The sequence below is a fragment of the Neoarius graeffei genome, chromosome 8 (genome assembly GCF_027579695.1).
Source record: "Neoarius graeffei isolate fNeoGra1 chromosome 8, fNeoGra1.pri, whole genome shotgun sequence".
Classification (NCBI taxonomy): domain Eukaryota; kingdom Metazoa; phylum Chordata; class Actinopteri; order Siluriformes; family Ariidae; genus Neoarius; species Neoarius graeffei.
The window spans coordinates 17,753,082-17,825,170 of NC_083576.1; the positions used below are offsets into that span (position 1 = coordinate 17,753,082).

Sequence of the window (72,089 nt, forward strand, 5' to 3'; positions counted from 1 at the left end):
AACTAAACTCAAATGATCAAAGGGTATCTGATTGAGACAAGAAATGTGCATCAGGACTGGAATGTCACACAAGCAGAAGATTTTACTTTCAATGAGGCATGAGCAAGCCATCAGATATGAAGCTTGGAGGCCGAAGCAAAAACACATTTATTAACATGCAGTTAATAGATTAATGAATTCATCCTTAGTAAATGCCTGATCAGGGCTGTGGTGGCTTGTATTTTGTTTACATTTTAGAAAATAGAACCAGCCAAATTTGTTCAAAAGTATTGTGGGCAGGTGCAAACAAAAAATTACTGCACAAGCAGGATTAAACAGTCCGCTAGCTGAGACCAGTTATGAATTGGAGTGATATAGCTGAGGTTGAGGAACTGTCAGAGACAGAATTCATACAACATGCTGACAGTGCTGATGTTTGTACCTCTGGGTATTTTCTTTCCAAGTGTTTTGCAGTGTTCCAGGGACATAGTGGTAATATATATCTCATTCTCATCTCATTACCTCTAGCCGCTTTATCCTGTTCTACAGGGTCGCAGGCAAGCTGGAGCCTATCCCAGCTGACTACAGGCAAAAGGCGGGGTACACCCTGGACAAGTCACCAGGTCATCACAGGGCTGACACATACAACCCCGATTCCAAAAAAGTTGGGACAAAGTACAAATTGTAAATAAAAACGGAATGAAATGATGTGGAAGTTTCAAAATTCCATATTTTATTCAGAATAGAACATAGATGACATCAAATGTTTAAACTGAGAAAATGTATCATTTAAAGAGAAAAATTAGGTGATTTTAAATTTCATGACAACAACACATCTCAAAAAAGTTGGGACAAGGCCATGTTTACCACTGTGAGACATCCCCTTTTCTCTTTACAACAGTCTGTAAATGTCTGGGGACTGAGGAGACAAGTTGCTCAAGTTTAGGGATAGGAAAGTTAACCCATTCTTGTCTAATGTAGGATTCTAGTTGCTCAACTGTCTTAGGTCTTTTTTGTCATATCTTCCGTTTTATGATGTACCAAATGTTTTCTATGGGTGAAAGATCTGGACTGCAGGCTGGCCAGTTCAGTACCCGGACCCTTCTTCTACGCAGCCATGATGCTGTAATTGATGCAGTATGTGGTTTGGCATTGTCATGTTGTCAAATGCAAGGTCTTCCCTGAAAGAGACGTCGTCTGGATGGGAGCATATGTTGCTCTAGAACCTGGATATACCTTTTAGCATTGATGGTGTCTTTCCAGATGTGTAAGCTGCCCATGCCACATGCACTAATGCAACCCCATACCATCAGAGATGCAGGCTTCTGAACTGAGCACTGATAACAACTTGGGTCATCCTTCTCCTCTTTAGTCCGAATGACACGGCGTCCCTGATTTCCATAAAGAACTTCAAATTTTGATTCGTCTGACCACAGAACAGTTTTCCACTTTGCCACAGTCCATTTTAAATGAGGCTTGGCCCAGAGAAGACGTCTGCGCTTCTGGATCATGTTTAGATACGGCTTCTTCTTTGAACTACAGAGTTTTAGCTGGCAACGGCGGATGGCACGGTGAATTGTGTCACAGATAATGTTCTCTGGAAATATTCCTGAGCCCATTTTCTGATTTCCAATACAGAAGCATGCCTGTATGTGATGCAGTGCCGTCTAAGGGCCCGAAGATCATGGGCACCCGGTATGGTTTTCCAGCCTTGACCCTTACGCACAGAGATTCTTCCAGATTCTCTGAATCTTTTGATGATATTATGCACTGTAGATGATGATATGTTCAAACTCTTTGCAATTTTACACTGTTGAACTCCTTTCTGATATTGCTCCACTATTTGTCGGCGCAGAATTAGGGGGATTGGTGATCCTCTTCCCATCTTTACTACTGAGAGCCGCTGCCACTCCAAGATGTTCTTTTTATACCCAGTCATGTTAATGACCTATTGCCAATTGACCTAATGATTTGCAATTTGGTCCTCCAGCTGTTCCTTTTTTGTACCTTTAACTTTTCCAGCCTCTTATTGCCCCTGTCCCAACTTTTTTGAGATGTGTTGCTGTCATGAAATTTCAAATGAGCCAATATTTGGCATGAAATTTCAAAATGTCTCACTTTCAACATTTGATATGTTGTCTATGTTCTATTGTGAATACAATATCAGTTTTTGAGATTTGTAAATTATTGCATTCCGTTTTTATTTACAATTTGTACTTTGTCCCAACTTTTTTGGAATCGGGGTTGTAGACACAGACAACCATTCACACTCACGGTCAATTTAGAGTCACCAGTTAACCTAACCTGCATGTCTTTGGACTGTGGGGGAAACCGGAGCACCTGGAGGAAACCCACGCGGACACCAGGAGAACATGCAAACTCCACACAGAAAGGCCCTCGCCGGCCACAGGGCTCGAACGCGGACCTTCTTGCTGTGAGGTGACAGTGCTAACCACTACACCACCGTGCTGCCCCAGTAATATATATATATATATATATATATATATATATATATATATATATATATATATATATATGTGTGTGTGTGTGTGTGTGTGTGTGTATGAAAAAATATGTCTATATAATAAACTGTTTTATTTGATCAACATTCACTGGATTTTGAGAAACAGAGTATTTTTATTTATTTATTTATTTCGCCAATTTGAGAAAGAAACTCTTTCAACAAAACATCCAACAAAATCATTTCCATGAAGAATGTAAACAAAGTGGCGAAATGACAGGAGCAATTTGTGAAAAATGCTATAATAAAAATTCTTGAAAATTAAAAAAGATACATTCTTCCCAGCAAATACTTTTCTTCCATATCTTGTTGCCTTTTTTTTTTTTTTTGGGGGGGGGGGGTTGTTTTTGAGTAGAGTTTTGATTTCATACTCGGTTGGTTTAGTCACATGGCCTGACATTTTCTTCTTCTTCATTAGGGTTTGTTGGCCTTCAAGGTGCATTACCACCACTGACTGGGCTGGAGTGTGGAATAGGAGATATTGCAGGGAGGAATTAAATAAAGACAAAATAAAAAATAAAACCCCTGTATTCTTTTAGCTATTTTTGTTTCTTTTAAACACTTGTTAAAGTGATATATCTGACTTAATGCACGCCACCATTTTGTTGCTCTCTACTCACGGTATATGAGCTGATAGCCTAATAGTAGAGTGGCCAATCAGAGCACACGATTGCTCATATTCAGTGACTGTGGATAGAATAATTCTTGATATTTCAGTCTGATGATGTCACACCCAGTGTCCTTCCTGATATTTCACTCCAATGATGTCACTCCAAATGTTTTCCTGTTGACTAGACGCACAGTGTCAAAATGGTGAACCGGGTCAAACTATTTTTTTTTTTATGTGTCAACATAATATTAAGAACATTACACACAGTGGCATGAAGATATGAAGTTTATCTTCTCATGCTGATTTTTTTTAGTTGTTTGCTTCACTCACTCATGAATATAGTCACCACTCGAAGATAAACTTCATATCTCCATGCAACCGTGGAATAACCTCTCTCTCTCTCTCTCTCTCTCTCATACACTGTACAACCCCAATTCCAAAAATGTTGGGACACTGTGTAAAACATTAATAAAAATGTGAGGTTTTGCAAATCATGGAAAAAGTAAACCCCTCCCCATCTTTACTTCTGAGAGACTTGGCCTCTCTGGGATATTCTTTTTATACCCAATCATTTTATTGACCTGTTGTCAATTAAACGAATTAGGTGCTGGGTTTTGTTTTGTTTTGTTTTTTTAGCATTACACAACTTTATCAGTCTTTAGTTGCCCCTGTGCCAACTTTTTTTGAAACGTATTGCTGATATCAAATTCAAAATGAGCATGCATTGAAATAAATAAATAAAATTTCTCAGTTTCAACATTTGATATGTTGTCTTTGTATGATTTTCAATTAAATATAGGGGTTCCATGATTTGCAAATCTTCACTATCTGTTTTTTTCCCCCCAGGTTACACAGTGTCCCAACATTTTTGGAATTGGGGTTATATGATTTCAAAAAGATTTCAAGAATAAAATCATAATATTTTCAGAAAGCAGTCACAATATTTCAAGAATAAAGCTGCAATTCTTCTTCGTCTTTTGGCTGCTCCCGATTAGGGGTTGCCACAGTGGATCCTTCGTCTCCATTGCTCCCTGTCTTCCGCATCCTTCTCTACCACACCTGCCACTTTCATGTCCTCTCTCACCACATCCATGTATCTCCTCTTTGGCCTTCCTCGTTTTCGTGTGCCTGGCAGCTCCATCCTCAACATTCTCCTTCCAACATGCTCTGCATCTCTTCTCAGGATGTGCCCATACCATCTCAGTCTCATCTCTCTTAGCTTAATTCCCAAGCTCTCTACATGTGCTGTCCCTCTGATGTGCTCGTTCCTTATCCTGTTCAACCTTGTCACTCCCATCGTAAACCTTAATATCCTCAACTCCGCCACCTCCAACTTTGCCTCCTGTCTCTTCGTTAAGGGGACGGTCTCCAATCCATACATCATAGCTGGTCTCACTACGGTCTTATACATCTTACCTTTCACTTTTGCTGGGACTTTCCTATCACAAATGACTCTCAAAATCCTTCTCCAACTGCTCCACCCTGCCTGCACTCTCTTTCTCACCTCACTATCGCAGCCCCCATTTTCCTGCACAGTTGACCCCAGGTACTTGAATTCACCAACTTTCTTTACGTCTACTCCTTGCATCTTCACTACACTCTCATCCCCATTCTCATTGATGCACATGTATTCTGTTTTGCTACTGCTCACCTTCATTCCTCTTCGTTCCAATGCATACCGCCATCTCTCCAAACCCAGCTCAACCTCCTTTCTACTTTCACCACATATCACAATATCATCCGCAAACATCATGTTCCATGGTGACTCTTGCCTCACTTCGTCTGTCAAGCTATCCGTCACTATGGCAAACAAGAAAAATACTTTGAGAAAATGTTAAGCTTTCCTGTGAAAGGAGGCAATGAGAATGATTATCAAAATTATTGATCTGGAAAGAGCAGGTCAGTGTTCATATAACCCCAATGCGTCACAGTGTATTGGTTCATACAGTAAACTGAAGCCTTATTTGCGAGTCCATATTCCACATGAAGGGCTCAATTGCAAGACCTGCAAGAGCGCACCAGAGTTATACCTCTTACATTCCAGATGTAACCATTTACTGTACAAGCACTGCTTGTGATTTGTCCTCCAACAAGAGATAATTTCCTCCAAGTGCATATGTTTCTTTCTTCTAAATACAGGGTGTTTAAAAAAATTATATTATTTGAGATGTAAATATCCCAGAAACTACATAGTCTAGGCAAATGAAACTGAACAGGCTTAATTCTGAGCAATATAAGATTTATTCCTCAAAATATGACTGAGAAATTCAAAGGTATGTGGATTCCATGAACGATTTTCAATATGCGTTGCACCTGAGACACGGCATACGTCAAGTCTTTAGTCCAGCTCCTGCCAAACACGCTGCAGCATGTCTTTGGTAACAGTCTTTTCTGGTAACAGTGCATTTTTAGAGAACTTTCTCATAAATGCATGCTGCACAGTCTTGTTCGAGTGTAGTCTAACACACAGCGCCTTTTCTTTTCCAGTGAATGGCATTTCTATACCTAAAAAGATAAAAAAAAAATAAACATAAAATTTTGACCTGTTTCCACACATGCTGTTAAAACTTGAGGTGAATTGAATGAGAATTGGCAAAAAGTTATTAGATTGTGAAATTATATCAAATTTTTTGAAACACCCTGTACATGCAATTTATGGTTTCAACGGCATTTCAAAGTTGTCTTTCAAAGAATAATATTTAATGTAAAGTATTTCTTTGTTTGTAAAACCAATACAAAACCAATTACCAAAAAAACAACAACATATTTTCATTTGATCTTCAACATCCAAGATTTAAAACACAAATCTTGCCCTGATACACCTATGTACCATTTTCTCATAGTACTAATTCACTTCTGTGAAGCTGGTACCCCAGATGATGAGAACAAAATAAACATGTGCTTCGTTAATGGGGTGCTGAGTGATGTCATGTTTCGAGAAAATAAAGTGTAATAACTTCAGAAATAATGAAGCACATATGTTTATTTTACATGCGCAAATGTGCACAAACAATGCTCGAATGAATCAGGCATGTTTGAGGTTATTTGTGTTAATGAGGTGCTGGGTCATTAATGCATCATTAAAATATTTAAAGGTTAATTTCTCTAAAACTTTTTGAGCAAAAATTTTCATTTTAGCATGCAAAAACAAGGCACAAATGAATGGAAATTCTTTTATTCATGATCTCGTTATATGGGATCCCAACTTCACAGAGGTTAATAATTATTCTCAAAATATTAATATGTTCCATTTTATGATAATATATATTCTTAAAACATTGCAACATTTTAGGAAAATATTAGGAATTTATTCTCAAAATATTGCATTTTTCCTCATAATATCACATTTTATGATGGGAGGGATACTGGTTTATTTACCTCTGTCTGTCTGTATTTCTGTATCTCTGTCCATCCGAAACACCCTTTTTCTCAGCAACTACAAATCACAACTGCTTGATATTTGGTACCGAGCTTCAGCTTGAGGTTCTATACCATGTATAGCATTTTCATGTCTGTTGCACAAAGACTTCCTGTTTACTGACTTCATGTATTTACAAAATATATAGCGTGGATTTACAAAATTTCCGTAACACTTTTCTCAGCAACTACAAATCATAACTGCTTGATATTTAGTACTGAGCTTCACCTTGGGGTTCTATACTGTGTAGACCATTTTCAGGTCTGTCACACATCAACTTCCTGTTTACCAACTTAATTTATTTACAAAACATATAGCATGGATTTACAAAATTTTCATAACACTTTTCTCAGCAACTACAAATCACAACTGCTTGATATTTGGTACTGAGCTTCAGCTTGGTGTTCTATACAGTGCATACCATTTTCAGGTCTGTCGCACATCAACTTCCTGTTTACTGACTGAATGTATTTATGAAACATATACACAGCAAAATCCCCAGTGTTGAATTAACACCCAGAGTGTTTATATAGGTCCAATTGGACCCAAATTAACTCTGAAAGTGTTAATTCAACACTGAGGAATTTGCTGTATAGGGTGGATTTTGATGGTATTTCAAGAAGCAAAATCCTATTTCAAAATGACAGTTTACCAGAATGCTATTTGAAATTCCTGGGGAAAACACTGCTCTTTACTTACTTGTTTCAGGATTAATTATTTGTTGTAGCCAACATTCATAATAAGTGTCCTATTCCTTCAATTGCTTGCTTTCTGATATAAGCGAGAGTGGGGGGATATGTAAATGAGCAGTGTTATTTTTTCTCAACAGATCAATAGGATGTTGACTGAATTCTCTTAAATCATACCTTTTCTACATTTAAACAGTGACCCTAAAACCCATAAGGACACATCTATTTTGAGGTTATAAAATCCAGATCCAAATTGGAGAACTAAACAGGTACAGATAGTGGCATTGCTTTACTCTCCTCCTTTCCAGTGCAAATATCAATAAAAATGGTTTTCCATCATGATCTAAATGAGCAATAATTATGAATAATGCCATGTTTAGCATCTTAAAAAAAAAAAAAAAGGTGCAAAAATGTTATGCTTGTGCAACCGTTGTAATTAGGCTACCCAGAAAATTCCACTAAGCTAACAATGTGCTTGTGTAGCTCTCAGGCAAACATCTTTAAAGCATCAATCTCCTTCGAGCCAAACCCGAGTCATTTCCTCCTGAGACATTTCCATATTGGCATTTTACTGCCTAATGATCTGTAAAGACATTTGCTTTGTTAGTGCAAAACAACAACCCCCCCATTCGAACACTTGAATAATGTTTACCCAACAAATCTAATGATTACAAATGTGAACAATGTGATAGGACTTTAACCGGTGAGGCTCAGTAATCAAGACTGCTGTAATACAGGCGATTTGCTTGTTTGGAATGGAAATAATTTTGCTAGATGAGGATGACAAACCTTGCCAAAACTCTTTTTTTTATCATTAGGCATACTCTGCTTTATATACAGTGACATCCACAAGTAAACATTTGTAAAAAGGGTGAGAAAAAATCCACCTTTTGGTGAAGTCACTTCATCTCATGCTGAAAAAAAGAGGAAAAATTAGACCTTTAAATGATATAAATTTATTCAGAGAAAAACAAATCCCTCATCAAGAAATAATTATTTTCAACAAAAACATGTGCCACTATTATTGACATCTCTGCATTTAGTACTTTGCACAACCTCCCTTTGCCAGTAAAACAGCACTGAGTCTCTCTTATAGCATTTTATAAGGTTAGAGATACAGAACAGGGCATCTGGGACCATTCCTCTTTACTCTCCAGATCATTCAAAGTCCTCGGCCCTCTCTTCTTGTGCTCTCTCCTTTTCAGCACACCCCACAGGTTTTCAATGGGGTTCAGGTCAGGGGACTGAGATGGCCATGGCATAAGCTTGATTCTGTGATCAGTGAACCATTTTTGTGCTGATTTGGACATATGGTTCAGATCATTGTCCTGCTGGAAGATCCAGTGATGGCCCAGTATTAATTTCCTGGCACAGACAGAGAGATTTTGATTTAAAATGCCCTGGTATTTCATGGAGTCCATGATGCCATGTACCCTAACAAGGTTTCAGGGCCTTTGGAGGGAAAACAGCCCCAAAGCATCACAGAATATCCACCATATTCTACAGTTGGGATCGGGTTCTTTTCATTATAGCCGTCCTTCTTTTTAGACCAAACCCACCTTGAGTGTTTATTGGCTTTTTTTCTGGAATACCTTCCAAATAATCTGTTGGCATGGAGGTGGCATCTGATGGTGGTTTCGGAGACTTGGAAACCCCAAGATTTCACTTTTTCTTGAAATTCACCAACAGTGATCCTATCCTTGGGGACTCCCCCCTACACTCCTCCTCATTGCATGTGGGGATTAAAATAAACTTGGGTCCTCTTCCGGGCAAGTTTGTAACAATTCCAGTTGATGTCCACTTAATAATAATAATAATAATAATAATAATAATAATAATATTCCCTGACTTATGAAGGTCAACACACTTCTCCTTCATTCACTTTGTGTGTTCTCTTATCTTTCCCATGTTAATGGATGACTAAGGGAATTTGGCCTCTGTGTCACCTCATATTTGTTCCCCAATTAATCAGGAAGTCATGGATTACAGCTTGAAAGTTCCTACACACTCCAATTAACTCCAAAATGTACAATTTAAATGGGAAACATGCTTCAGTTACATTGTGCTCATTATAATTTCCAGGGGTGCCAATAATTGTCACACATGTCTTTTTGTGGAAAATAATGATTTCTTGATGAGGGATTTCTTTTTCTTGAAATAAATTTATTGCACTTAAAGGTTGGATTTTTCTCATTTTTTTCACTGTGAGATGAAGCAACTTCACCAAAAGGTGGATTTGTTTGAATCCTTTTCATTAATCTTTGCAAGGTGTGCCAATAATCGTGAAGGGCACTGGGTATAAAACATATGTTGAATGAGAGGCTAGTGTTGCATAATAATGAACAAGTCAAGGAAAATCCATCCATTATCTGTAACTGCTTATCCTGTGCCGGGTCGCAGGCAAGCTGGAGCCTATCCCAGCTGACTATGGGTGAGAGGTGGGGTCCACCCTGGACAAGTCACCCGGTCATCACAGGGCTGACACATAGAGACAAACAACCATTCACACTCACATTCACACCTACGGTCAATTTAGAGAAACCAATTAGCCTAACCTGCATTTCTTTGGACTGTGGGGGAAACCAGCACACCCGGAGGAAACCCACGCAAACGCGGGGAGAACATGCGGCCACTGGGCTTGGACCTAGAACCTTCTTACTATAAGGCGACAGTGCTAACCACTACACCACCATGCCACCAGGCAAGGAAAAGTGAATATTAATTTCACAAGATCAAAAGAAAAAAAAAATCAGGGTAAAATTAGGCACACTTACATAGGAATGTGACTGGGTCCTAAAAAAACAAAAACAAAAAGTTAAACTTGTCGAGATGGCTCGAAGACAAGCCTGCAGCAGCAAGTGGCTGCTGTTGATTGCACTGATTTAAGATGGAAGCCGGATCGTTTCCAGCTGCATGGCATAGTCCAGTGGCCCTTGGCACAAACACTCCATGGGGCATTGATGCAACACTACAGGAATTCCAAAACTCTCTCTCTCTCTCTCTCTCTGATTAATCAGTGTGGCTTCCCTTCTCTGTGTGCACACTGCACTGTGAAATGCTGCAGCACAGCAATGCAGGCAAGCACTCGTTTACTGTACTATTCATATGCAGCAAGCAGTATTGTTGAAAAAAAAGGTGTCTTATACAATTAAAAACTTAATGTACAGAATTTTATCATTCAGAAATGAATAATTCGATAGCGTAGTCCAAAAATCCTGAACCCACAAACGTGCTATTTGCAATAAGGTCAAGGAGCTGCCTTTTATATCCTCTCTACTAAAATTAATGCCGATGCATTTGCATCGATGACACAACGCCACTCGAGTCATTCTGTATAAACCAATTAAAGGCTGTGATTTATTTCAAACTTGAGGAGTGACGTCTCCATTTTGAGCAGCCGCAATACGTTAACAAGAGAAGTGTTCTGCTAGTCCTGCCTCCCCCTCTCTTCATTTGTATGCGATCCTTGCACAGTATCTCCATTCTCTGCCACATCAGGAAACAGCTACACAGAGGCCTATTGTACCAGGCAAAGAAAATCACTCTATTTGAAACAGGATGAAAAAAAAAGCTCTCTCGCTTGTACAGCACCAAGTGTGACGGCCTCAGATCCCCTGTTTCCACAGGGGTAAACATTTACTTCACTTTGCACACGAGCAGTTCAGATCCTTTGCGCACCTATTTAACCAGATCAAAAGTGTATAATTCATTCATGAGATGGCCAGAGAAATGTTTATTTGAACCACAACTGCAGGCAGAAGAGCAGTGAACAGTAGACAAGTGGAAATTAATGAAGCCAGATTTAGCCAGTTTGCCAAATAAGCTTTGTGTTTCAATCTCTCTACACACTTCACAGCAGGAAAGCTACGGAGAATAAAATCACATGGTCATACATGTCTCAGTATGCAAGAGTTGTAATCAGGACTGGGCTCTGACATAGGCGAACACTCATTAGCACCTTGGACAGCAGCAAATATTTCAAAACATTTAAATTTCACCTCTGTAAAGGGGCATGCAATGCTCCTCTCTTGCTAAACAAAACAAACCCGAATGTATTTTTGTTTCATTTATATACCTGATCATGCTGCATTTAGCTGCATTCTCCAACATTCTGCTGCATAACAGACGCAGGAGCGTCAGTATTTTTGAAACTCTAGAGAACGTACATGCCTGCTGATAATTCATGAAATGTGCTGGGTGAATATTTTCTTTTACATCCACATTCCATTGTTCTTTTCAGCTCTTATCCACCTGACGTAATTTAACTGCTCACTGACAAGCATATCATTTTAAAAGCAGAAATTTTACAGCTAAAAAAAACAAACAAAAAAACCCCCCAAAACATAGCATAAGACGTCCCCAGGACAAGGACTGAAAATAAATAAATTAATGAATTAATTAATTAATTTTAAGAAAAAAAAGGTCTACGCTCATCTGGATCACATATATTTCCCTAGCAAAAGTAATTTCAGGAAGACACACACACACACACACACACACACACACACACACACACACACACAGCAATTATGCCATACATAAGCCCACTGTCCAATCCACGCAATGTATATTAAAAACTAAACATACCAAATTCCAAAATTTCTACCAGTTGAGTATATTTTCCTTTTTTCCGTTTAATGCAATGGACAAATATTTCTATTTTACAGAGTTCTTTTTTAAAATACAGCACTTATAAAAAATCCAATTCACACAAAGCAAAGATAAAATTCTTTAAGTGCAAAGGCACTTCTGGAATAAAAGGACTGAAGTGGATGTGAACAGTTATTGTATATCCGGCTTCCCGCCGCAATACCAACACAGCAATGTCACTGCATGATTCAATAACCTGCTTCTGAAAAGAACACTGTCTTCCTCTGAGAAAAAAAGAAAAAATATATATATATTTATATATATATATACTTCATATAAAATAGCATTAAGCATTATTATTATACATATTCTTGCCAAAACTGCTACAGTCTTTATGTTTCAAGTAGAGGAAATAATTTAAATCTTAAAGAAAATAATATATCATCTTTAAATTGTAGATACTTTTTTTCCTTACTAATTTGTACAGCTTCGGAAAGATGAAGATGAAAAGGCTTTAGGTTGCATTGTCCGCTGTTGGAGTCTTGTATGGTTGAAAATGTAGATGACACATTTTGATATTATTATTATTATATTTCTTTTTTTTTATGATAAAGAGATCATAAAAGAGTGTGTGGGATAGCTTTTACAGCTGACTCATTGCAGTGTGTTTCTCCAGAACCTCAAGGTAGTCCGGTTCTGTTTTCAGCTTCGCAGGGAGCAGCTGTTCAGCTTGCTTTCTTGGCGTTCCATACAAGACAGTTTTGTTCAGGCGTTCCCGGTTGGGCCGCCCTGCAGCCTCGTATGGTGGTGCTAATGGCCTTTTGGGCAGAGTGCAAAAGCTGTAGCCAAAGGGAGCAGTGATGGGCAGCTCTCTTACCCTCTCTGCTACATTCTGGTAGAGCAGTTCAGGTTCACAGCTGCCATGCTGGGGATTCTCATCCACACGTTCCAAAGTGCTTATTGTGTAGGTGGGACTACGGCCAAACTCTTCCCTTTTGGGCTCGGATGCTCCAAAACTCAGGTCTTTCAAGTTGCGATAGTAGGCTACATGCTCATTTTCCTTCTGCACATAAATGGGGTTTGGACACATCTGGCCAACAGCAGCAGGGATGTAATTGTAGACATGGCCCTCTCTTTTACCTGTGCTTTGCTCTGTGTCATAATGGCCATAATGCGCTTGGAAAGAGCTCAGGTCTAGGCTGTTGGCAGCTGCAGTAGTTGGGACACTCTCCACTGCCTTGCGCCGCTTGAGCACAAAGACAAAGATCCCAGCCCCAAAACACACCGAGAGAATGAACACAACAAGCAGGCCCAAAATGAGTACAGACAACGGTACTTCCGGGTGTGTTTCAGGCTGTGTTTCTTCTGTCGTGGTCATGATAGAGGAAGGAGTGACTTCAGTGCTTATGCTGATAATGGTTGGTGCCTTGGTGGCTGGTGCTGGAGTCTCGTCATTCTCGGAGCAGATCGCATCATTGCGTAGTGACCGCAGGAGGCGACCTGCATGCTTCGAGGGAGAGTCACATGTGATCTCATTGACGACTACGCTGGTGCTGGAGAGCTCCATCCAGTTCTTGAGTGGCACAATACCACATGTGCACTCCCATGGATTCTCCTGGAGATCAATCTGGACAAATGCCGAGAGCTGGTCAAGCACCCCGCTCACTGGCAGATGTGAGAAGTGATTGTTCCTGAGATTGAGCCTTGTTAGCATCGTGCCCCCAAACACATTGTCAGGGAGGGACCTCAGCAGGTTGTTGTTAAGGAAGAGAAGCTGCAGGTTGTGCAATGAGTTGAACGTGTTTGGCAAAATGTCCTTGATAATGTTGTACTCCAGATAGAGGTACTGCAAGCTCTGTAGCCCAGAGAACAAGGCTTGCGATAAACTTTCAATATAGTTGCCATTGAGGTAAAGCCTGCGCAAATTGGTCAGATTCTCAAAGGCCCCATCTTGAATAATAGCGATTCTGTTGTTCCCCAGGTGGAGAAGTTCCAGGGTACTATATTCTGTCAGATCAGCCCTGTATATGATCTGCAAATGGTTTCCAGTTAAATGGAGCTTCTTTGGATATGACGGTTTGGGTTGCAAATCAGAGATGTTGTGAAGCTTCCTCTCTTGGCAGTTAACGTTCAGTCCACTGTCCGGGCTTTGGGATGTGCACACACAGACACTCGGACATGTCATAGGTACAGGAGACCTTGTCTGATAAACCATAATTGGGCCAAATACATGCTTGTCCCTACCAGAAGTAACACGTGGAGTAGGGCGGCTCCTCATCCTGGGAGGGCGGGATGCCTTAGGTGCCCTAGTTGGCCCAAAATGTGTGCGTGATGTAGGTACTGGGATGCGATGCTGGGGATCAGGAGGTGGTGGCTGCATGGCACGCGGAGTGGAGTCACCCGCAGTACGCCTAGGGCAAAGGTCCTGCTTTATGAGCTGTGTAACATCTTTGCCATGCAAACGAAATGGTGTCTCACATACCACATCGCCTACAAACACGGCAATGGTATCCAACCAGGCCTTGAGTGGCACAAGGTCACACGTACAGTTCCAGGGGTTCTCCTCGAGCTGTATCTCCATAATGCCACCTATGTGCTCCAAGACACCAGCAAACGGTAACGTCTTCAGCCGGTTTCCTCTCAAATCCAAATGCGTCAGCATCACGAAGCGGAATATATTGTTCGGCAGAGAGAGCAAAAGGTTATCGTTGAGTATGAGAACTTTGAGCTTGTTCAGCTTATTGAATGCACCTGCCTCGATGGCACTTATGTAATTGTAGTCAGCCTGCAAATACTCTAAACTTTCTAAGCCAAAAAAGGTGTCTTCTTTGATAATCTCCAGATTGTTATTGTTCAAATGGAGGCGTTTGAGGTTTTTGAGGCCACTGAACGCCCCGGTTTTAATCTCCTGCAGCCCGTTATTGCCCAAATGGAGAGATGTGACATTACCGTAATTGACGAACTCGTTGGGGTTGAGTCTCGTGAGAAAGTTCCCGTTGAGGAAAAGCTGGCTGATTTTATTCTGCGGCGGATGAAACGAACTCACACTCGTAAATCCTTTGTTCTCGCAGTTGATGTTTAACGCGTTCTCCTTCTCCTCACATGGACAGCGGCTCTTACAAATGTCCTTCGAAGTTTTGCGGCTCTCCGTCCGCGAGGAGAAGCCGGTGACTGTCAAAACGCTCAGCAGCAAGACGTTGTTCAACATTTTCCCCCCCTGATTTTGAGAATTAACCCCAGAATTCCTGGCATTAACCAGAAACTAAAAGTGGAGATCCGGGTGAAAGCATGCAGACATGCCGGATAAAGATGATGTGAAGCAGTCAGACGGTGAGAGGGGTGCGCTTGGGCGCACGGCTCTCCATCCGCCCTGCTCAAATCCCAAAAGGCGGCGCATCCATCACCGCGCACGGCTGTGCTCAGTGATCACTTCAAAAAAAAAAAAAAAATCCCAACAAAGAATCATAATTTCTACCGTCCACAACTATGCAATTCCAGATTTGGGACTTGACCATTCCTTGTAGTGTGATCTCCAGAATATCCGAGGCATTGCCGTGCTCACCGAGCCCCGCCGATTGCGCACTCACTCGGCTTCTACCTCCATCGGATCGGACGGAGCTGCATTCTGTTCCAAGTCAAACACAAATCAAAGAAAACTAACTTTGCGCCTGCCACAGTGCACAAGATGAGGATGAACTTGCCTTTGAGCCTTTGAGAGAAAGAGAAACAGGGATGGGGAAGAACATATCATGGAATAATGTAAAGGTCCGGAGTGATGAGAGGTTGGAACAGTGTCTGCTTCTGCTCCTTCACTCCTACTGAGAATAGCAGAGAGTGTGTGTGTGTGTGTGTGTGTGTGTGGTTGAATTTTCGTCTCTGCGTCCTCCCACATCGAAGCACTGGAATTTTAGACGTCACCGGGCGCGCACGCACGGGCGCGCGCATACACACACACACACACACACACACACACACCAAAGCCTCTAGTGCTGTAAACTAAATGTATAGCGATTAATAATTATTAGAGTAGTATACTGGTCATTTTCAGCACTGGTCATCTAAAATAATGTTAAAATTACTGAATATTATTTCTCTGTGTTCACAAACCGAACCATGTGTAGGTTCAGGATTATGTGTTTCGTTCATTCATTCGTTTGGTGGATTAACGGGTTTAAAAGAATTTGGGCTTTGTCCATAAACTGCTCTGTGCGCATTGCGCCACTAGGAGGTGGAATGAGCATCTCAAACAAAGATAGAGCAGCTCAAACATTCAGCTTCTCAAACATTCAGCAAAGCTCCATGTCCTGCTCCTTCTCTCCTAAGCAGCCGAAGCTCTTCTGCAGTTTTGTTAAATTAGAGCAGCACTCTGCTATTTTGAGAAGGGGGAAAAAAGTCAGCACAATTATGAACTGACAGTAAATTACTCATTACTCACAACAGGGATAAAACACAGCCAGTGGTGTCATTCCTAAACCTTGATTCCACAAGGAATCAGGGCATCAGATGATGGTGAATTGCTACTTTACTACTCATTATGGGGCATCATTAGCAGGCAGTATGCTGGGGCCGTGGTTAGCACTGTCACCTCACAGCAAGAAGGTTCTGGGTTCGAGCCCGGCAGCTGATGGGGGCCTTTCTGTGTAGAGTTTGCATGTTCTCCCTGTGTTTGTGTGGGTTTCCTCCAACAGTCCAAAGATATGCAGTTAAGCTAATTGGCTCCTCAAAATTGCCCATAGGCATGAATGGTTGTTTCCCAAGATGAGAAATGGGAGGGTTGTGGCAGGAAGGTGTAAACTATACTCTGATTAACATGACATGTGGATCATTAGGGTCCACATGGGCCCTGACCCAGCAACAGTGCTGGACAAGGGGGAAGAAAAAGATGGAGTATCAGTTATACAGCTTTGCTTGTGGGTTGTTTGTTCATTTATTTATGGTTCTAACAGATGTATTTTATTATTATAATCAGACAACAGCTGGGTTTCCATTGCAGTTCTTCACAAAATAGAAGCAATGTTTGAAAATTTTCAACAAAGCACAACTGACAATTTATGATATCTGTTATCTGTGTTTATTCATTTGTCTGTGTTTCTACTGAGTGATGTTATGCAATTAAGGCTGGGTTGTCTTGTCTCACGACAGTTTCTCATACAGGAGCTTTTACAGAGCAAACTTTTTTCTTTTTCTTTTTTTTTTAGAAAGATCGTGTTTCTGGCGGCACGGTGGTGTAGTGGTTAGCGCTGTCGCCTCACAGCAAGAAGGTCCTGGGTTCGAGCCCCATGGCCGGCGAGGGCCTTTCTGTGCGGAGTTTGCATGTTCTCCCCGTGTCCGCGTGGGTTTCCTCCGGGTGCTCCGGTTTCCCCCACAGTCCAAAGACATGCAGGTTAGGTTAACTGGTGACTCTAAATTGACCGTGAGTGTGAATGGTTGTCTGTGTCTATGTGTCAGCCCTGTGATGACCTGGCGACTTGTCCAGGGTGTACCCCGCCTTTCGCCCATAGTCAGCTGGGATAGGCTCCAGCTTGCCTGCGACCCTGTAGAAGGATAAAGCAGCTAGAGATAATGAGATGAGATGAGATTGTGTTTCCATTTGAAGTTCATGCCATGTCATGTGACTTAAATGCAAAAAAAGTGTTTTCATGTCAGTTTTGCAAAATATTGCTTTATCGAATCATCTGAATAATAATAATAATAATAATAATAAATTTAAAAGCCCACCTCGTCCAAGGGTAAAAACTTTCTTGAGGTTTTATTTATTTGAGTTTTTTTTTCTCAGTTCACATATTTCCTGGTTAATGGAAACAGGGTTAATATGAACAGAGAATCACTAATGCAGTGATGAGCATTGAAAATTGTTGTTATAAACCTGTTTTCGAAATACTTAAGCATTTTATGGACACACAACCTTGTGCTGAATGTTTGATTTATCTACAATCAAAAGAAAATTATTAACTGCATTCCAGTTGGAAAGTAAATGATTTTGACACCCACACTGTGTACAGTATAACGAGAATAATATATTAAGGAGCAAAGGAAAAAAAAAACATGTCAGGTCAGGGTGTGCTGTTTGTCGTTAAATAATCAATGATGGGGTGTGTAATGCAACTAGATACCATCCTGAAGTTAAATATTTTCCTGTAAGTGTATTATTATTATTATTATTATTATTATTATTATTACTTGTGTGTTGATTCATTGATAGTTACATTTAATATTATGGAACATCAGAAAAACAAGCTTATTTTTTTATTTACAAAATACTTCATAAAGTAGCATTTAGTTAAATATTGTTACAATTATTATTACTGTTTTGAAGCATGCATGATTTATCAGCAAGCACTGTTGCTCCATTAAAAATAAAAAAATAAATAAAAAAATGCTATACAATTCAATGCACCTCATAAAAACCTGTAATGGAAACACAAGGATGAAAGGCGATTTAAAGTTTCTCTACCTATATCACCACTATGCACTTGTTTTCAATTAACCTGCATCCAATTTCATAGCAATCCCCAGATGCTGAGTCGAAGTTGTTTTTCTCTTTCTCTTGCCAGCTTTCGAACCAATAACTCCTACACAGGGTCAGAAAGTGAGACAAGCCATTTGCTCCTTTTATGAACATATCACCAAGCTATGCTACAGCCCTCAATGGATACTGATTCCCTCTCGGACTGAAACAATGTGCCGCATGGTCATAACTCGTCGAGAATGGAGGAGCCGTGGCCTGATGGATCGCTCCATCCGGCCCTTCAGAAGTGCTGACCTGAACATCAGTCGATCCCGATGGCTTCTCTATAGTGAGCACAGAGGGCAAATGATGAATGCACAACTGTGACCCATCAATTCAAGAGCCTGGAGTCATACAGTACATCTACCCTGGACTTCAGAGAGCTCTGTCACTTTTGTGTCCTTTTTTCCTCCCAGATGATATGTCCTTTTTTCTCCAGATGATGTGGCTCAGTTCAGAAGAGTGTTATCATTGTTAAGGGTACAGGAAAGCAGATTTGATATGATTTCCATGCCCAGATCTCATATAATGCAGGAAATATACGAAGTAAACCATTTTCTTGATAATTCTGGGGCAATCCTATCTCAGTTGAATGTGTATGTGTGTGAGAGTCGGGCAACACAACACAACAAGGCATGCTGTAAAACAATGTGGTGGTGTGATGCAGAGTTACTGTGAAGCAGAGTTAATGTTACCACCAATATATTTATTAATAGATAGATAGATAGATAGATAGATAGATAGATAGATAGATAGATAGATAGATAGATAGATAGATAGATAGTCTTTTATTCATTTTATACCTCAGCAAATTTGCCAATGAACTTTTTTGGGTTAATTAAAGAATGACTGCATACTGAATACTGGATTACATTATATTGATGCTTAATTAATTACCACAGATGTAATTAGTTGCACTTGTCATATCATAGCAGCTATAAACAGTCATTCCATCAGCATCTATTCTTCTTTTCTCTCTGGACAAACCATCACTTGAAGCTCAATCCAGGCAAGACAGAGGTAATCTACATTCCTTGAACATCATAATCTCCCTGGGGGACATCTCTGGGTCACCTTCACCCAGTGCAAAGAACCAAGGGGTTGTGTTTGATGACAAACTCTCTTCCTCAGTGAACACTGCTGCAGTGACCCAGATGTGTATATTCCTCCTCGACAACATCCAAAAGATTTGCCCTTTTCTTAACACTTTACTCAGCTCCTGGTCCAAGCAATGATCCTCTCCTGCTTGGACTCCTGCAACTCTCTCCTTGCTGGTCTTCCAGCTTCTGCCATCAGACCCCTTCAGCTTATCCAGAGTGCTGCAGCTCATCTTGTCTACAACCTCCCTCGTTCTTCCCTTGTCAAGCTTCAAGTCATCTCATCTCATCTCATCTCATCTCATTATCTCTAGCCGCTTTATCCTGTTCTACAGGGTCGCAGGCAAGCTGGAGCCTATCCCAGCTGACTACGGGCGAAAGGCGGGGTACACCCTGGACAAGTCGCCAGGTCATCACAGGGCTGACACATAGACACAGACAACCATTCACACTCACATTCACACCTACGATCAATTTAGAGTCACCAGTTAACCTAACCTGCATGTCTTTGGACTGTGGGGGAAACCGGAGCACCCGGAGGAAACCCACGCGGACACGGGGAGAACATGCAAACTCTGCACAGAAAGGCCCTCACCGGCCACAGGGCTCGAACCCAGACCTTCTTGCTGTGAGGCGACAGCGCTAACCACTACACCACCATGCCGCCCAGCTTCAAGTCAAGTCAAGTTTATTTTTATAGCATTTTTAACAATAGACATTGTCGCAAAGCAGCTTTATAGAATTGAAATGACTTTAGACATGAGCTAATTTTATCCCTAATCTATCCCCAGTGAGCAAGCCTGTGGCGACGGTGGTGAGGAAAAACTCCCTCAGACGACATGAGGAAGAAACCTCGAGAGGAACCAGACTCAAAAGGGAACCCATCATAATTTGGGTGATAACAGACAACGTGATTATAACATTAACAGTTTTAACATGAATTCAGTTTCGTTGATGTTATAACTCTTCATTGATGGAAACTTGAATGCAAAACTGTTCATTACAACTGCAGTCCTACAGTTAGCATGTCAACTGTAGTCCTCAGCCATAAAAGCATTACTGTAAGTGTCCAGAGCATCTTCCAAGTGCGACTTTCAAATGTACATATGGGGCCGTCCTCCACAGGAGCAATGTGATGAGACTCCAACCAGACATAGGGCATCAGCATGTCTGTCACCTCTCTGCTTGCTGACCTGCACTGGCTACCTGTCACAGCTCACACACACAAACTTAAGACATTGGTGCTAGCTTACCAAGCTGTCAAGGGGTTATGGCCAGTATACCTCTAGAGTCTGATCTACCCCCACATGCCACCCAGATCCCTATGCTCTGCTACTACTGGTCGCCTGGCCCCTCCTCCTCTCCGCTCCTGCCCAGCCTGCTCAAGACTGCTGTCTGTCCTGGCTCCCCATTGGTAGAATTACCTTCCCATTGAGGTCAGAACTGCCAACACCCTGACCACCTTCAAGCGCAGACTGAAGACTCCCCTTTTTCCCTGCCCACTGTGTAACTGTGTTTCAGTCTAGACCAACCCAGGCTGTGTACTGTCTAGCCTGGGATTAGCTGTTTGAGTTCTCTATTTAGTTGTACTTTGTATGGTTGGTTAGTTTCCTTGGCTGTTTGAGGATTAATACATCAACAGAATATTATACTAAGTATTACTGTCACTTGTTCAGTTGGTACTAGAACTTTCTTCTCTAGAAGTTCAACACTTGTGTACCTGACTTTTGCACTTATTGTGTGTTGCTCTGGATGAGATCATCTGCTAAATGTTATGCAATGTAATGTTATGATTATTATGATTATTATTATTAAATTCATTTATGCATTTATTTTTCAGTTCATCACAGTGAAACATGGTATCAATCAGTCCACATTCACACCATTGAAAGAGGGAAATAACTTTAAAACATGCATACCATATTTATTTTTATATATAATATATAATAAATATATAATATTTATTTATTTTATAACAAGATTTTAGAACATTCTTTCATTACAACCAAGAGTTTAGATTCTAAAATAAAGACAAATTCCAAGAGCAGATAAAAACAAAATAATTATAAGGCATTCAAATCATAAGTCTTGGATCATTTCATTATAAAATAATATAAGCAGACAGAAACCACTGTATTATCTGGTTGCTGATTAGACCCAAACATAGATTTCAATAATTTTTAATTAAATTAATAACAAGTCTAATAGTCTCAAAAAGACTGTGTGTTTGTGTGTGTGTGTGTGGTCACCATGAAAGAGCCTATGGCAGCTCAGCTAGAAGTTAATTCAAAATTAGTCTTTGACATCTTCATGTCTCAGTGAAAGCTATCTCCTAGTGTATGTGTTTTGTTTCCCAGCCTGTACTGTACATGACTTCCTGGAAGAACTCCCAGGAGGAACCACAAGGTTTAAGGAAAGTTATGCTTGAAAATATACATCCACTGCCCCTAGCAAGGATTTCTGTTCCACTGTTTGTCCCATGAAGATAACAAAGGCCTGTGAGCAGAAATGTTCCTCTCCTCGGTCAGTCATACGTCCTCCTATGGGTACAGCCAACAAACCTGTGCCTGTTTGAGGTATTTCACGACATTCGTTCCAACCTGCAAGACAAGGACAAGCACAATAAAGAATACGGATGGATCCAAAGTTAAAACATCCATCCATCTATCCATTATCTGTAGCCACTTATCCTGTTCTACAGGGTCACAGGCAAGCTGGAGCCTATCCCAGCTGACGATGGGTGAGAGGCGGGGTACACCTTGGACAAGTCGCCAGATCATCACAGGGCTGACACAGAGACAAACAACCATTCACACATTCACATCTACGGTCAATTTAGAGACATCAATTAGCCTAACCTACATGTCTTTGGACTGTGGGGGAAACCGGAGCACACAGAGGAAACCCACACAGACATGGGGAGAACATGCAAATTCCACACAGAAAGGCCCCCATCGGCCACTGGGCTCGAACACAGAACCTTCTTGCCATGAGACGACAGTGCTAACCACTACACCACCGTGCCACCATTATTATTATTATTATTATTATTATTATTATATGTAACCATTTAACACTTGCCATTTAGTTGGCACTTGGTAATCCTACAACAAAAGATGAGTAGCCTTACTCTATTCATTTAACAGGAGTTTTTTTTTTTTTTAATCAAAGTAACCACAACAACAACAACAACAATTTTCCACACTTGCTTTCAAGTGTACGCAGGACCACATGTGTCATGGAAATAATAATAATAAGGCATTTAATTAATTAATAACTAACTGTGCAATAAAATCAGAAAGCTTGTTACATCCGTGCAAAATTAATACATGACTAATTTTCATTGTGTTACCTTGTTTACCAGCACAAGAACCAAAATATCACAGAAAGTCTCGGTGGACAGGCTAAAAGGAGAAGATAAATAAAAAATAGAAATAACAAATAGCTAATTGGAAAAGAAAAAGTAACTGGAACTGTGTGCTTATTGGGTGTTGTTTGTTTGTTTGTTTGTTTGTTTGTTTGTTTTTTGGTAAATCACAATTTAATTTGAACTATTTATTAATGTGTTAATAGTGTGCTTATTTAATTATTTCCTTATAATTCCTCATTTTATAGCACAATTAGTTATTAATTAATGAAATGCTTTATTACTATTTCCATGACACCTGTGGTCCTCCATATAAGCACCTGAGTTTGCTGTATTAGGTGCTAGGCTAATTTTAGCTGCCTCTTTTCTGGAACTAGCTAGTGGGCATGTTCCCTGAGAAAAATTTGGAAAAAAAGATCGTGTAAAATGGTCAAATCTCCTGCATTCTGAGGGCCAAATTTGAAGAAAATTGATCTGGAAATCAGAACAACATACTTCACATAATGCTGGTTCTCATCTCACCTTGATGCTTTGGTGCTGGATGACCTGATGACCGAGCTGCCTTGAACTTCTTTTCATAAAAAACTTTTTTTTTTCCTTTGGAGTTTTCATTGTTTGCGATTACCAGAGTGTGTTCATCATAGAGACAAGCAAATGACTGACAATAGACACCCACTTTATAATTATCACAGAGTAACAAGAAGACTCTGACTGCGGAAGAGCTTTGCAACAGTAACTGGTTTAGACAACATGAGGTCATCTGAGTGCAGACTCAGGGAATGGATGGCAAATAACCAATCCCACCATAACAAGGCTGTCCCCAAACCCAGTGATGATCTTCCCAATGGAACTTCCCTCTGCAGGAAAGACTGGGTCACATTAAATAGTGCGAGAGACAAGGTTGTCAAAACAAGAGACAACCTTCTGAAGTGGGGACTCACCACAAGCGCTGCATGCCCCTGTGGAGAACCTGTCCAAACCATGGGTCACGTACTCCGAGGATGCCCACTGGGCCCAAGCTGCTCCGACCAAAACCTTTTGGAAGCTTACGAAACTGCCCTAGTGGGGATACAGTGGTGGCGCGATAAGATATGATGATGACCAGAGTGTGTGTGGTTTTTACAAATACTGGTGCGATTTGTTTGCAATATACAGTGGTGATTGAAAGTTTGTGAACCCTTTAGAATTTTCTATATTTCTGCATAAATATGACCTAAAACATCATCAGATTTTCACACAAGTCCTAAAAGTAGATAAAGAGAACCCAGTTAAACAAATGAGACAAAAATATTATACTCTGTCTTTTATTTATTGAGGAAAATGATCCAATATTACATATCAGTGAGTGGCAAAAGTATGTGAACCTCTAGGATTAGCAGTTAATTTGAAGGTGAAATTAGAGTCAGGTGTTTTCAATCAATGGGATGACAATCAGGTATGAGTGGGCACCCTGTTTGATTTAAAGAACAGGGCTCTATCAAAGTATGATCTTCACAACACGTTTGTGGAAGTGTATCATGGCACGAACAAAGGACATTTCTGAGGACCTCAGAAAAAGCGTTGTTGATGCTCATCAGGCTGGAAAAGGTTACAAAACCATCTCTAAAGAGTTTGGACTCCACCAATCCACAGTCAGACAGATTGTGTACAAATGGAGGAAATTCAAGACCATTGTTACTCTCCCTAGGAGTGGTCGACCAACAAAGATCACTTCAAGAGCAAGGCGTGTAATAGTCAGTGAGGTCACAAAGGACCCCAGGGTAACTTCTAAGCAACTGAAGGCCTCTCTCAAATTGACTATATGTTAATGTCCATGAGCCCACCATCAGGAGAACACTGAACAACAATGGTGTGCGTGGCAGGGTTGCAGGGAGAAAGCCACTGCTCTCCAAATGAACATTGCTGCTTGTCTGCAGCTTGTTAAAGGGCATGTGGACAAGCCAGAAGGCTATTGGAAAAAGGTTTTGTGGATGGATGAGACCAAAATAGAACTTTTTGCTTTAAATGAGAAGTGTTATGTTTGAAGAAAGGAAAACACTGCATTCCAGCATAAGAACCTTATCCCATCTATGAAACATGGTGTTGGTAGTATCATGGTTTGGACCTGTTTTGCTGCATCTGGGCCAGGATGACTTGCTATCATTGATGGAACAATGAATTCTGAATTATACCAGCGAATTCTAAAGGAAAATATCAGGACATCTGTCCATGAACTGAATCTCAAGAGAAGGTGGGTCATGCAGCAAGACAACGACCCAAAGCACACAAGTCGTTCTACCAAAGAATGGTTAAAGAAGAATAAAGTTAATGTTTTGGAATGGCCAAGTCAAAGTCCTGACCTTAATCCAATCGAAATGTTGTGGAAGGACCTGAAGCGAGCAGTTCATATGAGGAAACCCACCAACATCCCAGAGTTGAAGCTATTCTGTACGGAGGAATGGGCTAAAATTCCTCCAAGCCAGTATGCAGGACTGATCAACAGTTACTGCAAATGTTTAGTTGCAGTTACTGCTGCACAAGGGGGTCACACCAGGTACTGAAAGCAAAGGTTCACATACTTTTGCCACTCACAGATATGTAATATTGGATCATTTTTGTCAATAAATAAATGACCAAGGATAATATTTTTGTTTCATTTGTTTAACTGTGTTTCCTTTATCTACTTTTAGGTCTTGTGTGAAAATCTGATGATGTTTTAGGTCATATTTATGCAGAAATATAGAAAATTCTATAACCCCAATTCCAAAAAAGTTGGGACAAAGTACAAATTGTAAATAAAAATGGAATGCAATGATGTGGAAGTTTCAAAATTCCATATTTTATTCAGAATAGAACACAGATGACATATCAAATGTTTAAACTGAGAAAATGTATCATTTAAAGAGAAAAATTAGGTGATTTTAAATTTCATGACAACAACACATCTCAAAAAAGTTGGGACAAGGCCATGTTTACCACTGTGAGACATCCCCTTTTCTCTTTACAACAGTCTGTAAACGTCTGTGGACTGAGGAGACAAGTTGCTCAAGTTTAGGGATAGGAATGTTAACCCATTCTTGTCTAATGTAGGATTCTAGTTGCTCAACTGTCTTAGGTCTTTTTTGTCGTATCTTCTGTTTTATGATGCGCCAAATGTTTTCTATGGGTGAAAGATCTGGAATGCAGGCTGGCCAGTTCAGTACCCGGACCCTTCTTCTACGCAGCCATGATGTTGTAATTGATGCAGTATGTGGTTTGGCATTGTCATGTTGGAAAATGCAAGGTCTTCCCTGAAAGAGACATCGTCTGGATGGGAGCATATGTTGCTCTAGAACCTGGATATACCTTTCAGCATTGATGGTGTCTTTCCAGATGTGTAAGCTGCCCATGCCACATGCACTAATGCAACCCCATACCATCAGAGATGCAGGCTTCTGAACTGAGCTCTGATAACAACTTGGGTTGTCCTTCTCCTCTTTAGTCCAAATGACACGGCGTCCCTGATTTCCATAAAGAACTTCAAATTTTGATTCGTCTGACCACAGAACATTTTTCCACTTTGCCACAGTCCATTTTAAATGAGCCTTGGCCCAGAGATGTCTGCGCTTCTGGATTGTGTTTAGATACGGCTTCTTCTTTGAACTACAGAGTTTTAGCTGGCAACGGCGGATGGCACGGTGAATTGTGTTCACAGATAATGTTCTCTGGAAATATTCCTGAGCCCATTTTGTGATTTCCAATACAGAAGCATGCCTGTATGTGATGCAGTGCCGTCTAAGGGCCCAAAGATCACAGGCACCCAGTATGGTTTTCCGGCCTTGACCCTCACGCACAGAGATTTTTCCAGTTTCTCTGAATCTTTTGATGATATTATGCACTGTAGATGATGATATGTTCAAACTCTTGGCAATTTTACACTGTTGAACTCCTTTCTGATATTGCTCCACTATTTGTCGGTGCAGAATTACGGGGATTGGTGATCCTCTTCCCATCTTTACTTCTGAGAGCCGCTGCCACTCCAAGATGCTCTTTTTATACCCAGTCATGTTAATGACCTCTTGCCAATTGACCTAATGAGTTGCAATTTGGTCCTCCAGCTGTTCCTTTTTTGTACCTTTAACTTTTCCAGCCTCTTATTGCCCCTGTCCCAACTTTTTTGAGATGTGTTGCTGTCATGAAATTTCAAATGAGCCAATATTTGGCATGAAATTTCAAAATGTCTCACTTTCAACATTTGATATGTTGTCTATGTTCTATTGTGAATACAATATCAGTTTTTGAGATTTGTAAATTATTGCATTCCGTTTTTATTTACAATTTGTACTTTGTCCCAACTTTTTTGGAATCGAGGTTGTAAAGGGTTCACAAACTTTCAAGCACCACTGTATGACATGACCTCCTTGCCAATTCTCTAGAACTGTAATGAGAACCAGGGGAGTGGCACGATCAAGAGATACAATTTATATTCAACATCATCTAGAACATCGCACCATTCCATTGTCTCTCGGCTTCACTTAATCTAACTATTTGATGCTATATACTTGTATCCCCTGTGCCAAAAACAGCTGATGTGACATCAGAAGAGCAAATCCAACAGTGTTCACTGATTATTTTGTCATGCAGTAGTTTTTTTTTAATTAAAAGTGGTAGGTTGTATTCACCTGACAAAAGCAGTCGATTACCATGTGAATTGGTAGAGTTGGCAAGTATGTGTTCAGTAGATGACAACCTTGGGATTATCTAAGTGAAAGATGACAGCTTACTGGAAATCAGTTATCATTTCATTTTTGCTGCCTATCTAGCAGGCGAGTTTGTACAAGCGCAGTGTAATATTACAGACCTCAGTCTTTGAAACGGTGGTTTACCCTCATGCAGGTGGTCATGTTCTGAGGTAAAAAGACCGTTTGTTGAAAAAAATAGTGCTATTAACTGTAGTATGACCCAGTGACTACATTGTTTTGACCCAACAGATGGGTAGCATCACTCAGCGGTTGGGTAAGATTATAAGTCACATTCTATTATTTTTAGCGTCACATTATATTATTTTTATTTTATTTTTATCTTTTTAATTGTTTCAACCATCAGTAAAACAGACATGAACAACAAACATGGGAATTCCACTATTCCAAGCATTTTAGGGTATAATATCTGACCTGTGAATCAAACACTAAATAGACTGATCTGGAATAACATGACACTTAAAAATAGGCTTTACATCAGGATAATACACTATTACCAGAAAATATTAAACACAGACACAATTATTTTAATTTAATATATATTTTTAAGTTGTCCATAAAATATAATAACTACATTTTAAATGACACATTTCCTGGTTACACAGTTATACTTTATGACTATAAAGGATGCAGTTATAGAAGCAAGTTATTTATAATCATGTTGTCTGTTGTCACCCAAATGAGGATGGGTTCCCTTTTGAGTCTGTTTCCTCTTGAAGATTCTTCCTCATGTTGTCTGAGGAAGATTTTCCTCACCACCATTGCCACAGGCTTGCTCCTCAGGGATAGATTAGGGATAAAATTACCGTAGCTCATGTTTAAAGCCTTTAATTTTCTGTAAAGCTGCTTTGCGACAAGGTCTGTTGTTAAAATAGCTATAAAAATAAACTTGACATTGCTTGACTTGACCTGACTATTACAGCATTTAACAAGTTTTAAGTTACTTAGCTCTGTTCAAGGATAAATGATATCAAACATAAACGTTAGCATACTGACAGTGTTAATGAACATTAGCTAATGTGAGCTATCAATACAATTGGCTAGCAAGCTGCAGTAATAGCTATCAATCAGCAATCATGATCTTTGGGAAGGGTCTCTGGGTTGAATTTGAATTTAAACAAACAAACAAACAAACAAACAAACAAACAAACAAATAAATAAGCTTGAAAGTAGATACAAACCTTTCTTTTAGTCCAAAGTCGGCGTGCTTACCAAGGTATGTTGAAAACCAATGCAGATTATGGGTAGACGATGGTTAAATCTGATGGAGAAGGGGATAGGAACTGTCTTCAACCACTAACCCAGCAGATGGGTGACAGAAAACATTGCAGAATGAGTTAAAACAACCCTAACATGGTCAAATAGCCTCAACTCAGTGTTTAGGTTGGGTGGGGGACCAAAACCTACATTTATTTATTTATTTATTTATTTATTTAAGAGTGTAGGCAGATCTAGAAGTGGCCTTTTTTCCAATGTGGTCTTCCTCAGTGAATCCAATAGAGCATTCTAATAAACAGCTTGCTTTTTCTTCTTGCTCATGTCATGGAAAAAAAAAAAAAACTTCCAGTTAGCAGTATTATAGTATTAAAGCATGGATCACGTTTCGATATATTAGATATCACAGTAATTCAAGAACTTCCTAAACTGTAATAATGCCCACCTAAATTACAAAGGACTCTGGATATAAAATGAGTTATTGGCTTGGGGCCCTTTTACAATATTTTATTGTTACATGCCCTATAAAGCTACCAATAAAGACTAGTGAGCTTTAGAACATTTCACAGAAGCTTGCTCTGAGAATTTGGCTGTATAACATGAATAAAACATCCATATACAAGTGAATGCAATTCTAAGGAGAAGGAGCACAAATAGTCAATGATTTAGTACAGAGGATGAGGCTATAAACTTGTACAATATATTGGAAATTTTACTGAGCAACAGCACAAGAGCAGTGTCAATGGGAGGCTAAATTCACTGTTGAGTATTGTTTTTTAAGGGGTAATAAAATGGGGCAGCAACAATATTATTATTATTATTATTATTATTATTATTGGGGCGGCACGGTGGTGTAGTGGTTAGCGCTGTCGCCTCACAGCAAGAAGGTCCTGGGTTCGAGCCCCGGGGCCGGCGAGGGCCTTTCTGTGTGGAGTTTGCATGTTCTCCCCGTGTCCGCGTGGGTTTCCTCCGGGTGCTCCGGTTTCCCCCACAGTCCAAAGACATGCAGGTTAGGTTAACTGGTGACTCTAAATTGACCGTAGGTGTGAATGGTTGTCTGTGTCTATGTGTCAGCCCTGTGATGACCTGGCGACTTGTCCAGGGTGTACCCCGCCTTTCGCCCGTAGTCAGCTGGGATAGGCTCCAGCTTGCCTGCGACCCTGTAGAAGGATAAAGCGGCTAGAGATAATGAGATGAGATGAGATTATTATTATTATTATGGGCAGCATAACCATGTCTGCGTGGGTTTCCTCCAGGTGCTCTGGTTTCCCCCACAATTCAAAGACATGCATATGAAGTTTATCTTTGAGTGTTGAACATAACCACGAGTGAGTGAAGCTAATGAGTGAAAACATTTTCAACACGAGAAGATAAACTTCATATCATTGTGCTACCATGTAATGTTATTCATATTATATGGAAACATCCACAAAAAAGGCAATTTATTCAAAAGAATTTTAATTTTGAATCGGTTCGCCATTTGACAACGCACATCTCATCAGTGGGAAAACACCGGGAGTGACGTCATCGGAGTGAAATATCAGAAATTATTATACATACAGGACTCTTTTTCGATGGAATAAAAACATGTATTCTATTCCCTTCTAGTCAGTTTCTTTCATTTGTTTCGATAGCATGCAATATTGTTAGCATATTGCTTATCCTACGGGTATTACTTTACTCAACCCAATGGATAATTAGCATGCAAAATTGTTATGATATTGCATGTTGTCAAGAAAACATGATGTCACATGTTGGAGCACAAATATCCAACAAGAAAGTTTTCTGTTGTACATGCGCATGCGCTGGGAAAGAGAAAGACGCACTGAACACCCAAAAGGCTACCAAAACTTCATTAGATATTCTTCATGCATATTTGCAAGAGAAAAACATATCAACGGACATCAAAATACTGGAAAAGAGATGGAGATGTAAAACTTCTGCCCTAGTGAATGGCTGTGACAGTTTGTAAACAAACATGGCTGTGAAGTTTGCTTCATTAAAAGTGGAAGATTTTGAGAGAATTTTGGCTGTCAGGTTGCTCCATTGTGTGTAGTTGTCAATGTAGATTTTAAAAGTAACTAAGTAAATTACACGGGGAAAATAACGATAATATTCTGCTTGACTGCACTAGCATTGGCCTGCGCTAGCATTCGCCTTTGCTAGAAGGTAACTGGACTGCCACACTAACAGCACCAAGTCATGGGTAAGCTTGTGTTGGCCTTCGAGGATGCTGATATAAAGAGAGTGTGTATGTATCATAATAATAATAATAATAATAATAATAATAATGGCTGGCTTTTTTTCATGGTCTACCAGATATATTCCATTCAGCTACTCGTCTTCTACTCGTTCAGTATCATGCTAGCTGAATTGAATATGATATACCATTCAAAGCCAGCCAATATTATTTAAATATGCCACTCACATCCATAATGTATTTAGTTTGAAAAATGTGAGTTTTTCAACACAAGAAGATAAACTTCATATCTTCACGCCAACATGTGATGTTCTCTTTATTATATCAACACATTCACAAACAAAAAGTACCCAAGTTTATCAAAACAATTCATTGATTTCCTCACGAGTGATATACAGGGAAAAATGTCATGGTTTTGGTTCTCTATGTCCCGGATGTAGCTCATATGAAAAATATGAGTGGTGTATTTCCCAGTAAAACACTCATTTCCATATAATATAACTCTTTGGAACATGCTGTTTTTGGAAAATACCCAAGTTTATGTTGGTACACTTCATGTCATGTCTACCCCATGATTCCTTATTTATCATGTGTTTTATTCCTTATATGACCAACATGTAGTGTTTTAAATGGTATCAACAGAGTCCAAATGAACCGAATCTGAAATACTGACGAGGATTGATGAGTTGATTGTCTATAGATTATCTACTAAACATCAACTGCCAAAAACTTGATGATCCAAATGAAGAAAGTGAAAGAAAGAAATTTATAGTCGAAAGATTGTCAAGTTTATTTTTATAGCACTTTTAACAATAGACATTGTCGAAAAAGCAGCTTTACAGAATTTTAATGACTTTAAACATGAGCTAATTTTATCCCTAATCTATCTCCAATGAGCAAGCCTGTGCCGACGGTGGTGAGGAAAAAAACCCTCAGACGACATGAGGAAGAAACTTTGAGAGGAACCAGACTCAAAAGGGAACCCATCCTCATTTGAGTGATAACAGACAACATGATAACATTTTTAACAGTTTTAAAATAAAGTCTGTTTTGTTGATGTTATAAACTGTTCATTGATGGAAACTTGGGTGCAAAACTGTTCATGACAACTGCAGTCCTAACGTTAGCAAGTCAACTGTAGTCCTCAGCCATAAAAGCATTACTGTAAGTGTCCAGAGCATCTTCCAAGTGCAACTTTCAACTGTCCATATGGGGCTGTCCTCCACAGGGGGGATGTGATGAGACTCCAACCAGACATAGGACATCAGGATGGATCAGGCAGGTCTGAGGAGCAGAAAAGGTCAGCATCTCGATCTCAGGATTGACATGTAACTCAGAGGGACAGACAGAGTGGGGAGGAGGGGGAGGGGAGAAAGAGAGTCTATTGATTATTTACTAAACAACATCAATAACAAAGCACTGGCATTTATATTAGTCAGGTAATTGATGAAAGTCACCTGACAGATTTTTAATCTATAGATGTTACATTACAGGTACAACCCCGATTCCAAAAAGTTGAGACAAAGTACAAATTGTACAACCCTGATTCCAAAAAAGTTGGGACAAAGTACAAATTGTAAATAAAAATGGAATGCAATGATGTGAAGTTTTAAAATTCCATATTTTATTCAGAATAGAACATAGATGACATATCAAATGTTTAAACTGAGAAAATGTATCATTTAAAGAGAAAAATTAGGTGATTTTAAATTTCATGACAACAACACATCTCAAAAAAGTTGGGACAAGGCCATGTTTACCACTGTGAGACATCCCCTTTTCTCTTTACAACAGTCTGTAAATGTCTGGGGACTGAGGAGACAAGTTGCTCAAGTTTAGGGATAGGAATGTTAACCCATTCTTGTCTAATGTAGGATTCTAGTTGCTCAACTGTCTTAGGTCTTTTTTGTCGTATCTTCCATTTTATGATGCACCAAATGTTTTCTATGGGTGAAAGATCTGGACTGCAGGCTGGCCAGTTCAGTACCCGGACCCTTCTTCTACGCAGCCATGATGCTGTAATTGATGCAGTATGTTGTTTGGCATTGTCATGTTGGAAAATGCAAGGTCTTCCCTGAAAGAGACATCGTCTGGATGGGAGCATATGTTACTCTCGAACCTGGATATACCTTTCAGCATTGATGGTGTCTTTCCAGATGTGTAAGCTGCCCATGCCACACGCACTAATGCAACCCCATACCATCAGAGATGCAGGCTTCTGAACTGAGCGCTGATAACAACTTGGGTCGTCCTTCTCCTCTTTAGTCCGAATGACATGGCGTCCCTGATTTCCATAAAGAACTTCAAATTTTGATTCGTCTGACCACAGAACAGTTTTCCACTTTGCCACAGTCCATTTTAAATGAGGCTTGGCCCAGAGAAGACGTCTGCGCTTCTGGATCGTGTTTAGATATGGCTTCTTCTTTGAACTATCGAGTTTTAGCTGGCAACGGCGGATGGCACGGTGAATTGTGTTCACAGATAATGTTCTCTGGAAATATTCTTGAGCCCATTTTGTGATTTCCAATACAGAAGCATGCCTGTATGTGATGCAGTGCCGTCTAAGGGCCCGAAGCTCATGGGCACCCAGTATGGTTTTCTGGCCTTGACCCTTACGCACAGAGATTCTTCCAGATTCTCTGAATCTTTTGATGATATTATGCACTGTAGATGATGATATGTTCAAACTCTTTGCAATTTTACACTGCCGAACTCCTTTCTGATATTGCTCCACTATTTGTCGGCGCAGAATTAGGGGGATTGGTGTTCCTCTTCCCATCTTTACTTCTGAGAGCCGCTGCCACTCCAAGATGCTCTTTTTATACCCAGTCATGTTAATGACCTATTGCCAATTGACCTAATGAGTTGCAGTTTGGTCCTCCAGCTGTTCCTTTTTTGTACCTTTAACTTTTCCAGCCTCTTATTGCCCCGTCCCAACTTTTTGGAGATGTGTTGCTGTCATGAAATTTCAAATGAGACAATATTTGGCATGAAATTTCAAAATGTCTCACTTTCAACATTTGACATATTGTCTATGTTCTATTTTGAATACAATATCAGATTTTGAGATTTGTAAATTATTGCATTCCGTTTTTATTTACAATTTGTACTTTGTCCCAACTTTTTTGGAATCAGGGTTGTACTTAGCAGACAACCTTATCCAGAGCAAAGTACAATGTGCCTAGAGCAGCCCAGGGAGCATTTTGGGGGTTAGATGCCTTGCTCAAGGGTACTTCAGCCTTTTGGTACCAAAGCTGCTTCCCTAACCCTAAGGCTATGGCTTCCCTGAAGGTGCTAGGTGCTTTGTTGACAGTTTTCAGAGTCTCCACAGGAGACAATTCAGCTAAAATTTTACAAAAGGGATTGCTGGAAATGGTCAATATTATGACATCATCATTTAAAGACTGAAACTCTTGAAGAAACATCTCTCACTCACTCACTAACTATCCGTTTTGAGTCAGTTGACACGTCAGATGTGTGTATGACTAGCAGTCTTCAGCAGGGCTTGTCTCTGTGACAAGTATGAAGAACAGAGCTCAGCAACAGCCAATGGAAGTCTAACAGAAGATCAAATTCATCTGCTGTCATGCATAACAGATCATTAAATCCAGTACTATCATCCATCTACTTGTGTGGGAGCATGAGGGCAAAATGTATGCACAATAATAATAATAATCTCATCTCATTATCTCTAGCCGCTTTATCCTTCTACAGGGTCGCAGGCAAGCTGGAGCCTATCCCAGCTGACTACGGGCGAAAGGCGGGGTACACCCTGGACAAGTCGCCAGGTCATCACAGGGCTGACACATAGACACAGACAACCATTCACACTCACACCTACGGTCAATTTAGAGTCACCAGTTAACCTAACCTGCATGTCTTTGGACTGTGGGGGAAACCGGAGCGCCCGGAGGAAACCCACGCTGACACGGGGAGAACATTCAAACTCCACACAGAAAGGCCCTCGCTGGCCCCGGGGCTCGAACCCAGGACCTTCTTGCTGTGAGGCGACAGCGCTAACCACTACACCACCGTGCTGCCCAATAATAATAATAACAATAATAATGCTTTTATGGGAAATAATTTGGCATGTCAGAACAAAATAAAAACACTCAACTTTCTTCTTCTTCTTTGCATTAGTCCTGCAAGGGTGCAGGGTCTGCAGCTCAGCTCAGCTGTCTCCACTTACTCCTATCAAAGACATCCTCTGGTTTTGCTTTTGTGGACTTTAGGTCCTCCTGTATTGAGTCAGCCCATCTCTTTTTGGATCTTCCACGTGGCCGCTTGCCTGGGATGTCCAGTGCTGTTGCAGATTTAGCCACTGCTCCATCTGAGCTTCGCATGATATGGCCATACCATCAGAGGCGCCACTCTCTCATTTTTGCAGTGATTTGAACCACCTGCATTTTCCTACGGACTTCTGTATTTTCCACGTGGTCTAATAGAGAGTCCTTGAGACCAGCATAGCATTTTCATCTCCATGGCATGTAGACTTTGCTCATGTTTTACAGTGACTGGCCAACATTCATATAGTGCTACTGGGTGTACTACAGTCTTATATACTTTAGCCTTCAAATTGCTCAGCATCCTGCTGTCACAAAGTACACCTGTTACCTTTCACCATCTCAGCCAGGCAGCATTTACATGGGGTTTTGGCATCTTGGAGGGTAGCTCCATTCTTACAAAGACAGAACCCAGATATTTGAACTGGGTGACTTTGGGAAGATCCTGCCTATCAATGGTGATGCTGCCATCTGTGAACCAGCACAACCAGAGGTGGACAAAGTACCCAACTTCATTACTTAAGTCAAAGTACAGATACCACTGGCCACAGTGGCGCCGCCAGGCATATGGCCGTACGCACTAGGTGTACCTTGGGGAGAGAGAGATTTTTTTAAATTATAATTGTTACCCGAATGCTTTGGCAATGCAACATAATTTGAGAAAGAGAGAGAGAGAGAGAGAGAGACGTGTGTGTGCCAGCGCATTTATGTGCTTCAGGAGTGGGCGGGGTGTGCGTGACCAAGAAAGCTCATTGGTCAATGCAGATATACTTTTCTTGCACCACTGAGATTCTCTCCAGTTTTGAGAAACAGAGACAGACAATCATCAGTAGTCAGAGCTTGTGCGAGAATTTATTGAGAAGCGAGTCAAAAATGAGTAAACGAACCCTGAAACAAACGAGCTTGTTTCAGACTTTTACGAAAAAGTCCAAAAGCAGTGATCCAGGGGTGTCATCTGCTTGCCAGTCCTCTCCAGTATCAGCTAGTAACATGGCCCCGGCCTCTTCCACTCCTCCGCAACCTAGCAGCAGTACGCTGCAGCTGGATGCTAGCTCAGTTCCTTTGAGGGAATTGCCTTCATCTACCTCCGAGTTTGAAACTAACCATACATCCAGTGAATTTCATATAAGAACACCTACATCTCCCCCATGTCCCTTATGATCAGAAGTAGATGGTTGCTCCACCTTGCTGACAAATGAGCCATCAGATAGCTTTACTAATGAGCCACGAGTCAGCCCGCTATCACTGACATCAGATTTATCAGACATAGGTAAACTTCAACCAGATGCCTTAAAATGTGCACTGGACTCTGTAAAGCTCAATGTCCTACAGAACCGCTTCAAACCAGACAGAGGGTGGGTGGCTCCTTCTACTCTGATTTTCGGTAAACTCAGAAAAATACCTGAGGAGTTTTTCAACGAGTCTATGTACCCCACGTTGTGCTACAGTGTGTGTCAGGATAGCCTGTTCTGCATTGCATGCATTCTGTTCTCGTCTGGTGATTTAATCCTTAGGACTAAACCACTCCGAGACTGGAGCAATGCCAAAAAAATCGTTGCCAAACACATAGGCACACAAGCACACCAGAATGCCCAGTTGCGGGCTTCTGAATTTGTCCAAATATCTCATCTCATCTCATTATCTCTAGCCGCTTTATCCTTCTACAGGGTCGCAGGCAAGCTGGAGCCTATCCCAGCTGACTACGGGCGAAAGGCGGGGTACACCCTGGACAAGTCGCCAGGTCATCACAGGGCTGACACATAGACACAGACAACCATTCACACTCACATTCACACCTATGGTCAATTCAGAGTCACCAGTTAACCTAACCTGCATGTCTTTGGACTGTGGGGGAAACCGGAGCACCCGGAGGAAACCCACGCGGACACGGGGAGAACATGCAAACTCCACACAGAAAGGCCCTCGCCAGCCCCGGGGCTCGAACCCAGGACCTTCTTGCTGTGAGGCGACAGCGCTAACCACTACACCACCGTGCCGCCCTTGTCCAAATATGTACAGGAAAAAAAACTTTCCATTTGTTCAGTATTGGACCGCTCCCATCAAGAGACAGCAGAACACAACAGGCATGGCATTCAGGCTATCATTGACTTGGTCAGTACGTGTGGACAGCAAAATGTTGCTCTTAGGGGTCATACAGACGAGCGGAGTAATTTCCAAGCTTTTTTAAAGTACCGTGCTAAAGGTGACCCCACGTTAAAACAGTACCTGCAGCTGGCGCCTGCGAATGCCAATTATTGCGGCCATCAGATCCAGAATGAGATCATTGAACTCTGTGGCAAACAGATACAGAATGCTATTCTTCGTAAATGCCGGTCCGCTGAATGGTTTTCTGTGATCTTGGATGAAACAGCAGATGTGAGCAATACAGAACAGGTCTCAATTCTAGTTCATTATGTCCATCATGAGTTAGGGGGCTACTCAGTGAGGGAGGACTTTTTGTGTTTTGTTTCCACTGCTGACACCACAGGGGAGGCTTTAACTAAGGTGTTGCTGGACAAACTAACACAACTAAATCTGGACCCAAAGAATATGGTGGGGCAAGGCTATGACGGCACAGGCAACATCAGTGGCAAGGTGCGAGGTGTGCAGGCTCGAGTCAGACAGCTCTATCCTGCTGCCACTTACGTGCACTGCAGAAATCACGCTCTGAACCTGGCCATAGTGCATTCCACACGAATCCCACTTGTTCGCAACATACTTGATTCAGTCCAAGACATTGTGGCTTTTCTATCTGGTTCCCCCAAAAGGTTACAAATATTTTTAGGTGACCAAAGCGCTGAAAACCGACGTCTACAAAAATTCTCTGACACTCGCTGGTCCCAGCATGATGCATGCATCTCCACTGTCATTGAAAACTATGAGCACATATTTGTGACCCTTGGGAAGCTCCAGGTAGAGGGGGATGCTAAAAGCTGCGCTACGGCGACCGCCCTGTCCAGGTCAATGGAGTTGTTTGACTTGCTGCAATATCTCACGCCTCTTAGCAACAGCTTGCAAAATCCAGATTGTCATCTGCCAACAGCTGCAGCCAATGCAGCAGCGTTAGTAACGCTGCTACAACAAAAGCGAGACACGGCCTTTCCAAGACTGTGGGAGCAGGGTTGCGCTTTGGCAGATAAACTGGATGTAAATCCTATGATCCCCCGAATCGTCAGAATGCAGACTAAGCGTTCAAACACACCGGCAGCAACCCCAGAGGAGTACTGGCGACTAAATTTGTTTCTTCCATTTATTGACCATCTTATTACAGAAGTGACAGATCGCATCTGCCTTGCACTCCTGCGCCTCAATGCCCAGTATTTGCTGCCAGACAAACTCTCTGCCTTGTCCGACACTTTATGGCATGACATAAAGGAGGAGTACAAGGACTTAATGCCCAACGTCAATGCTGTAGACACCGAGATGGAACTGTGGAAACAGTTAAATGAGCTCAACCCGAAAAAGCATGACATTTGTCAAGTCCTCGAGACAACTGAAAATTTTTATCCAAACATTCACAGCATTCTTCAAGTCTTGCTGACAATGCCAGTCTCCACAGCCTCTGCCGAGCGTTCTTTCAGTACATTAAGACATCTCAAAACATACTTGCACAATACCATGAGTGATACAAGGCTCACTGGGCTTGCGCTCATGAACATTCATTTTGATATGGAGACTGACAGCGAAGAGATTATGAGGCAGTTCGACGCTACAGGTAGAAGACGAATTAACTTTAAATAGGCACAATTTTGCTCGGTGATTGGGTGCGCCTTTACCTAGCGCTTGGTGGCCTGGGGACAGGACTGCGCTTGTGGTGTAGGTCTGTGTGTACTCGTGCGTGCGGTAGTGCTGAGCAAGTTCACTAGATTCTAATCGAGGCTATAAAGAGTTTATTGTTTATTGTCGTGTGTAGTTCACATATGTTGTTCAAATATCAGCCTGTGTTCATGGAAGGCTATTGTTCAATTTCAAGTTAAAGTTCTATCGTTGTTTTGTGTATAAGCCTATAGATCGACTCTTCATAGAAACTGCAGCACGCAAGCATTTTTTTTTTTTTTTTGGGGGGGGGGGGATTACACCGCTAGTGCGTACCTTACAGTTCAACCCTGCAGGCGCCCCTGACTGGCCAAATGTTACTCCGATACAAGTGAAAGTTGAACAGCCATTTTTTTTTAACTTAAGTTAAAGTACTGAAGTACTTGCTTTTAAAAATACTTAAGTATTAAAAGTGTCAGGAACCAAACAGGAGAGGAGATCAAATGCGCTCAAACCACAGTTTATTAATAACAGGGGAAAAGGAAGTTGGGAGAATGTGTGTGGGTGAAGTCCAGTGATAGGAGAACGGAGAGGCAGGGATGGCTGGTGTTGACGTCTGAGGTCTCCCATCCAAGTACTAACCAGGCCCGCCCCTACTTAGTTTCTGAGATCTGACAGGATCAGGCATTGTCAGAGAGGTGTGGGTGTAGGCTGACAGTACTTGGGTTTCAGGCAGTCTCCCAGCAAGCAGACCCTCAGCAGGCAGGAGTTAGAGAGCAGGACCAGGCAGATGGAGAGGCAGGCAAGCAGCAGGGCTGAGCGAGCTGGAGATCAGGCGAAGGTACAGGAGAGGCAAGCAAGAGGCAGAGTCGACAGAACGGAAGGCAGATCAGGTTACCAGGGCTGGAGAGCAGACAGAGTCAGACGGAACAGGATATTTTCAGGAGTCAGAGTAGTAGGAACACAGAGCAGGTTATCAGGCTGAGAGTTGCAGACGATCTGACACAGAAGCTTGGGAGGACTGCAGCTTAAATACACACGGGGGAAAGCAGGTGATCGGCAACAGCCAATGACAGTCACTGAAAGATAATAAGAGGAAGTGAGTGTGGGCGTGGCCGGTAATGCTGAGTGGAGATGTTACCTGAAGAGAGAAGCCCACAGGTAGGACCATGACAGAACCCCCCCCCTCAAGGGACGGCTCCAGAAGTCCCTAGCCACAGATCCACCAAGACGGGCGGGAGGAGGGGGAATACCGGTGGAGGGTTAGAACTCCTCTGACCGGTCAGAGTCCAAGGCCTCAGGATCTGGTTCAGGATCGGACTCAGGGACAGTAGCGGTGGGCACATCGTCATTCCGACAAGGCCCCTTTTGTCGACCCCTCCAGTTGGCCGGCTGGTCCGGATGCAGGCGATGAAAGGTGCTGATGAGGGTACAGTCTAAGATTCTCCCAGCAGGGACCCACATCCTCTCCTCAGGACCATAGCCCTCCCAGTCCACCAGGTATTGGAGACCCCTGCCCCTGCGTCGTGACTTCAGCAGTTGCCGGACGGAGTAGACCGGGCCACCATCGATGAGACGAGGAGGAGGAGGAGAAGGTGCAGCTGGGACCAGTGGGCTCTCATGCACTGGCTTGATCTTAGAGACGTGGAAGGTGAGGTGCACTCTCATAGATTTGGGCAGTTGGAGCCAGACAGCAGACTGGCTGATGATCCTCTGGATAGGGAATGGTCCGACGAACCAAGGTGCTAGCTTACGAGACTCCACCTGGAGGGGCAGGTCCTTGGCAGATAGCCACACCTTCTGGCCCACCCGGTAGGTGGGCGCAGGCGTCCTCCGCCGGTTGGCACCAGCAGAGTAGCTGGTGACTGACTTGAGGAGTGCAGCATGGGCTTGAGACCAGGTGCAGCGGCATCGGTGTGGATAGGTGAGGGCAGCCGGGCAGGTGACCTCTCCCTCCTGGCTGGGGAACAGGGGTGGTTGGTAGCCATACACACAGTGGAATGGGGACAGCCCAGTGGCTGAGCTGGTGAGGGAGTTGTGAGAGTATTCCACCCACAGCAGGTGCTCGCACCAGGCCCTAGGGTTGCGTGATGCCATGCACCGAAGTGCCTTCTCCAACTCCTGGTTAGTCTGTTCTGACTGGCCGTTGGACTGGGGTCAGAATCCGGAGGTGAGGCTGGCGGTGGCCCCGAGTAGGTGACAGAACTCCTTCCAAAAAGAGGAGGCAAATTGTGGCCCCCGGTCCGAAACGATGTCCTTGGGCAGCCCATGGATGCAGAAGACATGTTGCAAGACGATCTGGGCAGTCTCCTTGGCTGATGGTAGTTTAGGGAGGGGAACAAAGTGTGCCATCTTGCTAAAGTGGTCCATGATGGTGAGTATGACCGTCATCCCGTTAGAAGGGGGTAGACCCGTAACAAAATCCAGGGAAATGTGGGACCAGGGTCGCATTGGCACGGGCAGAGGCTGGAGCAAACCGGCAGGAGGCCGGCTGGAGGACTTATTTTGATTACAGGTAGGGCAGGCTCGGACGAAGTCTCACACATCCCTGCTCATAGTAGGCCACCAGAACCATTGGGCGAGCAGGTGGTAGGTGCGAGTGGAACCAGGGTGGCAGGCTAGACGGGAGTCGTGTCCCCATTGTATAACCTGGGATCGCAGGTCTTCAGGAACGAAGAGGCAACTTGAAGGGCATATACTGGGGCTGGGTTGGTCACGGAGGGCTTCCCGCACTCGTTCTTCGATGTCCCAGGTCAGAGCAGCAATGATACAGGGGTCAGATAGGATGGGAGCCGGGTCCTTGGAGGGGGCATCATCCTTCTGGAACTGGCGGGAGAGTGCGTCAGGCTTGGTGTCGCGAGATCCGGGCCGGTATGAAAGGGTGAAATTGAATTGGGTGAAAAAGAGAGCCCAGCGGGCCTGTCTGAGGTTGAGTCGTTTGGCGGTGCGGATGTATTCTAGATTCTTATGGTCTGTCCAGACCAGGAATGGGACTACGCATCCCTCCAGCCAGTGACGCCATTCCTCCAGGGCGAGCTTGACCGCCAGCAGTTCCCGATTGCCTACGTTGTAATTGCGTTCGGCTGGCGATAGCCGGCGGGAGAAGAACGCACAGGGATGGAGCTTGTTGTCATCCGCAGACCTCTGTGAGAGCACTGCCCCGACTCCCACGTCCGAGGCATCCACCTCAATGATGAATTGCCCCTCCTCATCAGGCAGCCGGAGGACGGGAGCAGTGGTGAACCGAGCCTTGAGGGTGGCAAAGGCTTCGTTGGCGGCTGGAGTCCAGGTGAAGGGCTGTTTGGTGCTGGTCAAGGTGGTGAGGGGTGATGCAATGGTGCTGTAATTACGAATGAACTTCCTGTAGAAATTTGCAAAGCCCAGGAACTGCTGAAGCTGCTTCCTGCTCTCTGGTACTGGCCATGAAGTAACTGCAGAGACTTTGGCAGGGTCCAGCTGGATGCTCCCTTCTGCCACGATGTACCCCAGGAACCCCACAGACTTGGCATGAAACTCACACTTCTCTGCCTTGATGAAGAGAGAGTTTTCCAGGAGGCGACGGAGCACTTGCTGGACATGCTGGGTGTGTTCGGACAGGGTTTTAGAGATCAGGATGTTGTCGAGGTAAACGAACATGAACTTGTTCAACATATCTCGCAGGACATCATTCACCAGAGCCTGGAATACTGCTGGCGCGTTGGTAAGGCCAAACGGCATCATCCAGTATTCATAGTGACCGGTGGGGGTGTTGAACACGGTCTTCCACTCATCTCCCTCCCTTATCTGAACCAGGTGGTAGGCATTCCGGGGATTGAGTTTGGTGAAGACCGTGGCTCCCTGGAGCAGCTCGAAGGCGGAGGTAAGCAGTGGGAGAGGGTATCGGTTCTTGACGGTGATGTCGTTGAGACCCCTGTAATCGATGCAGGGGCACAGGGATCCATCCTTCTTTTCCACAAAGAAGAACCCAACACCGGCGGGAGAAGAGGATGGACGGATAAGGCCGTCAGCCAGAGAGTCACTGATGTAGGCCTCCATCGCCTTCCTTTCTGGGGCGGACAGAGAGTAGAGACGACCCTTGGGTGGTGCAGTGCCTGGGAGGAGATCAATGGCGCAGTCGTAGGGCCGGTGAGGAGGCAAGGAAGTGGCCTTGGTTTTACTGAATACCTCCCAAAGGCTGTGATAACACACTGGGACATTAGTGAGGTCAGAAGCAGAGCTGGCAGGTGGAGTATGGGTGTTTAGGATAGCGGCTCATAAGCAGGTCCAGTGGCAATCCTTGCCCCATTCTCTTATCTCTCCAGTGGCCCAGTCGAGGTGAGGACTGTGCTGGCGGAGCCATGGATAGCCCAGGATGAGGGGTTGGCCGGGGGAACAGAGCAGGTGAAATTGGATGGTTTTGTGGTGGTTGCCTGACAGAGTCATCGGAACAGGGGCAGTGAGGCAGGTGATGGTGCCAAGGGGGTGGCCATCCAGTGCCCTGGCTGGCACGGGAGAGGATAAGAGATGGCTCTGCAGACCCAACTGGTGTGCAAGCTCGGTGTCCATGATGTTAGCCTTGGCACCAGAGTCAATCAGGGCGGCCAGGGTGTGGGTGGAATCCAACAGACAAGAGAACGGAGAGGCAGGGATGGCTGGTGGTGACGTCTGAGGTCTCCCATCCAAGTACTGACCAGGCCCGACCCTGCTTAGCTTCTGAGATCTGACAGGATCAGGCGTTGTCAGAGAGGTGTGGGTGTAGGCTGACAGTACTTGGGTTTCTCCCAGCAAGCAGACCCTCAGCAGGCAGGAGTTAGAGACCAGGACCAGGCAGATGGAGAGGCAGGCAAGCAGCAGGGCTGAGCGAGCTGGAGATCAGGCGAAGGTACAGGAGAGGCAGGCAAGAGGCAGAGTCGACAGAACAGAAGGCAGATCAGGTTACCGGGGCTGGAGAGCAAACAGAGTCAGACAGAACAGGATATTTTCAGGAGTCAGAGTAGTAGGAACACAGAGCAGGTTATCAGGCTGAGAGTTGCAGACGATCTGACACAGAAGCTTGGGAGGACTGCAGCTTAAATACACACAGGGGGAAAGCAGGTGATTGGCAACAGCCAATGACAGTCACTGAAAGATAATAAGAGGAAGTGAGTGCAGGCGTGGCCGGTAATGCTGAGTGGAGATGTTACCTGAAGAGAGAAGCCCACAGGTAGGACCATGACATAAAAGTATATTTTCTGTTCATGCATTGTTGTATTATTAACACAGTGCTTGCAAAACCTAATGCCTCTGAAGCAACCGAATGGATTTACTAACTTCTAAAACCTGTAGAATAAACGCCTGGTAGAATGTTACATAATGAACACAGCTGAACTGAAAAAGAGCCATTGCCTTTTTTTTTTTTAATTGTAATGCTCCTCCCCACCCCCACAAAGCAGCATGGTAGTGTTCTGACCCAGCTCTGGCAGTGTGTGCACACATGTATGTGTATGTTAATCAGGAAGACAGTGGAATAACTGTCAATGCAGCTTACTCAGAAAATAAAAATAACAATCCCAGGTCCACACATCTAGCTTAATAACTGCCCAACAGCAACACTGCTTTAAGTAAGACAACAAAAAAAAGACCATTATCTGACATCAAAACAAAAAATTCCAACAATTTGTTGCAACTGATTCGTAAAATACTATCCATCTGACAGGTCTCTTGTGTGTTTGTGTGTGTGTGCGTGCATGCATAAGCACATGTATTCATGCACATATGAATCTGCCTGTGGAATCATGGTGGTTTAATGTTAAGCTAGCTAGTCAGTGAAGCTCCACCTGACATGCAAGCAAACTCTTTTCAAACTCAAAATTATATTGGATAGCTAACGTTACTAGAAAAGAAAGATTTCTACATTTTATTTATTTGGTAAGCTCATGCTCAAACATATTTCTGAAAGCACTTCAGATAAGTTAACATTATTCATGTTCGCGTAACTCCATTTTTACATGCAAACTAACAGTGTCCGAGTTAACAAGCTATGTGTTATCGTTAGTTGTGGACAAGGCAATGGCAACTTGGCGGGAAAATCTATAGAAAGTCATTTGACTAACCAGACTGTATAACTATTGCAACATTATCGCTAGCTCTAAAGCACAGACAACTTCACTGCAAGCTTTCTCTTGGAATAAAACATTTACAGACCTCAATATGCTTCTGCAGGTTGGACGGTGAGTTTTTGTAGGCTGTGATGTAGTTCGTTTTAGTCAAACAAAACAAACATTTAAAACAAAATGAATCGTTATTCCTTTCAGAAAACTGAAATATGGGTTCTAGGTATAGCCATGAGTGCGTGCATTCCCCAGAAGTACCACCTCCTTCAATTCTGCCATTAACTGATAGTGTTAAATAATGCTGTTGAGAAATCACTGATCTTGATCTTATCCAGTCTATGGACATGACCTGACCCTAGTGATTATTGATAGGCTGTTTCAGTGTCACCTGTGAAAAAAACAATCATGTTAAAGTAAAGAAAAGAAAAAAAAACCATCCACTTTCAAAGCCACTTTATAGTAACGAGAAAAGAGGACATTGATAGAAATGTAGTGGAGTAAAAAGTACGATATTTGTCTTTCAAATGTAGTGAAGTTAAAGTCATAAGTTGCCAAAAAAAATACTTGAGTAAAGTACAGATACTCAAAAAGTGTACTTAAGTGCAGTACTCAAGTAAATGTACTTCGTTACTGTCCACCTCTGCTCACAACATGTTTTCTAACAAAGTACAGGTAAAAATAGGAACATTTCTTTGAACTATACCTTCATTTCTCTTCGCAGAACAGACAATCTTCAATGCCCACATCTTCCCAACCGAACGTTTTTATCTTATTTCTGTTTTGGCTTGTTTGTAAAAATGAATGAATGAATGAATGAATTAATTAATTAATTAATTAATTAAAAAGTGTAGAAACAAAGGCTAGGCTGACACTTGCACGATTCCGTGGCACGCATTGGCACGACTCGAGTCGTGCCAGTGCGCAGACTAGTCGTAAACTGGCGTGAAGTGTGCGTAAACCCGTCGTGACTGCGTGCCATGTCGGGACGAGAATTTTGAAATGTTCAAAATTTTGGTCACGACAAAATTTCGCGACCGGGTCGTGAACTATGCGCAAACTGTTCGTGATCTCGTCATGAACTCGTCGGGACGATGCGGGAGGATGAGTGCCAGTGCGTGGAAGTGCGCACCATGCCACGACTGTCACGAACTGCCACGAATAGTTCACGAACAGCTCACGTCGAGTTCACGAGTAGTTCACGACATGTTCACGAATTGGTGCGCGTCGCAGCGTGGCTGTGCCTTCCCACTGACACGGTCACGCATTGATGGCACGAGCAGTTCACGACTAGTTTACGCACTTCACGAACAGTTTGCGCATGGCACGAGCAGTTCACGACGAGTTCACGAGCAGTTCACGAGCAGTTCACGACTACCGCGCGACAGTGGCGCTCGCGTCGGTGCGGGGGTATATATAGGGCTTCCCGGACACTTCTCGCCATTCGCAATTTTTTTTCTTGCTTTTTTCTTTAATGTCTTTTATATTCTATTCCTTCATGACTTTTTTTGGGGGGGGGAGTTTCGTTTCTTTTATTTCAAAAATGGAACAACTGTGGATGCAGCTCATGAAGCTACTACCATTCTTTCTTGCCAAGGGACAGCACCAGCAGGGGACATGTAGTAATGTGACAGGTAGTCTCGCTGATCCTTCTGGGTATGATGGCCGGTTAGAGGCAGCAGCCCCTGCAGGTGTCGGTCAGTCCTCCATCCACCAGGGATCAGATCATGTGTGTCCGGATCTTCGCGGTCCACTTCTGAAATTGCGTGTGGGTATCTGATGAGGATGAGGTTGTGCATGACACAGGCGTGCCCAAGTCGGCACAACACTGTCCAAATTGCGCAAACTCGTCGTGCCAATGCGGGAAGTGCGTAAACTATGCGCAAACTATGCGTGAACTCATCGTGCCAGTTCGTGAATGTGGATGGGCACACATTCATGAACTCGTCGTGAACTATGCGTGAACTAGTCGTGAACAGTGCGGGAGCCTCCCAGTTCGTGCCCCAAAATGGCACGACTTGCCACGACAAAATCGTGGCCAAAAGTCGTGCAAGTGTCAGCCTAGGGAAACACTGCAGCAAGATGCTCAGGCTCCATTTTGACAAAGTCAAATGGTTGACAGATATTGTGCTTATTTTCACAAGAAAGTGTGATGTGGGGATCAGGATCACTTTATGGGGATCTCTTCATGTATATGTGCATGGTGTGTATACCATTACATCCAGAAATTAGAAGGGCAATCGGTAAAGTGTATACCTCTGCCAAGCCACATATTTGGATATGTGTGAAAATCTAATCAGTTGTTCCTTGGCCCATGGGCCACCTTTCCTCAAAATTTCATCAAAATCAGTTCAGTACTTTTTGAGTTACGTTGGGAACAGACAAAAAAAAAATCCTGTATCGGCACACATATCTGAATTTGCATCAAAATCTAATCAATTGTTCCTTGGCCCATGGCTCAATTTTCTTCAAAATTTCATCAAAGTCCATTCTGTACTTTTTGAGTTGCATTGGGAAAAGACAAACAAACAAACAGAGGCAAAAACATAACCTCCTCCAACAAAGCTGGTGGAGATAAAAACTAGAAGGTCGTATTGTAGTCAAGACCACCTTAACTGAGACCAAGTCATGACTGAGACCAGAGTGCATCAAGACCAAGACAAGACCAAGATTCTGAGGAGTTGAGATCAAGTCAAGACCAAGACCAACGCAGGACGAGTCTGAGTCCAGAGCCAGACCAGTGTGTGAAAAGGTGGGTGGGGAGGGGTAACAGCCATTACCAGTAACAAAAAATTCAAATTAGCAATGAGTCACATAATTGGCTGCATATGAGGCAGGAAATTTTACATCCAATCCCAGTAGCAATGTTAACAAATAAATCAGACAATGCACAGGCAATTTGTTGAAATCCCTGCAGTTGTGGTCTTGACTGGTCTTGACATAAAATCCTGACTCCTCTATGTCTGAGACTGAGACAACACAGAGTAATAATGCGATCCATTCTGGGATAAGACCAAGACTTCCAAAAAGTGGTCTTGAGACCAACACCCATGTCAAGTACTGCAATACTCCTGGAAGGGCACTCAGTAGAGTGCATACCTTCACCAAGCTACATATTTGGATTTGTGTCAAAATCTAATCATTTGTTCCTTAGCCCATAGCCCACCTTTCCTCAAAATTTTATCAAAATCTATTCACTACTTTTTGAGTTAGGTTGAGAACAGACAAAAAAAACAAAACAAAGGAAAAGTCATGCAGAGCATGATACTTGTGAAAATCACAGATCATTCAGTTCTGATTGATAAGTACCCAAAATCAATAGAGAGTTTACGGTTCCATGAAAGAATCTTTCCTGAAAATTTAAAGTTAATTGGAACAGTGGTTCAGGAGCTATTGTGTTAACAGCACTGTTTTACACTCATTGACCACTACAGATCAATCATGTTAACGGCGACAGAAAAAGAAAGAAAAAACAGGGAGCTTTGTTGCACAGGGCAAGGATATGGGCAGGTTATGCGCAGCAATCAAAACAAGTAATGGTTGTTCTGCAGCACAACTAGGACATCTCCAGAGTCCATTGCCATCACTTACCATCGTTCCTTCTGACAGTATGGTATTCACAAAATAGTACCCATCAAGTTGATTTTCGTGACCTTCAAACAAGGTCATAATTGGGTCAAGGTCAAATGTCCCACACTACAATGTTCCCCGAGTCCATTGGTACCACTCACTAGGCTGTACCCTTGTTTATTCTGGTAATTATGGTGTTCACAAAGTAGTACCTGTCAGCTTGATTTTCATGATATTTTAAGTTTTTTTGTGACATTCAAACTAGGTCATAATTGGGTCAAGGTCAAATGTCTCATATGGGTGCACAACTACAATGTTCCCCGAGTCCACTGGTACTACTCACTATGCTGTACCATTGTTCCTTTTGGTATTTATGGTGTTCACAAAGTAGTTCCCCTCAAAATGTGGCAGACAGACGGACAGATGGACGGACAGGCAGATAGACAGAATGATTATAATGGGAATTAGATTGAATATGACATGATTTTTTGTGATGTCATTATCAAGTTTGCTCAAGATTTTATTGTATCAATCAAAAGGGGGTTTAATGGAGAACCTAGGCACTTGAAATGTTGGCACTAAAAACTGGTACTGTGACCTTGACCTTTGACCCTAAATTTTGCATATGACCTTAGAATTAGGCCCAGAATGCTAATTCATGGTCAGAGTATCAATATCAAATCAATAAACACGTTTTTGAGTTCAAGGTCAAATTTGTCAAAAATCTTGCGAAATTTGACTTCATTTTTTGACCTCAAGATGATGTCACAGGTAAAACATCAATGGTGTACTCGTAAGAGATTCAACCATGCTTTCAAACGTCACCAGTCCCATCTCGATACAAATGCTCGTTCGGAAGTTATGGCCGATTAGGTATTTTTACAAGATTTAACGTTGAAATTAAAAACCTTCAAACCTTGAAACTAATGATGTCTTTGTGTGCCCCTAGTGAGTTGTCCTGTGCATTTTGGTGAAGGTTGGTCAAGAAATGACAATGCTAGAGCACCAACAAACAAACAAACAAACAAACAGACAAACAGACAGATCAACATAGTTGCAAAAATGTCCGATTTTCGCAAGTAACAAACAAATGAGGCAAAAACATAACCTCCTCCAACAAATTTGTTGGAGGGAAATGACAAATCACAAGAGATAAAAGTCATGGAGTGTGAAAAGTCCCTTCCACACAAGGATCTGGTCTTCTCAGGCAGTCTCCTGTCCCAGTACGTACAAGGTCTTTTTGAGGCGTATGGGTGCAGCATCAATCTCCATTTCAATAGCCCTCGGCCTCTCGCCTATCCAGTGCGAGGTTACAGTGGGGGGCTAGTCCTCTGGTAACTGCGAGAGTTTGACTTCCCTACTCACATCTGTATCGCAGCATGCCTTGCCAGATGGCAGTAGGTACCATTTTTATGATGGTCTTTGGTATGACCCGACAGCCAGTAGAACTCGCAATCTCCCGGTTAAAAGGCTGACACGCTAACCACGAGGCCAACTTGTGGTCCATGGAGTGTGAGCAGTACACTTTTTGAAAGTTTATTTTTAAGTTATTGTCCCCATAGGATTTAGTTTGCATTTGATCAAGTTTGAATGTCATAAAACCTTTTGTAAATAGTATTTTCAAAATCCCTATATATGACCAGCTTCAATGATCATTTCTATCTCATAAAAAAATAATACTTGACACTATGAATTTGTGTTATATTCCATAGATGTATATTTTAGCCACTTTCATGATAAGTGCATTTTCTTAGTACAGGAAAATGGGATCAGTTTCAAACTGTTTAATATTTAATGTCTTGTTAATTGTGTTCGATATCTTGTGCATAGCAATGTATTCACATCATGTTATTCCTCTTCGATACTGCACTGTTTCCATACACTGCACCTCTAGTGAGAAAGGCAGATAATTACCCAATCAAGCACAGAAGAGCTGCATGAGAAACATCTTCCGCAAGAACCATAAACACAAGCTACCTGACAGGAGTGAAAATGAGTGCTTGGACACTGATGATACAAAGTGCCTCTGCAGTAAGACAGATAAGGGGGAGTCCAGGATTGTGGTGCCTTTCTGCACTTTCCTTTGAAATATAATTATTAAGACACTTCAAAACTGCATTAATGTCTGAATCCATTTCACATCTCATGCTTGAAAAATCCCTTTTCCATTGGCTCATCAATTATAGGTTATCAAAAATGTGGATGCTTGAACATATCCACGAGGAGAACATATTTGAAATCTTCCACATGTCATAAATTCAACAGGCATTTGCATTGTCCAAATTTCCTGAAGATCACAAAAAGAAGAAAATTAAGTTCTCTCATTTTTTTTTTTTTTACTTTTTTTTTACTGATGTTCAATGATATTGTGCTATTGACTGATGAGGTCACTTAAAAACACAACCTTGTTACCCAAATTATAGATTGAAAGTAAATTATTCATTTATATAAGTGTGGGTGTTCGTTCACACACTTTTATGCTAACACTATACTCAACAAAATGCATGTTTTCTTTGATTTGGTGTTGACACCACCATCACCACCACCTACAACAACAACAACAGCAATAATAATAACAACAACATCCATCAATCCATCCATTATATGTCACCGCTTATCCTGTGCAGGGTCAAGGGCAAGCTGGAGCCTACCCCAGCTGACTATGGGTGAGAGACAGGGTACACCCTGGACAAGTCACCAGGTCATCTCAGGGCTGACACATAGAGACAGACAACTATTCACACTCATGTTCAGACCTACGGTCAATTTAGAGCCACCAAATAGCCTAAACTGCATGTCTCTGGGGGAAACCGGAGCACCCAGAGGAAACCCATGCAGGCACAGGGAGAACATGCAAACTCCATATAGAAAGGCCCCATTGGCCACTGGGCTTGAACCCAGAACCTTCTTGCTGTGAGGCAGCGGTGCTAACCACTACACCACCATGCCACCTGTAATAATAATAATAATAATAAGATTAATAATGTTTGAAATTTAGCTTGATGCTAAAATTGTTTGGGATTATTTTATTCATTTAATAATTACTTCTTACGAATTCATATATCATGCAGGCAGTGAATGAATTTGTGGAACCTGACCTGAAACTTTTAATTGCTCTTCAGAGGGACACTTTTATCACAACTTTCATCTCTCGCAGCGGGGAAGAGGTGCCAAACTGGACAAGCTCACACCAAATCCCTGGGAAAGAGGAAACAGTTCTCAGAAAAAAAAGAAAGAAAAAAATCAATTTATATTTTTCATGCTCCTTTTCATGTGCAGCGTCTTTGAGGATTTTGAGTGGCACAGAACATTCACTTGCAATCCAGAAGCAGATAGCAGTTGCTCTTCCTGACTTTCATGCCTACTCGAGTGTGTGTGTGTGTGTATATATATATATATATATATATTTTTTTTTTTTCCCCCCTAAAGTCAGTGATCCATGGACTCTCCTGCAAGGCAGCATCATAGCTATGAAACAAAGGCTTAATGTGTAGACACTGTCTGATCGGCTTGATCTGATTACCCATGCTGATTCTGCTAAACAGCATTCAAGCACATTGCTTCAATTTGAAATGGAGAGCTTTTCAAATCCCCTCACATTGCCTCTCACATCACAGCTGCTTTTATCTCATGACTAGTTAATTTACTTCTGTGAAAATATTATTCAAAGTTCTCTAAATGTCCCTAAATAGCCCAGTTAATGCGTGATCTTAAAAGCCAAATTGAATTCGTCCTTTTTTCCTTTTGGCTTTGTTTGCTTTGGCACACATGCAAACCTCTGAAACATGGTCGAAGAATATTAATAATAATTTCTATTATACTAATTCGTAATGAGCACCACACTATACCATGTACAGTACCATCCAGAAATTTGGATACACCTTCTCATTCAATGTCATTTTCTTTATTTGTATTAATGAAAAGACACTTCATGTCAAAGTATTGAGGGATGACATTTCTCTTTACTTATTTGAGTGGTTCTTGACATAATATGGATTACTACACTTGTGGAATAGGGCTATTTAGTGTATTTTTATTTACTATTCACTGTTTGATCTCAAATGCATTAAGGAGACAAGAAATCGCACAAATAAATTTTTGACAAGCTGTGTGTGTTAATTTAAAAGCATTCCAGGTGACTAGCTCATGAAGCTTGTTAAGATCATGTGTAAAGGGTAATCAAGGTAAATGCTGGCTACTTTGAAAAATCTAAAATATGAGACATATTTTATTCTTTAACAATGCTTTGTTTCGTACATAAGTCCATATATGTTCCATTTGTTATTCCATATTTTTGATGTCTTCAGTATTGTTCTACAATGTAGAAAATAGTCAAAAATACAGGGAAAAAACACCAGCAAAACCCTTTCCTTTCCTGCATATTCTCTGTTCATTCTCAAAAAAAAAGTATCTGCTTTGTCAAGCACAGTCAACCAATTATAAGTATCTATAAGTTCATGTATGTTGAAGAGGGTAGATAGCACTTTCCTCCAAGTGTGTTATGCTCATCCAGAACTCAGCACGAACAGCAGTTCATAAAGATGTGGTGGCTGGCTTCACATGCCTCATGTGTTATCCTTCAGCTTTCACTTTGTAGTTGATGTATGATGAGGGGATTTGACTGGTGGCTAGGAATTCGCTAGTGACCAGTTTGGGGAGAAAATGGGCAAAAAGAAGAAAGTAACATAGTAACCACAACCGCTAGTAGTAAGCATCATTTGTTTGTCTAGCTATATTGGAGATATGCTCGTGTTACTAATGGAAGCTAATAATGAATCAAATGCATCCAAAGTTATCCCTCCAAACTTGCTTGTTCCTGCATGACATTATACTTGTTGACAATCCTTTCATTATTGCTGGGCAATACTGAAATGAAATTTTCCCGAATTCAAATAATCCCAGAGATTTTGTGGTGTGTGTTCTGTTATTCTTCAAACTATACTATCAGTGTGAGTTTCACCAAGTCATTAATTTTTTACATATGACATTAGTAACTACACTGATTGACTGATCCTCAGGTGTGAATGAGTGTGTGAATGTGTGTTTTGTGTGCATGGTGTCATATGGACCGGTGTCTCGTCCAGGGATGAATCAATGAATGATAATAGGCAACAAGGCAGCAAGTTGCTGCACATCTCCAGGGTCAAAGTTTGATCCTGAATTTCTGTATGGAGTTTTGTATGTCCTCTCCTAGTATGTATGTATGTGTGTGTTACTCTGAGATGGACTGGTGTCCCATTGGATCTGTCTTCACAACCCAACATATACTGTGAATTAATGAGTGAGTGGATAATAATAATAATAATAATAATAATAATAATAAATTCTTATGCTTTGCCTCAAGTTTATTTTTATAGCGCTTTTAACAGCAGACATTGTCGCAAAGCAGCTTTACAGAAAATTAAAGACTTGAAACATGAGCTAATTTAATCCCTAATCTATCCCCAATGAGCAAGCCTGTGGTGATGGTGGCAAAGAAAAACTCCCTCAGATGACATGAGGAAGAAACCTCAAGAGGAACCAGACTCAAAAGGGAATCCATCCTCATTTGGGTGATAACAGAGAACATGATTATAAATAACTTGCTTCTATAACAGTGTCCTATATAGTCACAAAGTATAATTGTGAAACCAGGAAATTCATTATAGTTTGAACATGAAGTCTGTTTTGTTGAAGTTATAAACTGTTCAACGATGGATACTTGAGTGCAAAACTGTTCATGACAACTGCAGTCCTAGAGTTAGCAAGTCAACTGTAGTCCTTAGACATAAAAGCATTACTGTAAGTGTCCAGAGCATCTTCCAAGTACAACTTTCAACTGTCCATATGGGGCTCTCCTCTACAGGAGCAATGTGATGAGACTCCAGCCAGATGTAGGGCATCAGGATGGATCAGGCAGGTCGGAGGAGCAGAACAGGTCAGCATCTTGGTCTTTGTGTCGACATGTAACTCAGAGGAACAGAATGCAGGGGGACAGGTTGCTAGGTATGCCCAATGTCACCTAATGAGTAAGAACAGTATACATTTGCCTGATTTATTCTGTTCATGGTTTGACCCTTGCCTGTTTAATGAAAACATTCTATTATTATTATTATTAATACTATAAAAGATGGAACACATCATTGACTCCAGTCTTTATAAGAAGTCCCAGTAGTGTTGAGTGTTTATAGGTGTAATTGCATTGAGCAAGAAGGGGTCATTGGTTTCCGTGCTTTGGGATGAGATTACACATGATTAATTGCTAATCACAAATAGCAAGGGCTACTCATTTCATGGCTGAGAACAAACTAATCCATGTTTGTGACCATGTGTTTCAAGGGTGAGGGGTGGGGGGGTTGATAAGCCAGAGAGAGAGAGAGAGAGAACGAACATGTATGATTCTGAGGAAAGCATGTGAGCCATGAAGACTTTTGTGTGTGTTGAAGAGTAAGACAATGAGACATCATTGCTTTTCAGTGTATGTATGGCGATATATCTATACAGAGAAATAACTCAGTGACTTGGTGTGTCCTCACTTCTGATGCGGCCTTGGAAGTTTAGCTAATTGGAAGCAACAAACTTCCTCGTTCAGCATCCCTGCTTGCAAGCTCAGGCTCAATTCACACTCTGTGGTAAGCTCTCTGGGGGGGGAATGGGGTTTCTGCCAGATCTATAGACACTGTGCAATTGAAACCCCATTTACACAGCTGTGAATGAAAACTCCCAGCCTCTTGAACACAAAAGCAAGAAACACTTGAGCACTGCGCTCCAACAAATATCTCTTGATTTACATTACCGCTCTGCTTCATAGATTTTTAGGCCTTCCGGCACTCACTTTGTCTCAAACACATTGGAGATAATCATAGAGCAAAGGAAATGTCACTTGGCGTAGCAACGATGTCTTCTTGGCTTCGAAGCATGGCATTTTTCTATGACAATTTCAACTGAAATTCTCATTTATTTTATCACTCCATAAATCATGTTAAATGGTATGATTTGTCAGGCATCTTGGGTCCCCTTTTAAGCATCAAATGAATCTGTTGTGGCTATAAAACGTAACGTATCAGAAGCCATTTATGTCACATCTCCATTTGTGTCATGTTAATGATACCATTTATTCTGAATGTCAGCACATTTGACAAGGAGATAATCTCAGAGGACGCATCAAGACTCAAAAGTGAACGACAGCCTAGCGTTAAACGTAGGAGGAACTTCTCCACTGAGACGGCTCCACATGTTTTGTGGGTATTGATGATGCTGTAGCATCTGTTTATTCCCTGAGACCAGTCTCCTATGGCTGGTGTGTACATCATTCTGCAACTAACCTAAAATGCATGCTTTCATACATATTTAGCTGAAACTATCAGAGCATTGCTTTTGAGCTGACTGACATGGGAGCAATAAAGTCCCACAGTCAGCTCGTAAACTAAGCGAAGTTAGTCTCTGGTTTTAGATAAAATATTAAACAGGCACAGAAAATTGATGTATTTTCAACTATCAATGCTGCTGCTGCTATCCAGTTTAACGTCATGGTTCCACCTCTGGGTGGGTTAGACATTTCACGGCAGCCTTCCATTTTCCACAATTCTGCACGTCAGCTGCCAAAAGACCACACTTCTTGAGATCACTATTGACACCCTCTAACCAGGTTTTTCAGGGGCGACCCCTCGGTTTTCGCACACACACACATCAAGATCAACAAACCTGGAAATCCAAGCAGCACTGCAGCGAACATGTCCATACCACCTCAAGCGTCTTACAGTAATGGCTGTGTTGGTATCAGTGAGGTGGAGTTTTCCTAGCAGGGAGGAAGTTGGAATGTTGGCGTCTCCCTGCACACCACATACCCATCTAGGCATGGAGCACTCATTCCTTTCTATATGATACAGGTCAGCCTTCTTCATAAGCCAGCACTCACTGGCACAGAGCATTGTGCTTTGTACACAAGAGTTGTAAATGGAGCCCTGGGTCTTTAGGGAAACGCTTTTGCTTGTCAAGATGAATGCATACATACTCAGCAAATTATTTCAGAGACACCTTCCATAACTCTAAAAAAGGAGAGTTTGGGCAATACATGATAGATGAGCAGGAAGGTAGTAAGCTATCTGGCTCATAGCTAGTGAACCTGCTGCTTTTAGTTCATTCACTCGTTCGTTCACTGTCCATTAATGTCAGTTTCTACCAGCTGGAAGGTGTGACATTGCATGATAAGCTTTCACCCTCATTTTCCATGCTGTTCGGTCCCTTGTGTCATTTGCAGTGAGGTTGGTCACCTAGAGATAGTCTCCACCACCTCACTGCTTCTTCCTCTCATGGTCCCAACATTCAAAGTTGATATGCGGAATTTTTGATGTGGTCGTGGGATGTCGATCTGGCGGTGCCCACATCTGACACCCACCCTACTGTTGACGACACTCCCATCACTATGAGTCCAATACTCTTTAATACTATGTGAAACTATCATGACTAACAAATGAAGCAAAGTTTTATGGCTGGATGCCCTTCCTAACACCAACCTAGAATTCACAGCATCTAGGGAACTGGGTTCTGATGGTTGCCACCACAATGAGTGTGAAGGCCAGGAGCTGGACTTGGTTGTTAGAGGCTATATTTTGCACTAAGCCATTGGGGCATTTTATAGGCTGATAGGACAAGGCCTCAACAACCACCCCGGTGATAACAACCCTTAGAACCAAATTTTAGAACCCTTAAAACCTTAGTAGGAACATAAAATTGATTTAGCAAACTTTATCAAATAAGACATAGAGAGCTAACTTCCATCCATCCATTACCTGTAACTGGTTATCCTGTGTGCAGGCAAACTGGAGCCTATCCCAGCTGACTATGGGTGAGAGGCAGGGTACACCCGGGACAAGTGGCCAGATCATCGCAAAGCTGACACATAGAGACACACAACCATTCACACCTATGGTCAATTTAGAGCCACCAATTAGCCTAACTTGCATGTCTTTGGACTGTGGGGGAAACCAGAGCACCTGGAGGAAACCCACGTAGACACAGTGAGAACATGCAAACTCCACATAGAAAGACCCCTGTTGGCCACTGGACTCGAACCCAGAACCTTCTTGCTGTGAGGAGACAGTGCTAACCACTACACTACCATAACTAACTTCCTTGTTTGGAAAATATCCTGTACAGCACCCCTAGTATTTCACAGCACACAATAGCCACTGAGCATACTGACATGGACTCCGTCATGTGCAGAAAGTTCTAGATTTTTATGAATGTGTACAGTAGGTGGTTGACTCCCTACATTGAGGGATATTAGATTGCATAATTGACGAGATCTGACATGCTCTGCACTGTTAAAATGTATTAAGTGAGCTCTCCTGATATGGCTACATGGTTCTCTTGGGGAAGAATGAACAGTCAGCGCAGACTTTAATCCTCTGAATATGGTTTGAAATCAAATGAGCTTTGTTAAAGTGGAGCTTTGAAACTCAGTTAACTGTGCTGAAATGTTTTCCCCACCCACATGTTTTTTTTTTTATCAGTATTAATAATCATTATATGGTCTTCATTTACACAAAGGTGACTTTGTTTGTTTGTTTGTTTGTTTGTTTGTTTGTTTGTTTGTTTCATTTCAACCTGTTTCATCACTGTGAATGATTTCCACTTTGGCTAACATTTTCCTACATTACCCACAATGGTGTAGTCAAAGTCCCTCTCCTGCCAGAACCTGGTCTTTCCAGACAGTCTCCCATTCCAGTCTAAACAAGGCCCTCTTGCTTATACAGCTAGGGTTATAGTAGGGGGCTAGTCCTTTGGTAACAGAGAGAGTTTGACTCCCTACTCACATCCGTATAGATAGTTTTCACATGACGTCACAGAGTCGGGGATTCCCTGGTGGCGGCCATCTTGGAGGGCTAGCTTACCGTACGGGTCACTGAGCACACATTGTAGCATGCGAGTTACATTCATTTATATATTATTTACATTTATAGTTACATTACTACTATTTAAAGCTAGCAATGGTGCAAACTTGTTGTATTCACGGCTGTCGTAATAGGTCAGATGATGAAGTCAAGCGGAGCTTTTATGGAATTCCCACTGTACGGGAGCACAAAGGCAGCAAACAAACTCAGCAAACAAAGGAGAAATCTATGGCTTGCGAGAATCAACTGCAAGGATTATCAGCCTTCCAAACAAAGCAAAGTCTGCGCCGATCATTTTATAAGTGGTAAGTTGTTTAAATAAGCAATCAATTGTGTTTAAGTTTGTTTTTGGAAACCAAAACATCATGTGAACATTCTCTGGAGACTGCCTAACTGGAACCGCTGAGTGTACGTTTACATTGTAATGTACACTTAATATCACTCGTTTGTCACGTTTCTATATGAAACTTGTCACTTCACTCACGCAAGGGTCATTTTTGAAAAACATTTTAGGTCTATTCTGTATGATTTAATTTGTGTTTGGGATGCAAACAGTGCACCTTTTGGCGGATGCTGCCTGAATCGCGCAGATCCGTTTTTTTGTTTTTTTTTGGGGGGGGGGGGGGGGGGGGGGCGTTGGAGTGTCTGATTATAATTTCAAAGTAAATTCTGTATTAAAATTACTAAATAAGCAAATCTGTTACAGTCCATGAAACATAGGAAGTATAAGGATGAGAAAAAAAACAGTGGAAGCTGCGCACATTTGTGCAGCCTGAGTGGTGTGCAGGACTGCGCAAATGTGCGCAGCTTCCCGATTTAAACTGTTTTTTTTCTCATCCTTATACTTCCTGTTTCATGGACTGTAACGGATTTGCTTATTTAGTAATTTTAATACAGAATTTTCTTTGAAATTATAATCAGATACTCCAACACCCCCCCTAAAAAAAAAAAAAAAAAAAACCAGATCTGCGCGATTCAGGCAGCATCCGCCAAAAGGCGCGCTGTGAATATATGAAGTTGTATATATCAGACAGCCTTTAAAGTTTGAAGTCAGTTTCAGGCTTTGGAGCAGGCTTTGGCAGTTTCAGGCTTTGGCAGCCCTGCATAGTCACTTGAAAATGCATCTTTGTCCACTTTGTAGGGGTCAATTCCCCCAATCAAGGCCAGTTTGGCTGCATACCATTGTCGTGAGATGTCGTCTAATGTATCTATATACTTCTGTTTGCTTGATTTTGCCGACATTATCTTCATTTTAGAAAACTGACTATATAACTTCATAAATTCGTCCGAGATAATGTAGCCGGTAGTGGCAATTTGCTTATTTAGTAATTTTAATACAGAATTTTCTTTGAAATTATAATCAGATACTCCAACACCCCCCCTAAAAAAAAAAAAAAAAAAACCAGATCAAACCAGATCAAGGGGGCAAAGTTTTGTTTGCCCCCCAAGATGGCGGCTGGGGGGCGTTTCCCGGAATGCCGTGATGTCAGTGAAAACTATCTGCGTGCCTTGCCAGATGGTAGTAGGTACCATTTTTATGATGGTTTTTGATATAAGCCAGCCACGAGTAGAACTTGTGATCTCCCGGTCGAGGGGCAGACATACTAAATACTAGGCCAGCTCGTGTTTCAATTGTGTACACCTGCTTGCTAATAGTGGTGCCACTGCGAATTCATATCTACCAAAGGAGAGTGATGCAGCAGAGCTTTAATCCATTAGTTTGTCCCACTCATTCACCTTTTAATCTAAATATTCTTGTCTTAGCTTTATTTTCTTATGCTAAAACTTACACTCATGCTAGATCACTACTAGTGGTGGCTGGTGCTAAAAAAAAAATGGGGGGAGGAGGGGCAGTGTTATTGTAGTTTGAAATTTTCATTAGTTTTCATTATCGAGTCTTTCAATTTGTTTTTTTTCATTTCAGGTCTCATTTTAGGAGTGCATAAGTAGTTTTAGTTTGGTTTTTATTATCCCCTGCTGGCCAAAAGGGGGATTATGTTGTGGTGAAGTCTGTCCATCCATCTGTCTGTCCGTCTGTCCCAGAAAGGGTTCTCACCTTCTGAAATTAACTCCTCTCACAATTTTTGGAGGGATTTCACAAAACAAGACAAAAGGCTTTGTTATAGGACAGTAATACACATATTACAATATATTGTAGCGGGGGATATTATGCGCTTGTTTTTGGTGAATCAAAAGCTAGTTTTAGTGTAGTTTCTGTTTAATTTGTGTTAAGAGATATTCACACTACGAGGAAAGCTTTTATTTCAAGAAGCCAAAAAAGGGTAGGATAAAAGAATGCATGCCATTAAATATGATCTACAAAATCGACATGATCACATTCTTCATCATCATCTATCCAGCTCACCAGCTCCGCTTTTCATAACAAGAGCAGGAGAAGCCTCAAGTGTAAGCTCATCCCTGATCACCTGCCTCTTAACGTTTAATTTGGGCTGGTCCAGGCCAAACTCTTTTATTCTCTTCTCTTTCTTCCAGTGTACGTCGTGTCAAAGGATGTTTCTGTTAAGAAACAATAGAATTTTCTTTCTCTGCAGGTCCATCTGAACTTGCCATCTTGTGAAAGCTCCGGTCTAACAAGCAGCAGTGAGTGACAGATGCAAATATCTTCATATAGGTCTGTAGGAAACTGTACAATAATGCAATAAAATAAAATAAAAACAATTCCAACTGGCTGATAATAAAAGAAGGCGTGTCCGGGGTGCACTTTGCTGTGCCTCATGTCAAATCTTGAATCCGCCAATTAAAATGCAGCCTCAGGTCACCTGCTCTCCAAAAGTTTGTGAAGCCACATACACACTCATTTGGCCAGTGCCTCAGTGGGTGGAAGTATACAGGAAGTGTATGTGTTCACATCACATCAAATAAAAACGGGTTAAAAATAATTTGATGGATACAGGGTGAAATAGGATGAGTCAGCAATTTTGACTTCAAGGTAGACTGCCTTTAAGATTTTTCAAGTGTAGGTCATAAAAAGAATCTTGCCTGATACTCAGTTATTTTTGTTTAGTGGGCCAAAAGCTATTGAAATTGAATCACAGACTTCCAATTTTATTAGTTGTTTTTTTAAAATCAAATCAACCCACACCATATGGCGCATAGGGCAGTGCCAATCTCCGTTTCCATAGCCCTCAGCCTCTCGCCTATTACATAGCTAGTGTTACAGTGGGGAGCTAGTCCTCTGGTAACTGCGAGAGTTTGACTCCCCACTCACATCTGTATTGCAGCATGCCTTGCCAGACTACAGTAGGTACCATTTTTACGATGGTCTTTGGTATGACCCGACCATGAGTAGAACTCCCGATCTCCCGATCGAGAGGCGGACATACTAACCACCAGGCCAACTCGTGGTCCATGGCATGTGAGCAGTACAGCAATTCTGAGCTTTTTTTGAAAGTTGTTTTTAAGTTATTATCCCCTTAGGATTTAGTTTGCATTTGATCAAGTTTGAATGTCATAAAACCTTTTGTAAATAGTGTTTCCAAAATCCCTATATATGACCAGCTTTAGTGATCATTTCTATCTATTTTTTTTTTAAATGGAACATTTAATGAATTTAGGGCTACGTGGCCCTAAATTCTCCGCTATTTTTTTCCTGCTTCACCTTGACCCAATTCAAGATATTATGTCATGCATCACATGGCGGGCTTTCCCTATTCATGCAAGGCATTGTGGGATACAAAGGGAAATGGAGGATGTGAGTGTGCGAATGAGATGTGGAAGACTGACTACAGTAATGGAAAGTGAGGAGAAAAGATGTTATGTTGTGAAGGAAAGGAAATGCAGGACCAAACTAATAAATATCAGCAGTTAGCGAGCACTTCGGTGTGATCAGCTGTTCGTTTAGCGACAGAATGATATAACTGCCAATGCACGGTCAAAGGTAAGCATGCACATGCGCACCCAGACTTCCTCTGTCTGCTGAAGGTGTGAAGTGAGTGATTTCATGCCTGTTGTTTGCTCGGGAATCCCCACAAATTAAATAATTTCCCAGCCACAGAATGTCCTGGGTTTTTTGTTAGATATTACAGAAATAAACATATATCACAATGACCAAATTTCAGAGGGAACTAAATTTCACCGATTTTATGAACTCGAAAGGCCGTCTACTTTTAATAAATTCTTTTGCTTAATTAATTCATGTTTAATGTCATGCAGGCATTCTTATTTGGATAATTAGAAGGGGCAACACCCCAGCGCCCCCTACTGACCAGCTGCCACTGATCACTACATAGATAAACCTTCGTATAGCAAATTAAGGAAAAAAAATCACTTAGAATGACCAAAACACACATCCAGCATTCGCTCCCCATTCTCTGCTGTGACTCGGCTCAAGAGCGTTGTATAACTGTTACATATAATTCTGGAACATTAAGTGCATTGCTTGCTGTCTCTTCTATTTCTCTGTCATTAATATGACATTGAATGTTGCTAGAAATTGTGAGATAGAAAAGACATTATTTTGTTTATTGGAGATAACAGTGAAACCTGACTGTTATCCCTTATATATGAAAACTGTTATAACCATGAAAGCAATGCCCCCCTGTGATGTCAGTACAAAACACAACCATTAACTTCACACAGGCACAATGAAAATACAGCACTAACAAACGCATTTGCACCATAATCACTCAGTACATCACAAATATATTTAATGTGTTTCAAGTTGGAATTTTCTTTTAAGTAAGATATTGAGACATGAGATACCAGGATAGTAAGGCTACAAGGTCCAAAAGACTCATCACGTTGGTCTCTGATATTATCTTCGATGAATAATTCCAGAACACTATAATCGGAGGGCATTCTGTATGTATGGACCTATTTGTCTGGAAATACACTGTATGCAAAGGGGGATTAAAACCATTCCCATTTTGTATAAATGTATGGTATAGTATTATTTGAAAAAGTGTGGGATTTTTAGATAAGGTTAGGATGCCCTTCCATGTCCAATTAGGGGTGCAGTCAGATTTCAATAACTCATTCTCCTATATTTTGATTACAGTAATTGGTTTGTAGGAGTGCAATAAATCCAAATAAATGGGAGCAACCAACCCAATTATAATGCCCAGCCACTTAATAAGATGGGGGCGCTTTGCTTTGCAAAAGAACTCCATATACACAAAGTGTAGATCTTAGTCTGAGTTATTTCAGATACATGAAATAAGATGAACCTGGTAGAGAATAGCACTCTGTGATATTCGAGGCCATGCTCATTAAAGAGGTCTTTTAGTACAAGAACCATTATCGGACCACGATTTACACATTAAAAAAGGTTTATTATCGTTTAGAAGGTTGTAGTCGTTCCACATGGGTGACTGGTGAGTAAATCTGGGAGATCTCTCATTCAGTGAAATTCTGATGACAGCTGGTCTTCCAGTTACTTCAAAACAGCAAAACAACATAAACAGCCAGAGCAAAACCACCTATCAATACCATTTGGAATATTTTTCAGACAGTTATTTGCTCTAAACATCCATTTTGAATTGTCCAAATAAGGTTAGTATACCTGGAATATTTGTGATATAATATTGCCTCAGTTTGGTACCTAGTTAAAGGATGAGCTAACAAGTCTTGGCAGGCAAAACAAACCTCGCCTGGCAGCACTTATTTTATACTTATATGTTGATAATAGTAATATTTCTCAATCATCAACTGTCAGGTGAGAGTCCTATGAAAATCCATGACCTTGAGTTTAACATTTCAGAGTCATTCAAGGTCAAAGGTCATGGTGGCAACTGAAAGCTCATATGGGACTTCTTATATATTGATAATGGTAAACATCTGGCTATAATTAACCATTTTAAAGTTATATCCCTTTGACAAAAAAAACAATGACCTTGAGTTTGACCTTTCAAGGTCACTCAAGGTCAAATATCATGGTGCCAAATGAAAGTCCATATGACCCTTCCTATAAGTTGATAATGCTAAATATCTGTCTACCATCAACCGTTTTCAAGTTATAGCCCTCTGAAAATCTGTGACCTTCAGTTTGACCTTTCAAGGTCACTCAAGGTCAAATATCATAGTGCCAAATGAAAGGCCATATGGGAGTTCCTATATGCTTGTAATTCTAAACATCTGTCTATCAGCAACCATTTTTGAGTAATATGGAAATTGTTATTTTGACTGATGACCTTGACCCCCTGACCTTTAACCCCCAACCACTATGAAGACGGTCCAAGCTACCCAATCATGCAACATATGGTTGGAAGCTGAATTGAAAGATGCACATTTTGGTTTTGGTTTGAAGTCAAAATTATGAATTTGAAGAAAGTTATCGAAAAAAAAAGAAGACCTTTCCGGTGACCTTGATCCTATTACCCCCAAAATGTAATCAGATAATCTACGGACCATTGTCCACCTACCCTGAAAATTTGAAGTCAATCAGTGCAACAGTCTAGACGCTAGATTGTTAAAAGACAGACACACACAAAACAAACTGATTACAATCCCTCGCTGACTCCATTATGAGCAAGGTAATTAAGCTCATCACATGCCCGCAGCTATTGTAACTAGTCTGAATCATGTATCAACAAACAGCTAACCTAACAAACAAAGGTCGCTGGTTCAATTCCCTCCACCAGCAGGAATGTCTGAAGCGCCCTTGAGCAAGGCACCTAACCCCCAACTGCTCCCTAGACTGCTTTGGGAATGTTGCATGTAGCTCTTGATAAGAGTGTCTACTAAATGCCATTAATGTAATATATTAACACTGTCAAAAATGGGATACAATTAGCTACCTTTATAAACTTTCACTAAATAGCCAACAACTTACCAGTTTATTTAATAGTCTAGAAGAAACATTGCAAGTTCACCATCAAACTTCATCTGTTTACTCACCAAGATCCATCTCCAGCAGTGGAAAGCAACGCCAATGCTAACTCTTGCTTTACTTCTGTCTGCTTGTTAACACTAATAACCATTTCCAGGTACAAAATGTATTTCAATGTTGCCAATTTAGAAACTTGGTCACTTGATTTGATGACTTTTTAGACCTATTTAATGACTAATTCAGAAAGAGGCTAGCAACAAATCTCATTACTTTTTTTAAAGAAAGAAAACAACTTTATTCATCACACTTGTGAAATTTCCTCTCTGCATTTAACCCATCTGAACCAGTGAACACACACATGCACAATGAGCACAAACACATACCCAGAGCAGTGGGCAGCCATGCTAACAGTGCCCAGGGAGCAGTTGGGAGTTAGGTGCCTCGTTCAAGGCCATCCCATATTAATCTAACACAGTCTTTGGACTGTGGGGGAAACCGGAGCACTCGGAGGAAACCCACACAGACAACTTGCAAACTCCACACAGAAAGGCCCTCACTAACCGCTGGGTTCGAACCCAGAACCTTCTTGCTGTGAGGCAACCATGTTAACCACTACACCACCATGCCAATGACTCTCTAAAACACAATATGGTTCTTCAGCTTACATCATTGCCACTGTTATACGAGTTCATAAAGCAGGATTGTTCGGCTTAGTATTAATTCCTGAAACTAACGTAGTACATTCTCTCATGCCAGACTGAAGGACATGACAGTAACTCACTATCACCTCTTAAGGACAAAGTGGGGCTAGCTGACGAGCTGAAAGCATGCTAACTTGAGTTATATATCTGTGCAACACAATACATAGAAACCTTTGATATAACATCAAAACTTATTCCTTCACAGTCTGTTGATAACTTTAGTGAGTTTTTGAATGTTTAATACTCAAATACTTGCATATAGGACCTTTAAAGCAGGGCGGCACGGTGGTGTAGTGGTTAGCGCTGTTGCCTCACAGCAAGAAGGTCCTGGGTTCGAGCCCTGGGGCCGGCAAGGGCCTTTCTGTGCGGAGTTTGCATGTTCTCCCCGTGTCCGCATGGGTTTCCTCCGGGTGCTCCGGTTTCCCCCACAATCCAAAGACATGCAGGTTAGGTTAACTGGTGACTCTAAATTGACCGTAGGTGTGAATGGTTGTCTGTGTCTATGTGTCAGCCCTGTGATGACCTGGCGACTTGTCCAGGGTGTACCCCCGCCTTTCGCCCGTAGTCAGCTGGGATAGGCTCCAGCTTGCCTGCGACCCTGTAGAAGGATAAAGCGGCTAGAGATAATGAGATGTGATGAGGACCTTTAAAGCTGAAAATAAACACCAAAAAAGGAGTCACAAACCTCAGTATTTTATAACAGCAAGTTTTCCAAAATAGGAGTGGATATTATGCTGTGTGGTTTCTCAGTAACATGAGAAGTGGCTTTTCTTATCTTCAAAAGAGAATGACTTTACACCTACTATGTATAATGTAAGAGATACTAGAAACCGATTTCTCTCACTGATGTTCCACAACAGTGGATGTAACAATAAATGGTTCAAAGTACATGTGGTTCATTCAGTAATTAAAAACAGCAGGGTGATAACTGAAAATCAGATTGGATCACACCACACTGTCTTGTCTCCAAATATTTTATTCCATACCTAAACTGCATGTCACTCGCTTCACACACCTTCCTCATGAGAACAGTTAAGTGGCTTTTCGTGAAGGCCACTGTGTCTCCTGGATGACAAAACTGATTTTAGGATAGCTGGTTGGATGCACGTTAGAGTCTTCTCTCAAAACTTTTTAATCCGTTTGCTCTCAGAGAAACTCAGCTGGGTGGCTTGGTGTCAGGTAGTGAGAGGTTGAGCGGTGTGGAGGCGCATGCAGGTTTAAAAAAAATCAAAGTGAAGGCTGCTGAAGAGTTTGAAAAGAGTTTGGAAACAGCTACTCATTCATAGGTTTTTCTGTATTTTGATTTTATTCTACATTGTAGAACAATACTAAAGACATCAAAACTATTAAATAATAAATGGAACACATAAGTATTATTATTATTATTTTATTTATTTAACGTGTTAAAGGTAGACTGCCTTTCAGATTTTTCAAGTGTAGGTCATAATTTTCCCTGGACACCCAATTATTTTTTGTTTAGTGGACTGAAAGCTATGGAATTCAAATCACAATTCTCCACTATTTTTTCTTGCTTCACCATGACCCAATACAAGATACTATGTTATGCATCACGTGGTGGGCTTTCCTCATTCATGCAAGGCATTGTGGGACACAAATTTGAAAAAGGAAAGGAAAATGGAGCACGTGAATGAAAAGTGAAAGACCAACTACAGTAATGGAAAGCAAAAAAGAAAAGCTGTTATGTTGTGAAGGAAAGGAAATGCAGGACCAAACTAATAAATATCGGCGGTCAGCGAGCACCTCAGTGTGATCAACTGTTCATTTAGCAACAGAATGATGGAACTGTCAGTGTATGGTCAAGGTAAACCTGTAGATGGCAGTAATACAACACTGGATGCCAGTTACCGTAAAACCCAGAAGAAGGAAAAGAAGAGACAGGAAAACCTGTGCATGCGCACATAGACTTCCATTATCTGTGCAAAGCAACTGATTTCATGCACATTATTTGCTAGGGAACCCCTCAAATTAAATAACTTCACAGCCACAGCATGGCCTTTTTTGAGATATTACAGAAATAAACATATCACAATGACCAAATTTCACCGATTTTATGAAATCAAATGACCATATAGCTTGATAATAGGTTATTTATATATATATATATATATATATATATATATATATATATATATATATCATATTTTAGAATCTTCAAAGTAGCCAGCGTTTACCTTGATGCCGCTTTACACACTATTGGCATTATCTTAACCTGCTTCATGAGGTAGTCACCAGGAATGCTTTTCAATTAACAGTGTTACAGCATTGCCTTAACTTGCCCATAACATAAGATAAAGCCACCATAATCAACAAAGAAAACCAAAGTTGTAAAGCTATAACCCCCAAACCTACTTTTATTAATGACCAAAATGTCTCCAAAAACAAAGAGACTGAAACAGATGATCAGCAAATCAAAGAACATAGCAAAGAGGGGACATCTGGGCTCCCTTGCAATAGGAGGTCAGACCCAGGGTCCTCCCCACCTAACAAGGGCAACTAAGAAAATAAATAAAATAAAAAGAGCACAAAAAGCAAGTGCTGCCAGTCAGATATGCAGACCAAAAAGAAACATTTAACTAAAATGAAACAAAGTTACCAAAAAATAAAAATAACGAGATGTGCTGGCATCTTCTGCACATGGCCTGAGGATGGGGTCAAGGCAAAATCAAAAGCAAAATAAACAAACAGACATATATCAGGGCAGGTGTGCTGCATTGGCAATCAAGCAGGGAAGCTCCACCCACAGCAAGCCACTCCTCCCACCCTGAACAGCTCCTCCTCTCAACAGAAAGGGTAGGGCCCATAACAACAGGTATGCCTTGTCAAAAGCTAATTAGGCTGCTGGGCCATAGAAGGTTCACGCTGCACGCTGCATGCTGCACGCTACACGCTACACGTTCACGTGAAGAACCGGACCCTGGGCCATTAAACTTCATGCTTGGATGTTCACGTGTTGCGTCTGTTCTACTTTGACCGAGTAATACAACAATAACCAACAATATGGACTCTTCGGATGACGACGATTGCCTCATTCTGCTTTTACTGAGACAGAGGAAGAGAAAAAGGAACAGAATTTGGAGCCGAGAACACTTCCTTCTGAGAGAAACCCGTGGTGAATTTCACCGAACATTCTATAATCTGCTTGACAATCCCGATGAAGAACTATTTTTCAATTATACCATTCAATTATATTTTTTCTGAAGTTTTCCCCTGAAAGCATAGAGTTATCTCCCTAGACCCGTTCTGATTGGCTGGCGCGGCGGTGACCGCATGCATTGACTGGAATTTCCATCTTCACGCCTAGAAAAAAGTGTGCATGTTCATTTCATGCTTCACGCGTGAAGTGTGCAGCGTGCAGCGTGCAACGTGAACGCCGTTCTATGGCCCAGAGCAAGTCATGCTACGTTTGTCCACTTTTCTTTACACGCGTGTAGCGTGTAGTGTGCAGCATGCAGCGTGCAGCGTGAACCTTCTATGGCCCAGCAGCCTTAGTGTCATTTCTTGCCTTCTTAATGCATTTGAGATAAAAAAGTAAATAGGAAACAATAAAAATACAGTAAACAGCCCTATTCCACAGCTGTAGTAAATCATATAATGTCATGAACTGCTCAGCTAAGTAAAGAGAAATGACATCCATCATTATTTTATGACAAAGTGTCTTTTAATTAATAACAAATTTTGCCAGGCAAAACAAACCTTGCCCTGCAGCACTTATTTTATACCTATATGTTGATAATGGTCATATTTCTCAATCGTCAGCTGTCAGGTTATAGTCCTATGAAAATCCATGACCTTGAGTTTGACATTTCAAAGTCATTCAAGGTCAAAGGCTATGGCGGCAACTGAATGCCCATATGGGACTTCTTATATGTTGGTAATGGTAAACATCTGGCTATCATTTTAAAGTTATAGCCTTTTGAAAACCCATAACTTTGAGTTGGACCTTTCGGGGTCACTCAAGATCAAAGATCGTGGTGCCAAATGAAAGCCCATATGGCACTTCCTATAAGTTGATAATGGTAAATATCTGTCTACCATAAACTGTTTTCAAGTTACAGCCCTCTGAATATCCATGACCTTGAGTTTGATTTTTCAAAGTCACTCAAGGTTAAAGATCATGGGGCCAAATGAAAGGCCATATAGACATTCCTATCAGCAACAGTTTTTGAGTTATAATGGAAAATATGTTATTTTGACCGATGACCTTGAGCCCCCCGACCTTTAACCCACAACTGCTACAAAGATGGTCCAAGGTACCCCATCGTGCAGCATATGGTTGGAAGCAGAATTGAAAGATGCACATTTTGGTTTTGATTTGAAGTAAAAATTATGAATTTGAAGAAAGTTATCGCAAAAAAAAAAATCTATTTTGACCTTTCAAGTGACCTTGAGCTTGACATTGTCCTGACCACCCCCAAAATTTAATTCAGGTAATCTATCGACCATTGCCCACCTACTGTGAAAATTTGAAGTCAATTGGTACAAGTGTCTAGACGCTAGATTGTTAACAGACAGACACACAAACAAACAAACCGCACTGATTACAATACCTCGCCCTGCTTACTCTGTTGCGGGCAAGGTAACAATAAAGAAGAAACAGTGAATTAGAAGGTTTGTCCAGATTTTTGACTGGTACTGTATAAACATAGACTAAACAAGGGAGAACTATTAGCAGGCAGAGGTGCTCGAGCAGTGAGTAGGTGTAGAGTTTGTCCTGGTTGTGGTCCTGGACAAACCAGTGCTTAACAACTCGCAGGTCATTCTTTTACACGCAGCGCTGCCTCTTTCCTCTGTGATTATTTCCAGAACAGCTTTGAGAAGTGATTGGGTTACTCAGAACATTTTACCAAACACCAAAATGTCTGCAATGTTTTGACAGGTAGTGATGCTGCTAAATGCCAAAACATGTTCACAGAAATGTAGATAATTGGAAGCGTTCTGTTTCGGGTCTTCACACAGCAGAACTGGGAAAAAAAATTATTGACATACTGCAATATATAAAAACAGATGGGGAAACTGACATACAGTAGATCCTTAGTGCATGTGCAGGAAGATTCACTGAACCTGGATAGTTGAAGACTGGAAAAAGACCAAGTCTTTTTTTTTTCCTACTTTTCAGCTGTCCAGTTTGGGTGAGCCTATGCCCAGGATACTCTCTTCTTCTACACTTTCACTCATACCTCCACTACCTCCCACACACTGGCCAACTCAATGATAGCTCAAGGCTGTCAGGAATTACAGACATATTAAAACATTCTGCATATTTTGGATATACTGCAGCCCTGTCAATAACCTTTGGAGTTGAGGGCATTTGGAAAAGAGTCGTACGCAGACCTAAAGTGTAGCCCGTGACCACGATGTGAAAAAGGTGTTGTGTCTGGGAGTCCTCCCCCAGGTACTTTTTTTTTTTAATTTACATGTAAATTAGTTCATTCTGAGTAATCCAGAATGCAACATTTTGCATCTCAGAAAAAATAAAAAGTTCTTCTTGATTTCAGTGGGTAATATGTGAAAAATATAAAATGAATGAAAATGAAAGTAAAATCTCTGATGATTTCACGCCAGTTTGACACATTTTCAAGTTTTATAGGTCAATCATGGGTCAACTTATCATATTTGTAGTAAATTCTTGAATATTCAAGTATTACTGTGAAAGTCGGGGCGGCATGGTGGTGTAGTGGTTAGCACTGTCGCTTCACAGCAAGGAGGTCCTGGGTTCGAGCCCAGTGGCCAGTGAGGGCCTTTCTGTGTGGAGTTTGCATGCTGTCCATGTGGGTTTCCTCCAGGTGCTCCAGTTTCCCCCGCAGTCCAAAGGCATGCAGGTTAGGCTAATTGGTGGCTCTAAATTGACCGTAGGTGTGAGCATGAATAGTTGTCTATGTGTTAGCCCTGCAATGACCTGGTGACTTGTCCAGGGTGTGCCCTGCCTCTCGCCCATAGTCAGCTGGGATAGGCTCCAGCTTGCCTGCGACCCTGTAAGACAGGATAAGCGACTACAAATAATGGATGGATGGATACTGTGAAAGTTAGAACTATCTTCAAAATTCTGCAGGGGCTGAGGTTTCAACAGGAAAATGGCAACCCTAAGAAGAGCTGCTTCAAGATAAGAAAGAAAATAA

At 41.6% G+C, this 72,089-nt stretch overlaps 2 protein-coding genes across 2 annotated transcripts; one reads left to right on the forward strand and one right to left on the reverse strand.

Moving 5' to 3' along the window:
• Positions 1–12,295: 12,295 nt before the first annotated feature.
• Positions 12,296–15,135, reverse strand: slitrk2 (SLIT and NTRK-like family, member 2). The gene has a single exon (XM_060926860.1). The coding sequence runs from the start codon at positions 15,013–15,015 to the stop codon at positions 12,451–12,453; it is 2,565 nt and encodes an 854-aa protein (XP_060782843.1). The 5' UTR covers positions 15,016–15,135; the 3' UTR covers positions 12,296–12,450.
• On the forward strand, positions 15,104–38,936 carry LOC132889860 (52 kDa repressor of the inhibitor of the protein kinase-like). The gene is made up of 3 exons (XM_060926689.1): positions 15,104–15,137; positions 18,362–18,604; positions 37,240–38,936. The coding sequence occupies exons 1-3, from the start codon at positions 15,104–15,106 to the stop codon at positions 38,934–38,936; spliced, it is 1,974 nt and encodes a 657-aa protein (XP_060782672.1).
• Positions 38,937–72,089: the final 33,153 nt, after the last annotated feature.

Bases quoted from the DNA above. Each gene is read 5' to 3' on its own strand.
- slitrk2 (XM_060926860.1), bottom strand. From the start codon at position 15,015: ATGTTGAACAACGTCTTGCTGCTGAGCGTTTTGACAGTCACCGGCTTC.
- LOC132889860 (XM_060926689.1), top strand. From the start codon at position 15,104: ATGCCGGATAAAGATGATGTGAAGCAGTCAGACG. The intron at 15,138-18,361 runs GTGAGAGGGGTG...TTCTCTTGCCAG, and splicing joins TGATGTGAAGCAGTCAGACG to CTTTCGAACCAATAACTCCT. The intron at 18,605-37,239 runs GTGAGCACAGAG...CCATTTGTTCAG, and splicing joins ATCCCGATGGCTTCTCTATA to TATTGGACCGCTCCCATCAA.